The sequence below is a fragment of the Cibotium barometz genome, chromosome 30 (assembly GCF_041138505.1).
Source record: "Cibotium barometz isolate CiBa-2024 chromosome 30, ASM4113850v1, whole genome shotgun sequence".
NCBI lineage: Eukaryota > Viridiplantae > Streptophyta > Polypodiopsida > Cyatheales > Cibotiaceae > Cibotium > Cibotium barometz.
Window position 1 is genome coordinate 46,547,892 of NC_141075.1, and position 72,089 is coordinate 46,619,980.

The window sequence follows — 72,089 nt, forward strand, 5'->3', positions numbered from 1 at the left end:
AGTTGAGACCTTTGATTTTGATCTGAGGATTAAGAATTCAAAATTCGAGGAATTTTGCTTGGGAATCTAGACTACTGTGATCTAGAAGTCTTGGGATACGGAATTAAGATATACTCATTGTATTCAAAAGAAAATCAAAATTGAAAACTTGCATAGAAACCCTGTTTTCTTAAAAGACTGTCTTGCGCCAGAATGCTGGAGGGAGCATTTGGTATATGTGTTTTCTAAGGGAAGTTCAGTTGCAACAGCTGGCGGGGAGTGTTCAAAGGACAGCTCACGCGACAAAGCCTGCCCAGGTCTTGACTAGCCTCGGTATGGTTAAAATGGTGCGCTTCCAGTACGATGGACGAGGACCGACGAAGCGGTCCCTGAGTGAAGTGCCAGGACACCTAAGGAGGATCCTGGAGGGTTCTGACCAGGCGATGCACGGGCTCGCGGTGCTGAGGACACCCATGCGTATGTCGAAGAAGATATTGTATGATGGACCAATGTTTATTGTAATCTATTACTGGATCTCATTGTTGACCCGCTGGTCTCAACAACGGAGAGTCCAAAGTGATACTGTTTTGTGAGAAACAAAGACTCAATGGAAATTTGAGTTATGACATGTGTAACCAGTAATTGTTTGTCAATGGATTGTTTTATAAGATAAAGTTTAAAGAGGAGTGTGTGCGTATCTGTATTCTAAATCAAAAGTTAAGAAAGGCATTCAATTATGGGTGGGTGAGTACTTGTCTGGTTCTACTATTCCAGCGGTTGGGCGGAGGCTAAACCCATGGGCCGGATGGGGTTAGACTTGAATCAGTAGAGTTTTAAAACAAAATTGATTAATAGGAATACGCTTAGAACTCGAGTAGTTAATTAGAATCCTGAAGACTTCTCTAAAGAATAAATCAACGGCTGTGCTTGATTAGAATCCTGAAGACTTCTCTAAAAGAATAAATCAACGGTTGTGCTTGATTCAATCACGAAAAAAGCATTGATTCCTTCAAGTTAAGTCTATAATAGTTTCCCTTCTATCTGGTTTATTCAGATGAAGGTTAGTTCAGTATCTTGACCTCGTTAGAAAAATCCGTTAAGAAAATAAAAATGGTGGAATCGTCCCCGCTTTTCGAGCATGGGAAATTTTCCCAGTTTCGATTTTTGGAAGGACCACCAGCTTAGTCTCGTGCCCGAACATTCGAGGGCGAGGCCCCGAGTGAGAAACCCTACCCCGCGCAAGAGGAAGGTACTTCCGCTGGCTGCTACCATCCGAGAATCCGGTGCACAGAGGGGGCATTGGGATCTCACAGTTGGTATCAGAGCGCTGTTGTAAATTTACGTAACAGCAACAGCAGAAATTGCCTTTTAAAAAAAATTAGTAAGTCTGGGAATAATGTTTTCGCTTGTTAATATTATGTTGAATAAACTTCAAAAAAAAATTTGAAAACTTATAAATTGAATTGGAAATTATAGATGGAAGTTCCATACTTATCCGGTATTCCCGACCTCACCCAGTCACTCACAAGACATGACTGCATTCGCCTTTGAGCATCTCATCTCTTCCGCTTCGACTCGAACAAGCCGAGCAAGGCTCATAAGCCATTTCGAGGATTTATATTTTCCTGACCCAGCGGAGAGATGACAACATAAGTGGTTTGCAGGGTAGTATGTCCACGCCTCTTGTGACCGACGTGCAATGTTAAGGCAGAACCTCTCATTGGCAATGATTCTGTTAAAGCTGAAAATGGTACATGGTGTCATTCTATATCATTCAACGCCTCGGAATTTCAGACTTTCATGCCAAGTCTACAGACTCCTTAGTTGCTTTATTCCTAAAGGAGAAGATAATAGCTCCCTTGTCAGTAAGTGAACATTTGTATCAAGGCATGGCTATGGCCCAGTATCGTCGTCTTATGCGTCTCCCGAGTAGATTTTGAATTCTGGAGCTAAGCTGCTCTATGTACATATTGCAACTTTTATATAAATAAAGAAATGTTTTCTAAAGAGAAATTCCCTATTGTATAAGTGATTGTTTATGGACGATTTGATAAAGAAAAAAATTGTTATCGGACATATGTCATAGATCTCCAATAAGATCATTGTCTTGTTTAAGAAATTGTTTTCCTAACCTCTTAAGTCTTAGGATCTCGTGGATGATATCAAAATAAAAATTCAATAATATATAAACCGATTCATGGACTGATCAACAAATGAAAACGTATGCAAATGTAAAAACATAAGATATCAACCTTCCAAGAAAAATCGATTCATGGACTGATCAACAAATGAAAACGTATGCAAATGTAAAAACGTAAGATATCAACCTTCCAAGAAAAATCTGCATGAATACATAAGGTGTAAAAAACAAAAAATCTAGCCTCATTGTCACAGAAAATTGGTAAAGTCTGCAACTTCACCACAGACCTTCACGTCCCCGAACTTCACTCACGGGAGACCTTCACGTCCCCAATCTTCACACGGGAGACCTTCACGTCCCCGAACTTCACTCACGGGAGACCTTCACGTCCCCAATCTTCACACGGGAGACCTTCACGTCCCCAATCTTCACGCGAGACTTTCACGCCCCCAATCTTTACGGGAGACTTTCACGTCCCCAATCTTCATGTGAGACCTTCATGTCCCCGAACTTCATGGGAGACCTTCACGTCCCCAATCTTCACGTGAGACTTTCACGCCCCCAATCTTCTCACGAGAGACTTTCGTGTCCTCAATCTTCACGTGAGACTTTCACGTTCACGCATCACATTCACATTTGTTGCTTCACATAGAAACATCTCACCTCTTCAAATTCACACCTACTACTATATGGGAAGGCCCATTCTCAATGCTAAAGAGCGACAGAAGAGAGAACATTCTTCATCGACATCCCAACTCCAAGATTCTAGCCTCTCCACCAAAATAGCCCCTAGCCTCTCTATCATCATTACACACCACCTCACGAACCCATCTTCAACACTTTCCGTAACATTTTGCAACAACAACTTCATCATTGGTATCCCAAAGCCAAGCAACTAACCTCTCCAAAACCTTTGCTCATGACATCGACACCACCAATTGGCAACACCAATAGCCCCACCAAACTATAGATAAGGCTTCAAGCCCCACGATAAAAAGACTGATATGGCACACACCAAAATTGATGCTAGCAAGAAGCCCCGCCAGTGAGAAGAAGACCTCGTCCAGCCCACTACTGGCATCTTGGTAAGGGATGATCAACAAAATGCCAATGTCCACATTCTTCTTGACAACAACCAATTATTGCAGGTAAACACTTCACCCTCCTTTTCCTACTTATTTTGGCTCCCCATTGAGTGGGTAAAGCGCTCCTTGCAGAGGGTATAACTAGTATAGATGGGATTGTTTGTAGGTACTTGCCCAGATAGCCCAATTACCAAACCAACCACATGCACAATAGAACATACCGCTAAGGCCAACCCCAAATTTGCTTCCACTTACAACTGGATTGTGGCAAGTTTTTGGTGTGCATTCAACTCCCTTCACTCACACTCACATCCTTTCACCACATGCACTAAGCACTCGAACACCGGATCTCGTCCTTGCACGCAAAATCTATGTCCCATGTCAACACTTTGCATGCTTGCCAGTTGTCTTACATTGTCTTGTCTTCTTCATCGAGTCTCATTCTTGTTGAGCCCATCCCTCTTCCCATCCATGACTCATAATTTCGGCATGTACACACTCACAAAACAAGGGCTACTAGCCTTTCATCCATTCATTGGCATACACTTGGACTTCATGAAGATGCACATCAAAGAATCCTCCATCTCACCCAATCAAATGGGCATCTTACCCACCGAAGAATCCTCCATCTTACCCAATCAAATGGGCATCCCAATCATGGTCCATGGAGCCGATGGATCCATGCACCCAAATGAAGATCTTCACATAATGGTGATTCAATCCACCAAGGTAGTCGAAACAAATAGAAAGCATGGATCGAGGGGAACATATACACTCTCACACTTTATACAATATCTTTGGTTCTAGCCAATGTTGCCTCATGAAACAAATGGTGAATAGCCTTAACATCAATGTGGAGACCACACTCAACATGACCTGCATCTAACATCATAGACACCATCTCTCATCTTATATAATGCATACTTGATTACAACAATCAGAATCTCTCTCAAAAGAAGCAAGCACATTCAACAATCCATATTCCCATGCCAATCAAATTGTGATAACTTAGAATTAAAATGCAATTAAACAATCCACCACCAAAATAGTTCCCAATAATATGTATACATGTAAAAATAGTTCCCAATAATATGTATACATGTAAATGCACTTCAAAAAAATATAACTTGTAGAGTACATGAATCATCATCACACTCTAAACCTACAAATGGGAGTGGCACGAGATGTTAGTCCCATGCAGCAATACAATCATACCGAGGGTTAATGGACATCTTCCTAGTTATGAATTCCACATAACACGGAAGAACGCTACATACAAATCAATGAAAGCAGAATATAAAAAAACATAATAGATATGTATTTAAAAAATCCAAAAACTAGCATGACAAAAAGTTATGGAGTCCAAGTCCTAATAGAGGGCATGGAGAGAAATACTACTCAAAAGGGTTGCCTAGGGGTCTTATCGCATCATCCTCATCCACTTCAGACACCACTTCATGGAAGCATGCCCACTTATGCACCACACTCTGCACAAGGGGGGAGACTACAACCTCAATGATGTCGGCATCATTATCAAAAGAGTAGCATGGTCTGCCTAAAGCTTTGCACACTCTCAAAAAAGAGGAGATGTCCATCTCCACAGCAAAAATGTATTGGTGTGGTATCACCACTTGCATGATCTCCACTTGCTGTGGAGATGTCCATCTCCACAGCAAAAATGTATTGGTGTGGTATCACCACTTGCATGATCTCCACTAAATCATGAAGCAATTAACAATTGGCTTGCTTTTCAATCATCTCAAGTAATACTTCTTGAGAAAGCCAACTTAACAAAAAATAGCAATTAGATAAATGACACATACAACAAATAGAATTGCACTAAGGCATCCTTAAGCATACAATAAATACTCACATCCGAAATGGATTTATGGATCTGGGGATACCATACATTTGCTTAAGGGCTTTAGAGCCATCCAACAAAGTCAACCACATCATCTTCTTTTCAATAGGCACCACACTAATACTAATCAAGTTTAGGTTATGTGAATTGAACCCATGAATCTTCCCCCTCAAGAGATAAGAGTTTTGTTCTCCACTCATCTCCTAGAGTAGTGTTTATGATATTTAAATTTGCAAAAAGAATTCAATCTCAAATTCACATTAAAAAAGCAACCATTATGTTATGGTAGTAGAGGGTGCCCACCTATGTCATCCTTTTTCCATACTTTCTTTTAATATCTTTGATTGCCTCCTTCTCCTTAACCTACCTATCATTTACATTTGGCATTTTGGCAATTTGGGCCATCTTTGCATTGACCTCAGATAGATACTTCACCTTCAATTTGCAAAGGAAAAGCATGTGTCAAGCAGTAACAAAAAACTCAAACCTCAATTATAAAATGAATTCATGACTTTGGTTCACTCATAGATACAACATACTTTTTAGATTACCTAGTACACCAACTTTGCCAAGTCATCCCTTGTTCCCTTGTTAAAGGGTACCATGCATTGGTAGCCTTTGACTCAATCTTCCTTTTAAGCTCTAGAGTTTTAGCCTCATCATTGGTGGGGGCAATTCCTTTAAATAGCTCTTTGTGTCACACTTGCATATGTTGGATGCATTCACTAGCATATCTTTCAAATTTGATAGGATCACACCATGTTCGTTGAGGCTAATTACATCGGGCAACTCCTTCAAATAGCTCTCCATGTTGCACTTGCATATGTTAGATGCATTCACTAGCACGTATTTCAAATTTGATAGGATCACACCATCTTCGTTGAGGCTAATTACAAGCATTTTTAACATAGATTAAAAATCATAGCATTAACAATTATTGAATGTCAGGAAAAAGTAATGTTGGCATTTAAATTGAGCAAAAGACTACTCATTCATTCATTGCAGCCCAACCAATAAGGAGATCTCACTAGCTCTTCTGGGATTAATCAATGTGCACACGATCTACATATCCCGTGTCTCTTTATAGCATTCGTCTCAATGATCACATACATCCATGCCCAACCAATAAGGAGATCTCACTAGCTCTTCTGGGATTAATCAATGTGCACACGATCTACATATCCCGTGTCTCTTTATAGCATTCGTCTCAATGATCACATACATCCATGCCACTGTATGGTGGTTCCCCTCCCATATGTAAACCATTTTTTTTTCATAAAACCCAAGGCAAGGCTCATTCCCTCTTCCTCAAACTCCCTATCCACTTGCACCCAATTTGCATCCCATTTTGACCTTACTTCATCTCTCACCAAAATCTATTTCCCATCATAAGAACCGAAAGATATGATAAACACCCCCTTCTCAGGAACAAAAGACCTACTCATTCATTCATTGCAGCCCAACCAATAAGGAGATCTCACTAGCACGTATGGGATCAATCAACGTGCACACAACTTTGAGCTGCATATCCCTTGTCTCTTTATAGCATTCGTCTCACCGATGTATGGTGGTTGCCCTCCCATATGTAAAACATTTTGTTTTTCATAAAACCCAAGGAAAGGTTCATTCCAAACTCTTCGTAAAAATCCTTATCCACTTGCACCCACCAATGTGCATCCCATTCTGACCTTACTTCATCTATCACCAAAATCTATTTCCCATCATAAGAACTAAAAGATATGATAAACACCCCCTTCTCAAGAACACAACCCTCATACTTTTGCCTAAGTACTGTCACCTATGTAAATGGAAATAACCTAATCAAAAGAACCTGTGGGGCACATCCCCACCTTTCACAATACCAACATTTTTCACTAGATTATTTTTTGCCAAGTGACCTCCGTTTACATCTCTCCCTTTGGCTTGGCTACCTCGATCAATGACAAAGGAGTAATCTTTTCTACCACATCTGAAGTCGCAGGAATAGCCAATGAAGACCATTTTCTAAGATTAGTCTTCTTTATCTTTGGTGGCATTCTTGCTTACAAATAAAAACAAAACAAAACAAATAAAACTATCCAATTGGCATGTTATTTCTTCATTTAGCCATGCACATATTTAGGTTTTTCAACGCTATAAGTTAACAAGTAAACCATGATGCACTTGTGCATGGGGAGGGGGTCATAACATCACGATCCCAACCTCCCATGTATTCTCATGTCCATGTATGGACATAATCATGAGCCTTGGAGATGGTCGTGATGTCACAACCCTCTCCAAGGCTCATGTGGACATGAGAATATATGAGAGAAAGGGGTCGTGATGTCACAAACCCACACTAAACACAAATTCTTATGCATAATCCAATTACTCTGACAAAAAACTTCTGTAATCCTAACTCAAATAAAGAATGACATGCTATAAGTTAATAAGCAAACCGTGGTACAATTATGCATGGGAAGGGGATCGTAACGTCATGACCCCATACCCTAATCTTTTATGTATTCTCATGCCCATGGGAGGGTCGTGATGTACGATGCCCAAAATACTTTTTTAAGATACCCAAAAACTTCACTAATTTCATTTAACCTTCTTCAATTTAAACACACACACACACACTCCATTTGTGCTCATATGACACGTGTTATGGCACAAATTGCATGATAGCCTACTTTACTAGAGTTCTTTACTTTTGTAACTCTTTCACATTGTACCTATGGGTTGCGACTCTACCGCGCCTCTGTACACGAATATTCATCATAACCCTACAAGGGATGGTGGTGGGCACCTACATTTTTGTGGCACCTGTTGCCTATGGGTTGTTTGGGTTCATTCTGGCCATGATCATCACTCTGTTTAGACTACATCTGCATATACTAAAGATACGCCACAGATGGTTATGAGTTGCCCAGCCCAAGGCACACAATAGATTTAGAACTATCCTCTAAATCTCAGCTAATACAGTCTGACACCACCTTACCCTCCTTAACTTCAATCAATTGATCCTCTAAAATGTATTCTTAGGTCAGATATGACTCTGAACAATCATGATCTTCAACCCTATCTCCTCAGCGGCTGACAACATGCTGACCTAAACTAATCCCAGCTGACCACTACCTGATTGTAATGTGATTTAGCTAACTACTGCTGATCTCTGTCAGATTCTTATCCTCTAGACCCTCAAATTTTCCTCCATAACTAGCAATCTTCAATCCTCAAAACTTTAGCTCTAGGACCCTATTAAATATGTCAGTAGTCCTCTATTGACTCTTATTTGACTTAGGTCTCACTAAACTAATTCAGTTGACTCAGCTGATTTGGATCTCCTTACCTTTGTGTCCTTTGACACTCACAAAACACTTCAGATCCTACAAAGATTGAATACTACAGCCTCTTACCTCACTTTAGCTGACCTTCAGCTATGATGACTTCCTGAGTCCTATTTGGCTCAGTTGATTGGTCTGACTTAGATCTTTCCACTTATGCATTCTATAAGGCTTAAAAACATTCCAAAACCTTAAATCTCACAAAGATTTAGCCTTATAACCCCTAAATTGATATCTGCTGTCTTCTAGCTAACTCTATTAGATATCCTTCAGTCCACAAACTATTTGATTGACTTAGACTGACTTCTGACTGTCAAACTACACCCAAAATAGATTCCTCTCAACCCCAAAAGACTGACTCTATTCTTCCACACCCTTAACAACCGATGGGTTCTGACACTCACTTGACCCTATCGGACATTGATGACCCTCAACTGATGCTATCTGACCTAAACCTAACCAGACAATTTTTCTCCAAACAGATTTTAATTCGATATTGGTGGTGTGATTATACATGATGGTGTGGGGTTAAAGGAAACACTGGCTATATGTATGTACACACACACACACACACACACACACACACATTACTAGCTCATAACTCCCTATTCTTGTAAGGGAAGTATGAGGGACTTGAAGGCAACAAAAGTTATCTTGTTTGGAATAGAAAAATCTGCAAGACTTATAAGATTTCAATTCTCCTTTGATCAAAGCTTGCTTGTTGACTTCTGCACCCTTATATTTCGTTGACTATAAGGAAGCCAAGGAAGGGGGGTCATGATGTCAGGACCCCCATGAAGGGCCTAATGTGCACGTGTTTGCTTGCCCAAAACCATGGCCACGTGGGGGGGGGTCGTGATGTCAAAACCCTCATGAAGGGCCTAATGTGTGTGTTTGGCACACCCACTCGAAACCATAGCCATGGGGAGTAATGACATCATGACCCCCCCCAGCAGTTTTAAAGGGCCACAGTAGCATCTCAACTTGCTAGGCAAAAAAAGAAAAGAAACCATAAGACCTAGCACCTCGTAATCTTTGAATGAATTGAGTGCAAGCCAAATCATGTTTGCAGACCATCTTTGTGGTCAATTGACTGTGTGTCTAGCCAAGCATGAATCCATCAATATGCACCCATCTCTCTCTCTCTCTCTCTCTCTCTCTCTCTCTCTCTCTCTCTCTCTCTATATATATATATATATATATATATATATATATATATATATATATATCTCCCCCTAGGGAAAACTACAAGCATACTCTCTACCACAAACGAAAAAGTATATTAAGGCTGCCTCCAACTTTAGAGATGACGGTACCGCCCATCCCTCTCTCTCTCCCCTAGGGAAAACTACAAGCATACTCTCAACTACAAACCAAAAAGCTTATTTAGGCTATCAAATTGAGAGATGATGATTGTCTCTCTCAATCTATGACAAAGCACAAAGCATTCTAGGCTGCTTTGAACTCGAAAGATGACGATGCTCTCTCTCTCTCTCTCTCTCTCTCTCTCTCTCTCTCTCTCTCTCTAGAAAACTAGGCCACCCTAACCTTATGCTGTTGTTGCAAGCTTCCCCTTTTTTGGTGGAAGAGACTACTTAGGGGTCGACAATCCTGAATGCAAAGGTGAAATTGTGATGATGAGGGGGGGGGGAGAATACTATATTGAAGCTTAAAACTTGAGAGATGATGATGCAATGATGCTCCCCCCCCCTCTCTCTCTCTCTCCAGCAAAAACCCTGTTGGAATTAGGGTTGCAGGAATGCACACACAACTTCAAGAAGATGAGGAAGCTTGAGCACAACACAGTAGTGTATTATGAGTGCCAAAAATGAAAGATAACAAGCCCTAGAAGATAATGGGCGTATATACAATGCACGGGGGAAAAAACCTCCTAGTGAGGGAAAAAGTGCCCCGGCGGTCCTAAGTGTGTTCACACACATCACTACTATAATATGGTAACAAATCCCCCCTGGAGTGATGCGGTGAACAAGAGCTAGCACTCATGTATAGGGAAGTGTCTAGCTATGTGGACGAATCCACAAAAGGGAGTAAGCCCAAAGCTTTGCGAAAAGCTTCGAACTTCTCACGAGGCAGAGCCTTTGTGAAAAGGTCTGCAAGGTTATCCTGTGTTGGCACATAAGCCAAACTGATCTCTCCTGCAGAGAGTCTCTCCCTGACATAATGGTAGTGCACCTCAATGTGCTTCGTACGAGCATGGAACACTGGGTTCCGCGCAACTGCCAATGCGCTCTGACTGTCAGTGAAGATGGTGGTGGCAGATGGCTGCCCAACACCCAAATCAGCCATAAGGCGTCTGAGCCACACACACTCAACCGTAGCTGTGAAAGCTGCCCTGTACTCAGCTTCACAACTAGAAGTGGCCACAGTAGGCTGCTTCTTGCTCAACCATGATATGCATGAGCTTCCAAGCATGAAGCAAAAACCACTCGTGGACACGCGTGTGTCATAACAACCAGCCCAGTCAGAATCTGAAAAAGCATGTAAATCTGGCGGCAATGATCCCCCCTTGGGATAAAACAACCCAAGATGCCGAGTACCACTCAAATAGCGAAAGATACGCTTCACTGCCTGCCAATGCTTAATGCCTGGGCTATGCATAAATCTGCTCACCTGTGAGACTGCAAACTGAATGTCTGGCCTCGTAATGCATACATAAATGAGGCAACCAACAGCTGTCTGATAGAGTGTGACATCAAAGTGATCTCCAGCATCATGAAGACTCAACTTCAAACCTGTCTCCATTGGAGTAGCAATAGGCTTGCAGTCTTCAAGGCCAAATCTCCGCAACAATGTTTCAATATACTTTGTCTGACACAAAGCAATACCTCCATCACACTGCTTAAATTGTATCCCCAAATAATGATGCAAATGCCCCAAATCTGACATCTCAAAAGAGGCATTCAAATCAGCCTTAAAATCAGCAATATGACTCTCATTTGGTCCTGTGAGCAGCATGTCATCGACATAGAGAGCAATGATTAGATGTACACCATCCACACGTTTAACATACAAAGTGCTTTCTGTTGGACTATTCTGAAACCCATGTGCAGTCAAATATGCATGTATTTTTTCATACCAAGCTCGTGGAGCTTGCTTTAAACCATATAAAGCCTTTTTTAACCTGCACACTTTGTTTTCCTGCCCTCTTTGAACAAAACCACGAGGCTGCGATACATACACCTCCTCATGCAAATCTCCATTTAAGAACGCAGTCTTTATGTCCAGCTGATGTACATTCCAACCATTATGAGCTGCTAATGCACAGATGCTACGAACAGTGGTCATACGACATGTGGGAGCAAAAGTCTCATCAAAATCAATGCCCTTCTCTTGAGCATAACCTTTTGCAACAAGCCTAGCCTTATGGCGATCCACTGTGCCATCAGGCTTACGCTTCAATTTGTATACCCACTTAGTGCCAATGGCCTTCTTGCCAGGGGGGCAAGTCACATAAAGACCATGTACCATTCTTCATAATAGCATCGTATTCTGCTTGCATAGCAGCCATCCAATTTTCTGAACTTTGTGCCTCATCAAATGAAACAGGCTCACTTTCATCGCACATACTAGAAACAGCCAATGCATAACAATCTGACGCATAAGAGGCACCATGAGAGCCAGAACGAGTGCGACTAGACAAAGGGGCATCCAACTTGCTGTCACGCAAAGTCTGCACCAGCCATCTAGGCATATTCCTAGAGCCCTCAATCTCTTGTCTCTCATCCTCAAGTGCATCATGCACATCTGCATCAGATATAGGCTGATCTGTGCCATCATTTAAAACCTGCATAGGCTGAAAAACTGCCTCATGAGGTATTGCACTTGACTGTGCACCACTGAAAAGAGGCAACAATGTATCATAGACATCACGTGAGCTGATATCTGTCTCCTTAGTACATGAAACCAAGGGCTGAACTGCATCTTCCACAAACACAACATCACGGCTAACCAAAATGCGCTTTGTCTGTGGATGATACAAACGATAGCCTTTGCTCTCAGCACTATATCCAACAAAAATACATTTGACAGCTTTGTCATCCAATTTTCTGCGATGTTGCACAGGCACTAATGCATATGCCAGGCAACCAAAAACACGTAAATGGCCAACAGATGGCTTGCGGCTATGCCAAGCCTCATATGGAGTGACAACCTGTAATGCTTTGGTGGGACACCTGTTTAGTACATAAGTGGCACACATGACAGCCTCAAGCCAAAAACCATGTGGTAGACTTTGACTCTTAACCATACATCTTGCCATTTCCATGAGAGACCTGTTTTTTCTCTCAGCCACACCATTTTGCTGTGGTGTATACGGCACTGTACATTGGTGTTTTATCCCACGCTCAGCCAGAAATGCATTAAATTCTGAAGACATATACTCCCCCCCTCGATCTGAACGGAGGGTGCCCATCTTACTTTCTGACACATTTTCAGCCATAACCAAAAACTGTTTGAAGCACAAAAACACTTCGGACTTTGCCTTCAAAGGATATACCCATGCATGCCTGGTAAAATCATCAATGAAAGTCACGAAGTAAAGGTAGTTTCCAAATGATGGAGTTTGCATGGGACCACAAACATCACTGTGAACAAGCTGCAATCTGCGTTCAGCTCTCACTGATCCATCTTTGGGAAAGGAAGCACGCTGCATTTTACCCAATATGCAGCCCTCACAAACATGCTTGACAGGTGCCTCAAGCTTAGGCAAAGAAGACACCATTTCAGATTTCTGCAGGCGCAGCAAACTTGCAAAATTCAGATGACCAAAACGTGCATGCCACAGTTTTGCATTTGAAATAGCCTGCGTATCCATAATAGCACATGCTGAATCCTCTACACATTTGCCATCCATATTGAGCTTATACAGCCCTCGACATAGTGAACCAGATGCTACAATGATGTCACCACAAGAGAGATCATGAACAGTACATCTGTCATCCACAAATTTTACAACCAAACCTGTTTTGGCAAATGCGGAGACTGACAGCAGATTCTTTTTGATCCCTGGCACATACAATGCATCAAAAAGTGTAAAGGTGTTGCCATTTGCAACATTCAGCACAATCTGTCCAACTCCTTTAACGGGATAAGAGGAGTTATTGGCACAAGTGACAGTATTCCCTGTGGGAGCAGACTCAAGGAAAGTGAATAAACTGCGCTGCGAGGTGATATGCTTAGTGGCACCACTGTCAAAGTACCATACATCTGAATCTACTGCAGACATACATGTGTCATGCAAAGATGGGTCATAACTGCACTGCGCATTGAATGCCCATTCTATATCTAGCACAACATTAGCAGATTCATTGTTAGAAGGAGAGGCATCTGCAACAGCCATACCAGCCTCTTTCTTCTTAGCCTCTTTCGCAGCCAGCTTAGGACACGCTTTGATGACATGATCATTTCCCTTACAGTACTTGCAAAATGTCTTCTGTTTGTCACCCTTCTTCTCATCTTTGTCTTCCTTCTTTGGTTGCGCAGCATTTGCAGATTTCTGCTTACTAGAAGAAAAGCCAGCTTTACCTTTCCCGCTTCTCTGACTAGCAACGAAAGCTTGATCTGCGACACGCATAATATTCCTGTTTTGCCTTGACTGGTCTTCTTGCAGCAAAACAGAAACTAACTCCTCAAATGATAAGGCATTGGGATTGCCTTTCATCATCAAGCGAAGAGTGGAAGCAAAACCCTGATAAGAATCTGGTAGACCATTCAAAACAGTCTGCACAAGTGAACTGTCTGACAGGATTTCATCTGCAGAAATGAGCTGCTCTTTGAAATCCTTGATCTTTGTCAAAAAGCTATCCATAGAATCACCTTCGTTCATATGCTCATTCTCCAACTGTTTTCGGAGATAAGCAACACGAGCCTCATTTCTTGCCTGATACAATGTGGCAAGTACATCCCAAGCATCCTTAGAAGTCCTGCAGGAGCGAATATGTGGGATAATGGTACGTTTGACAGACAGCGCAATCAAGGCATGAGCCTGCGCATCTCTACCATCCCAACGAATCTGCTCTGCTGAAAGTGGTGGTTCTCGAACAGCTGCTACAGCACTTGTGCCTGCACCATCATCAACAGTACCTGTTTCTGATGTGTTTGCAGCATTCCCAGCCACAATAGGACGTGCATCAATACCCTGCACAATGTTCCATAACCCCTTTGCTACCAATACATGTCGCATCATATATGCCCACAATGGATAGTTGGTGCCATCCAACTTATCCTCAGCAGCCAACATGCGGAATACATCATTGTTGTCAGCCATGGCCAATGACTGTACTACTAGATGTAAATGCTGTCTGTAAGAGGTAAACCTGTATAAAATCGACCTGTGCTATGTAGCACAGCCCAAAACAGACGAATGGGCACCTGTCCTGCAGATTTTAAACTTGACAGAAAATCTGCACAGTAGGACGATTTTGCCTGCGCAGTACTTGGAATGCAAAAACGGAGGGCGAAATGACTTCAGATCAAAATTCTGAAACAAACGAGCCCTACGGGCTCACCCACGGCATATACTAACCTGCAGACGCTCGTGAAACCTCGTTGCAATCGGAGGAGATGAGGCGGCAGGTGCCGGTGATGCTGCCCGGGAGGAGGAAGCCTGCTCTGATACCAATTGTTGGAATTAGGGTTGCAGGAATGCACACACAACTTCAAGAAGATGAGGAAGCTTGAGCACAACACAGTAGTGTATTATGAGTGCCAAAAATGAAAGATAACAAGCCCTAGAAGATAATGGGCGTATATACAATGCACGGGGGAAAAAACCTCCTAGTGAGGGAAAAAGTGCCCCGGCGGTCCTAAGTGTGTTCACACACATCACTACTATAATATGGTAACAAACCCATCTCTCTTTCTTTGGCTTCCAACTTAAGAGAGATGGCCCCAGTATAGGTTGGCTGGATGTACCCCATGTCGCCTTCTCTCTACCATGAAGTAGATGATGAGGTCATATCAATATGACCCCCCTCTCTTTGTTGCCAGTTGTCCATTCCATGCACATGTGTAAAAGCCTAATACACATAACACTACGAAACATGCTAAATGGCATCGCTCAATAACATGCAGCTCTGGGTCCCAACCGTGGCCATAAAGTACATGAAGGCGGGGCCTAAGGGGGCCGTGTCAATGCAACCCCCCTTCCTCACGAGTTGTAGCATGCTCGTCCACGCAGACTATCCAAGACACTATGTGCAAGTGCTGCTCAATTTTTGGTGTAGCATATCACGCACGATCCTTGTGGCATCCTACACATGTGGAACGAGAGTATAGAAATGTTGCTCAGTTTTTGGTAGCACATCACGCACGACCCCTATGCTGTCTTGCACACTTGGAACGAGAGTATAGAAACACTACTAAGTTTTAAGTAGCACATCATGCACGAACCCCATGGCATCTTCTACACCTGGAAGAACGAGAGTATCGAGGTGTTCATTGCTTCATCATCTCAATGGCCTAGCTCTATTGTAGTAGGCAGCACATGATGATCTCTTTGAACCTCTCTGGTCCTCAACCTCACTTGCTCGATCGATGCCTCCTCCCTCTCCTCTTTGCACGCTTCCTTGGCCTCTCTAGACCTATCCAATAACAACTTCTCAAGCAACATACCACTAGTTGTCCTTATGTAAAGCCTAAGAGGAGCACCACAACTGCTATCCTCATCATAACTACTAGCTTAAGTAATTAACGCCTTCCAATACCTTCAGTTGCAACTACACAATCGGCTATAGCACACCATCTCTCTTCATAAGCTCACAACATTCGACCTTCCTCCTCCTTTGCTTCTTCATACCAATCCATACCGGCCATCACTTTCACTAAGGGGGTTATATTGATACGACCCCCCTCTCTCTATCGATCGTGATTGGTTTAATCCCTTTGCCACATAATTAAAACGATACTTTGCAAACTTAAGCGGTAGTTTGCAAACACAAGCGACACCCTTCAAGAGAGAATTAATTGACCTTTACTTTGCAAACACAAGTGACACCCAATAGAGAATTAATTGACCTATTACAAGAATTAAACGACCCTTTGACGAGCTTACCTGTGCAGAGGCTGAGTGTTGCAATTCGATGGGTCTTGGAAGAAAAGAAAACGTAATTTGTGGGAGAGAGAAGGGAAAGTTTTCATAATCAATAATGCCTACTTAACTTTGTCCATGCACACTACCATTTGCCCGTCCAATGTAACATCTGCCCATTGAACAATTCCCCTCCACACAATAGTTTGCCCATCCAACGTGATGTTTTTGAAATTTTTTTTAAGTTAAAAGAGTTAGAATTTATTTTAGTATTAAATTGATGCCTGATTGCTTTTGATACAACATTGATATTAAATTGTTTTATATAAAAGTTTGATGTGAATTAATAATCCAATGATATTAGTTATATAGTGATTAGAAAGTTTTTTTCTTACACATAAATCATATATTGAAAGTAACCAGCAACGTTAACCAGGGTTGGGTTAGGGTTGGAACGTGTGCTTTTTCTATCCTCTTCCCCTAACGCTTGTGCTCTTTCTCCTTCCGCCGTAGTCAGCGGAGCTTCTTCGAGCCGTGCAACACCATCTTCGCCGGCCTCTCTTGTGCAGATCGGTCATCAATTCGAGTTCCGTTTGAGGTATCTGCCACACCATTTGCCTTGCTGCTGTGTTCAGTGCGACGATTGGCTTTTCGTTGCTTTTAGAAATGTCGGATCTTGTTTGTACAGTCCTCTCTTCTGCTTGTTTAGAGAAGCAATGCTTTGCTCGGAGATCGGCGTTCATTTAGTACCTTTACGGAACGTGTTTTTTGCACGCTAGCCTGCGCCTTAGGGTTTTAAATGATTTCTAGGGTTTGTCTGGTCTTCTGTGACTGGTCTGTATTAGTGTTTTTAGCGAAGTATACTTGGGTTTTCCTGGCTCTGATCTCTAGGGGCTTTTGATGGCTAGGGTTTTTTTATGATGCATAGGGTCCTTACGCTTTCGTGATAGCGAGGAATGCTGTGGTTTTTACGATTTGCTTACTGTGCTACAATCTTTATGCAGGGTCAGGTCCATCTGAGAGGTAGAAGCATGGTAGCCGCAGCCGTGAATGCTGGTCCCCGTTACGCTCCAGTCGATCCCACTCTTCCACCTCCGTGGAGGGCCTTGGTTGATGGCAACACAGGCTACATCTATTACTGGAATACGGAAACAAATGTCACGCAGTACGAGAAGCCTCTTCCTCCTCAAGCCCCCCCTCCACAGGTACCTCCTTTTCCTGTAGGCCCCCCTCCTGGCACTGCAGGCCCCGTCCAAGTACAGGCAGGGGCATCTGAACCTCAAAATGGGAGACCAGCAGAGGCAAGTGGTGCCGTCAGCAGCAGTGTCCTGGCTAGCACAGTGGTGGGCCCTCTTAGCACTGGGCAAAGTATGCATGGAATGAACAGTGGAGTGGCACATCCAGGCAGTATGGTGAACTCCCAACCCAGCCATCCCAATCTTCATGTCAATCCAGGAGTTAATTTTCCAGGGAGTATGTATAGCAACATTGGTAATAACCAGCCTGGGCATCCTGGTGGTGGCCACATGACAGGGAGTGGCTCTGGGGGTGGTGGGCATATGACAGGAAGCAATTCTGGGGGCGGGCATATGACGGGAAGCAGTCCTGGGGGTGGACATATGACGGGGAGTGCTGTGAGGTCTGGTCCTGGCATGTCTGGTGTACCTATGCACATGAATGTGGGTGACAGTTCATTTGGAGGGAGTGGTAGACCTGCACATAGTGGTGGCTCTGGAGGAGCTCCTCGAGGGGTTCCTGGAGGGAACATGCACACTGGTCCTCCCAGAAGCATGCACAGTGGTGTAGGTCCAATGCAGCCTAAGCTAGCTGTGCTTCCGGTGCCTCAAAGACAGCAGGTGAGTTTGTTTGCAGCCTTATTTTCAAAGACATCATGGAATTGTAGTATAACCCCTCAAATTTTTACGGGCTGTGTACTATCTGGTTGAGGTTTGTTGGGTTTTTTGCGAAGCTTTACCTGCAGGGATTTATGCACTGGCTGCTGTCAGGTGTTAAGACCATGTGGTGTCTAATTGGTTCTATGAACTTTCCCTCCCATTAATGAGGTTTCTTTCCTTATTAAATATGGCTTATGTGCTTTTCTGGCCCTTGAAAATGACTTCCTTTTTCTAGCTCATGTTCTCAATTTATTTCCAGCTCCACTCTTCAATGAGGCCTGCCTAAAAGGGTAAACAATCCTGTAAGGTAGTTGGAATGTCACACGATTCTTTCCATACCCTGTGTGAATATGCATAGAAATAATAGAAGATAAGAGTTCACTAGTATTATTGAAAGATTTGTTACTGGTGCACAGTGGTACAGTATTTGGAGTACCCTTATCATTTACGTTGGGTCTATCTAATTTATGTGATATGTACAATCAAAGCAGAGCTTTAGAAAGAAAATAGAAAGGACCCCTATCCTTGATCCTCTCAGGGTGACCACCTTTTGAATGTGCAAATTTTTCAAGACACCTTATAGGGCTGGAACGGTTGGCCGTCTGTTTGGTAATGATATATTACACAGGAGAATCTAGTACAAGCATTGGGGTCTACCAGATTTCCACATGAACATGAAAAAGCAAAACATAAAACAGTGCCCATAAAGATTACTTGTCCCGCGTGACAATCCTCATCTCCCCATGGAGTAGGTGACACAACACTCTTGCCAAGGCTCTAGATGATTGACATGGTGGAGCTACCACCATGTGTATCACACCCAACCTTTGAGGCCGTACAGGGTATATGTACTTACCAACCTATCCAAGAGGGGAAAGTGCACGGGACACGTGAAATACTTGGAGCCAACGGGATGGTGCCGGTCTCCAGTCTTCGAGTGTTCCCATTGCCCTCCACAAGGCCCCTGACGAAGGACGAAATGTGCTTGTTTGCTAAACGTGTCCACAATCATCCAAATATCATCAATTCCCTGTTGGGTCCTTGGCAAATACATTATGAAGTCCATAGCTATGCTTTCCCATGGCTGCAAGGGAACAGGCAATGGCTGAAGCAATCCTAGAGCCTTTTGCTCATCAAATTTCACCTTGTTGATAAGTGATACTTGCACATATGTATGCTTCTATGTCCTTGCGTATGGTTGGCTCAATGATGCGCATAGTAGGAAAAATACCTTGATGACGAGCTTGGATGATGGCACTCATCCATAACTTCTTGCCTCCTGTTACACCACACACATGCAGTTATCCTTCATGAGATGGCCATCTTTGATCATATATGAAGCATGTGCATGACCAGCCATCAAATGAGTCCATAAATTTGCAAAATTTGCATCGAAGTGATACCTGGCATCGGAAACTACAGCCACATATGGTCTCTCGGACAATCCTTCTGCCAGAACATTCTTCTTCCTTGAAGTTTGTAGAATCTGAAAACGAAACATAGAGAGAAAGTTTGCCATTCTTCAAACAAGAACTCTTGGTCACAAAATCTCTGTTGATGGTGTAAGGATTGATCTAAATAAGGTTCTAAAGGTCCTAGAATGGCCAATTCCATCGACGATTAGGCAAGTGAAATTATTTGTGGGTTTCACCTAGCTTTTTCAGGTTCATCAAGGCTTATGCTAAGATTGCTACCCCTTTGACGTAGCTTTTAAAGGGGGTGAGAAACAAGAAGAGCAAGTTAAGTCCTCTGGTGGTTCGGAGTGACAAGTTGTCATGTGCAAACAGTGTATCTACCGTGTGCAGTAGGCTCACAAGACTGGCTTTGAGGCTTGAGGTAGCTTGGACTAGGCATGCAGATTGGCAGGCGAGCTGGGCTGGGGATGGATTGACCGGGAGGCACCGATGTGTGGACGTCAGGCCACTTGTCTCACTTTGGTCCACTTTCTTGCCACATGTCCCAATCTAAGAGATGGTCCTTCCATAAACTTTATCTCTAAAAATATCCCAACTGGTAGACATTCTGTCATAGGCACTTTGCCAACTCCTGGTATCTCCTCAATTCCAGATGTAATGACGCGAACAGAATTTCCATCGGAGTCGGGCCAAAAATAGCAACTCTCCTAAATTTTAGGAGTGTGGTCCTTTGTATTCTAGGATAATCCTCCATTCCCAAAGCTTGTACTTTCCAAATATTTAAACATCCTGGAGTCCACCAGACCCCTGGGAAATGTCCAGGCTGGTGACACCCACTATTGGGCATTGATGACATTAGTGGGGATGTCGTAGTATCTAGTCCATACTATGCATAATGGAGTTGGTAGTTATATAGTGTTGTGGTTTGACTACCATGAGTATATAACATGCACTTTCCTAAAAGGTGAATTTGGGCATGTTCTTGGATTCATCTAGGTATATATTAAATTAACCCCTCTATATAGGGCAAAATGCCCTTGGTCTCCTCTCATTCCCCACCTTTATTGGTGGTCTCATGGTTGTTTGGGAGGGGGGGCGGTGGTTGATGGCCATCTTCCGCTTGCTGCACCCGTGCTCGCTGGGTGCTTAGTGCTCCGCGTTCTTTCATGGTATCAAAGCCTCTTCGGCTCCTACCGGTGAGCTTCGGGCTTCGCATCCAGGGGGTGTTGAAATGGATTCTTGCTCCTCTGCTTCTCACGTTGCCATGGCCGTCTGTTATTCCACATAGTGGGTTGGGGTTAAATTAACCCCTCTATATAGGGCAAAATGCCCTTGGTCTCCCCTCATCCCCCACCTTTATTGGTGGTCTTATAAGAGCGGGAGACCGGGCCAGTTGATGGCCGTCTTCCGCTTGCCGTCTTCTGCTTGCCGTGCTTCCGTTCGCTTGGTGCTCCGTGCTCCATGTTCTTTCAAAAAGCACTTTCTAGAATTTCAAAATGTAAGAAGTGATTGATTCACCTTCTTTTTGGGAAAGGTTATCCCACTCATGTCCGATACCCCGCTCAAAGTCCAGAGAAAAAAACTGAGAAGTGAACTTTGCCTTGAAGTCTTTCCAAGTAGTTGGAGCGTTGTCGGAATTTTCGCCAACCACCATTTACTTATTGTCCCCTTCATGTGCGAAGCCACAAATCGTAGCTTGGATTTATGAGAATGCTCCTCAACACAAAAGGCTACCTCAAACTGAGAAAAGAATGCCAAAGCTTTGTTGGTGTTAATCTCACCCATGAAGTTATCAAATTTAATCATCTTCGCATTGGATTTGAAGTCCTTGGTCTTTTTCTTAGAGGAAGAGTCGTCTTTTTTTGCTTTCCTCTTTTTCGTGGTGGGAATGATGAGAATGCATTCTGATGTGCCGCGATCACGGTCTTCATCGTGTGGAGGAGCGTCTTCATTTGGCCGTTATCAAGATTTAGGAATAGAAGACTCATGGTGAGAATCTGCTGAAGACTCTTTCCAATGAACTTTAGGTTTCACTATCCCTTGGAGCTTCCGAAGGGTTTGGTCGCACGGGCTTCTTAAACAGATACTCTCCATCTTGGCCCTTGAAGAGCTCATCCATCTTAGCCAAGTAGGATAATACCGAAGAATGAGACTCATATCCCAATCCCTTCGCTTGCTTCTTGAAACTTTCTTCATCTGCCTGATGGGTCTTCTCTTTCACTAGTTAATAGATACTTGGATCTGCTTGAAGACTCTACAAGAGGCGATACTTTTCTTGTAGTTGTCTCTGCGAAGCCTCTTATTAGTGGCTGCATTTCCACGATAATCTACTTGTATTTGTGGTGTCCTTGCTGCATACTTACCATAAAGCTTATACCTTACAAAATAATGAATAAATTTCCTTTTGGGTCATCTTCCAATCACAAAGTGAATGGAAGAAAGGCTATGATAGCAACACTGCCATGTGGCAATGATGATGGAGCAATGGTGATGTGGCAATCGGGTAAAGTTGGTTGACAACAATACTACTAGTTGACTAGGAGCATTGGGACACATATTGTCACATGCACCCTGCACTAGGGCACGCAGTGACATTGGCATGATCATTAGTGCAACATTTGTACAGAAGTAATATCTTTTTCTAGGATATCCGTCGTACGCTGTGACTCCATTGTGAGCCCTCAGTCTAGGGACTCAGGCATGAGCTACATAGGTCAGTCTCTGAGTCATAGAGGTCAGTCAGGAGTCAGTCCTCTGGTGCTTAAGGAATTTACTCAATTATTAAACAAGGGATTAATACATTATGACAAATTTATGAACCATTCACACATTCGTACATCAACAAAGAAACTACAGAATGAGAAATAGACCACACTGGACTTGAACACCCTTTGGTATGATAGATTTATCTAGGTATATCTTTATGGTGTATTAGCAGACCTGCAAATTTCACATTGTGAAGTTTTCGTCCAAGTTGTAGCTAGTTGATATTGTGTTAATTCTTTCTATCTTTAGTGGTGCATATGCCCTATCAACTACCTTTTTGTTGTAGTAATTCTTTCTATTTGTTATGATCCTTAGTGCTAGGCTACATTGTGGATGAGTTTGCCCTGTATCTCCGGAGCTCTGACAGAAACTTAGTACACAGACCTTTGTATGAATTTATGCTCTTAGGTGTGTGTGTGTATGGGAGCATATATTGATACCAAGTTCTACATCCACTATTGGGCACTGATGACGTTAGTGGGGATGTCGTAGTATCCAGTCCATACTATGCATGATGGAGTTGATGGTTTATTGTCTTGTGAACGACTACCACGAGGTTATAAATTGCACATTTTTATAAGGTGAATTTGGGCATGTTTCTAGATTCATCTAGGTATATATATATATATATATATATATATATATATATATATTACACAAGAGGATCTGGTACAAGCTGTAGGGTGTCCCAAAGGACGACTAGATTTCCACATGAACATGAAAAAGTAAACATAAAACAGAGGCCCAGGAAGATTACTCTTCCCTTGTTACAACCATCGACTCCCCATGGAGTAGGCGACACAACACTCTTGCCAAGGCTCTAGATGACCAGCACGGTGGAGCTACCACCTTGTGTACCACACCCAACCTCTTAGGCCTTACAATGTACATCATGTATCTACCAACTTATCCAAGATGGGAAAGTACTCACCTGCATTGGGGGCCTTGTGGAGCGTGACGGGAGCGTGGAGTGCATTGGAGACACCCAAAGGCTAGAGGTGTGGGTTTGTGACCGGGAAGGAGGGAGTTCCTGAGTTCAAATCCTCGCAGGCTTCCCAGTGGCACCGGCCCGTGGGTTCCAAGTATTTCACATGTCCCAAAGGATGATGACAACCTTCAACTTCTTTCCCCATGAACCTAAAGGTCCTCTGAGTCCACACCTGCAAGTACGGTGATGGGTATGGACTCGTAGGCGATGTAAAAAAACCTCCAGCAGCAGATATGCTCACATGAGAACCTCCAGCAGCGGGTACAAGTGGAGAGGTAGCCCCTGTATGGTCTGTGAGTGACGAGGGATTATTTTTGGACAGAAGTATGAACATGCGCAGCTGTATGGACGGGGTACAGAGCTGTACGGCGAGGTTCAACTGATGACAAGGGTGTACAGCAGCAGCAGCAGCAGCAGCAGAGAGGCGCACTTGTGACATTGTACAAAAACCTCCCAAACAGGTGTGCAGCTCCCTACCGATGTATGGACAGATGTATGACCTGCTGTGCAATTTCCGTACAGTGAAATCGTACAGTGTACGGACATTTACAGGGCAGTGCTTTAGTGAGACACAATGGCTAGTCACACTCGCATATTCATTATGCCCCAAATTCCAATAATGCAGCCATAGAGGCTAAGAATGAGTTGGGGGCCATGTAGTGACACATACTCTGTAACTTCGATGACAAACTATAAAATTAGGTTTTGTGTACACTGTATACTATGCCAACTTACTACTATGACATGGGCATCAGTAGTAATGCCCTTTCCATTTATTGTCTTCTAGGTCGTGTGATGGGGAGAAAATAGAATTAGGGTTAGGTCATGTGGGAGACATACTCAGAGAAACAAGGGAGAGAGAGAGAGAGAGAGTTGTGGGGATAAGTCAACTCATGAGGCATGAGTGTGTGACCCCCCTATCACACATGTATATTGCACTAGTACACATAGTGCACTTAGTACATTAAAAGTACTAAGTGTACTATGTACTATAACTTATGGGCTTGTACACACTATAAGGGTGGGCATAACGCCTTTACCCCAACAACCTCCCACTTAAAGGCAAAGTGCCCTTAAGTAAAGGAAAAGAAAAATCAGCATGTACATGATAATATACAAGGCCATATCAAGGCTGAAACTGGCCTCATCCAATGCCCATCAAGTGTCTGCAATGAGCAAACCGCTCCGGAGGCAAACTCTTTGTCAACAGATCAGCCGGGTTGTCATCCGTATGAATCTTCACAAGCTGAATTTGCTTGTTCTCTATCACTTCTCTGATGAAGTGATACTTCACATCCACATGCTTCGTCTTTGCATGAAAGACATGGTTCTTTGCCAACTGGATGGCACTCTGACTATCACTATGCAACAATGGTATATCCCCTGTATAGCCCAAATCAACCACTAACCGAGATAGCCATAATGCCTCATTGCAAGCCTCTGTGGCTGCAATATACTCGGCCTCTGTAGCAGATAAGGCTGTGCACTTGTGCATCCTGGATATCCATGACACAGCACCTCCTGTGAATGTAAACACATAACCGGTAGTAGACTTCCGGTTATCTGGATGACCGGCATAATCCGAATCCGTGTAACCATGCACTAATGCATCCTGTTTGCCAAAGCAAATGCACATATCCTGTGTGCCCTTCAGGTATCTCATGACATCTTTCACTGCTTCCCAATGCTTCTTGCCAGGGTTGGCCATGTATCTAGAAACCACTCCCACTGCAAATGCAATGTCCGGCCTAGTAGCAACCATGGCATACATGAGACTGCCGCAAGCTGAAGCATACGGAATCTTGGCCATATCAGTCCTGTCTCTATCTGACTGTGGGCTGTCCATAGCACTGAGTTTCACATATGGAGGCAAAGGAGTACTAGTCTTCTTCCCCCCGTCCATATTGAACCTCTGCAAGACTTTGCCAACGTATTCCTTCTGAGACAAATACAACACATGCTGATTTCTGTCCCGAAGTATCCGCATACCCAAAATGTGATTTGCATCACCCAAATCCTTCATATCAAAGGTTTGATGCAGCCTCTGCTTCAAGGCATCCATCTCCTTACGAGATTTCCCGGCAATCAACATATCATCAACATACAAGATGAGGATCAATAGACTACCATCCAAAGCTTTCTTGGTGTACAAGCAGTGATCTATGTCACTTCTCCTGAATTTCTGTGATTTCATGAATGTATCAAATTTATGATACCATTCTCTTGGTGCCTGTTTGAGCCCATAAAGACTCTTTTTCAGCTTGCATACAAGCTTCTCCTTTCCACTTACTGCATAACCCTCTGGCTGCTGCATATATATCTCCTCATGGAGATCACCGTGAAGAAAAGCAGTCTTCACATCCATCTGAATCAAGTCCAGATCATCATGTGCAACCAAAGCTAACACAGCTCTAAGTGTGGTCATTTTGACCACTGGAGAGAAGATCTCCTCAAAGTCCACACCATATTCCTGCTTGAAGCCCTTAGCCACTAACCTGGCTTTGTATCTTGGCTTAGCATCTGATGCAACTTTGAGCCTGTATACCCACTTGCATGGCAAAACCTTCTTGCCTGCAGGTAAATGCACCAACTTCCAAGTTCCATTTTTATGCAGAGAATCCATCTCTGACTTCATGGCATGCTCCCAAAGAGCTTTGTCTGCCCTCTGTAAAGCCTCTTTATAACATGAGGGCTCCCCACAGTCAGTGAGCATCAAGTAGTCAACCCCTGGAACAAACCTGTCAGGGGCTCTGGAGGGTCTAGTGGACCTCCGTACCCAATGACCATCATTTGCAGGTTGCTGTCCAGCCTGCATATCACCCATTGGTGGCTTCTGTTCCATGCCATAAGGCTGAAATATCATGCCCGGTATCTCCTCTAACTGTGGTATATCCATAGGGATATTTTCTGCCATCTCTGGCTGTCCATTTGGACCATTTTCAGCACCATTTAAGGGCTGGTTTTCCTGCTGTAATGGCTGATTTACAGCCCTTTGTTGTTGTCCATGATGTCCATCATCATCAAAGATGACTCTGCCAGGCTCCTGTTGCCTTGCAGGCTCCTTATACATGCATGTTTCATCAAAAATGACATCATTGCTGCGTATAATCTTTCTATTTATGGGATCCCAAAGTCTATACCCCATTTCACCTCTGTCACCATATCCTAGGAATATGCATTTGTGAGACTTAGGATCAAGTTTGGTGCGCATTTCCCTGCGTATGTGCACGTACGCAACGCAACCAAACACTCTCAAGTGCTTGTATGACGGAGGCTTCCCTGTCCATACTTCCTCTGGCACTTTTCCACCAAGCCTCGTGTTAGGTGACCTGTTTATAAGGTGAACGGCTGTCATAACAGCTTCAGCCCAAAAACCATGAGGTAATGCAGCATGTGACAACATAGAACGGACCTTCTCCTGTATGGTCCTGTTCATCCTCTCTGCTGTCCCGTTTTGTGGAGGATCATAAGGAGTAGAGAGCTCCCTCTTGATGCCTTTAGCATCACAAAAGTCCTGAAACTGTTTGGACATATATTCTCCACCATTGTCGGAACGCAAAGCCTTCAGTGTTTTGCCAGTTTGATTCTCAACAAGAGCAACAAACTTCTCAAACATTGAGAATGTATCACTCTTCAAACGAAGAGGATAAACCCACACCTTGCGTGTGGCATCATCAATAAAAGACACAAAATATTTTGCCCCTCCCAAAGAAAGCTGAGGCATCTCACATACATCTGTATGCACAAGCTCTAACTGAGCATCTTTCTGTCCAAGAGCTTTCTTGTGCGGGCACTGTAGTTGCCTACCATATATACAATGCTCACAAAACTGAAAACTTGAAAACTTTAGAGAAGGCAAGTAACCCAAACGAGACAATTGCTCCATTCCTTTGACACTCATGTGTCCCAACCGGCTATGCCACATAGAAATTTCCGGCAGCTCGGTTGCATTTACATTAGCATGGTGACAAACACCTGCATGCATAAAGTAAAGAGTGTCCACTTTAGAGCCTCTGGCAACAACCAGTGAGCCCTTACTAATTTTCCACTTTCCACTACCAAATGTGGTAACATAATCAGCATCATCAAGCTGTCCAGTAGAAAGCAGGTTTTTCTTGATCTCAGGCACATGCCTGACATCATGGAGCATAAGCTGTGAGCCATCTGAAAACACAAGCCTCACATCGCCTCTGCCAAGAATCTTGCATGCATGGTTATCACCCAAATAAACCACTCCTTCATTGCCAGCAGTATACCTGACAAACAAGTCTCTGCAACCTGTGACATGAAAGGAGGCACCTGAATCAATGATCCATGAGTGCATACCATGACCACCTGTAAGAAGTGAATGGGCATCAAGTGAAGACGTAAAGAGGACCTCATCCTCACTGCCACCTGCATGTGACACATTGATTTCTTCAATCTTGACTCCACTTTTGCCCTTAGGCTTTACATCTTTGGCTTCATCTTTCTCTTTGTCTTTGCCTTTTCCCTTTTCCTTTTGATCATTTTTCCATTTGTAGCATTGCTTTTTAATGTGTCCCTTCTTGCCACAATAATGGCATTCCAAATCCTTTTTGGAGCGAGACTTGCTCCTTCCCCTTTCTTGGCTTTTCCTCCTTTGCTGGGATCTCCCACGTGCATTCATTGCATTGGACTTTCCAACAGAGTTGTTTTTCCTGTTCATCTCTTCTTGAAGAAGAGCACCCTCAACATCTGCATATGACAGCATAGCATGCGAATTGCTAGTGGCTGTCCTGAATGTATCCCAACTCTCTGGCAAAGTGCATAACAGAAAAGTGGCTTTGAACTCATCGTCCATTGCCAATTTTTGATTAATGACCTGGCTGACAATACCATTAAACTCATTTAGATGGGTTGTCATAGACGCCCCTTCCTTCATCTGAAGACCTATGAGTTTTTTCAACCAATACACTTTGCTTGAGGCACTTTGTTGGGCATACAAGTCCTGCAATCTCTGCCACATTCCCCAAGCTGTCTTCTCTTCACGAATGCTGAAAAGTAATGAGTCTGACACAGACAACATGATAGTGGATCTTGCCAGCTCATCCATATCTTCCCACTCTTCAGCAGTAAGAGAAGCGGGCATTACACCCCTTTCTTTGATAGGCTTGTGCTGCTTTTTCTGGAGCAACACATTGTAGCACTGGGTTTGCCAAATATCATAATTATGCGAGCCTTCAAGCTTCTTGATGTGAAGCAATGAAGAGCTCTCACCTGTGGTTGCCATAGCAAAATGCAACCTGTCAATGCCTGACTCCCTGCAAAATGTGCAAACACTGCACCAAAAGCACACACAGTGCTCACAGTTTTTCTCCCAAGCTTTATCTCCCACTGCGGAAGCACAAATGCAACTTTTCTCCCACTTTTTGTGAAGAAATCACCAAAATCTGGTTGCTGCAGATTTTGGACAGCACCTTAAATGTGCTCTGTTGCCCTTCCAAAGTACTGTACAACAGTACCAAGTGCTCACCAATGATGTACCAAACTTGTACCGGCAAGTTCAGCAGCTGAAATTGAACCTTTTGGTCACTCAAAACAGTGTACAGCCATGCCAAAACATGCACAAAGCTGTGCCAAATCTGTACCAGCAGGTACAGTAGCAAAAAATGCTCTCCTGGCTGTCCAAATGAGTAAAAATCAGACTTTTACAGTCCCGAACACTGCATAAAACAGTCCCGAACAGAAATTGGGCAAAAGCCCCTTGACTGCAAGCTGATTTTTGAGGATTCAAGGCATAAATGTCTTGCCTGCTGCTTTGCCAAGCTCAACAAGCATACAAACTTGAAAAGCCCCTTGATTTGAGATCAATTTTTGATCATACATGGTACATTGACGCACATGAAGGCATCCAGACTCCAGAGTGTTCACGATGCTTCCCCCTGGCCACATATACATCAAATACATGAAAGCCCCTTGATTTACAGGCACATTGAGTGCTTGTAAGGCATCAACACATTATCCACAGCATCAAATGCGATTGCCTGCATGCAAATCAACCAAATCGGCACAAAAGCCCCTTGATTTGCACTGCAATTTGCTGCAATTTTGCCCAAATGTGCGATTTTTCACATCATACAGCATGTATGAGTGCTTAATTGCACAATTACATCAAAAGCCCCAAATTTCGACATCCAATTTCTTGCAAATTAATCCTGATTGTGACCAATTTCTTGCAAATTGATCCTGATTGTGACCAATGTCACCCAATTTTGCCAATTTTGCTCAAAAATTGAGCAATTGGGCACCTGTACCTGCTCAATTGATTACTGTACTTGCTCAATTGCAAATCCCAAAAAAAATTGAAGCAGAATACCTCGTAATTTTTTGATTTTTCTTCAATTTGCAGGAAAGGGGGGTGGTGATGCTGCTGCAGAAAATTTGATGCTTTGGAATTGAGTAATGAATGTATCAGCCTCTTCACCTCTTCAAGGCCTGCGTTTGCCCTTCTCGGGGACTACCATCGTTTTGTGGAGCCAGGAGCGCCTGCAGACGTGACTGAAGGAACTCGGAGAGGAGAACTGCTGCAAACCCTGCTTGTTAACAGGCGTGGAAAGTAGAACTTGCACCTTCCACGAAGCGACAGCAGCAGTTTTTTGAAGATGCCCTCTGCGTGTGGACCTCCAGCGCTAAAGGCCTGTTCCGCCTGGCTGCTGCAGGCGTAAAGCCACAAGGTGTGTAAAAGTTGTGTGAACTTCACGTCGGATTCACCAACACATTCGCCTGTTCCGCCTGGTAGCAACTTGTCGCCAGTCCACGCTCACACGCCGTGTGTGCCTTCGCCTAGCGCTGGCTCCTTCGCTTACTCGTCCAGTGCTAATGCGCTTTGCAGCCGATTCGCCTGAGTTCGCACAGCCGGCGCCATCGCTTGGTAGTGCTACGTCGGACTTGTATGCCCAACACTTTCCGCTTTTTCTCTGCAATACGGCGATCACCAATTTGCTGCGAAGCTTCTCACCTACTCCCCGTCGACTGGTTCATGGGGATCTTTGGCTGCCTTCTTCCCTCATAAGGACTGCACAGCCACACAATCGCCAAGTACACAGTTGCCGACCAGCCCTCTAGTGCTTCGATTTCCCACGCTGATTCAACAGTCGCTAGGAAACTCTTCGCCTCTCTGCTGAAGGAGAAAAAGGCTGCCCTCGACTCCTTCTCAGCAAATGAATTCCAGTTGAATTCCAGCGATGCAGCACTTGAGAACAAAACCCTAAAACCAGGGCTCTGATACCAGTTGATGGGGAGAAAATAGGATTAGGGTTAGGTCATGTGGGAGACATACTCAGAGAAACAAGGGAGAGAGAGAGAGAGAGAGAGTTGTGGGGATAAGTCAACTCATGAGGCATGAGTGTGTGACTCCCCTATCACCATAGTCACATGGGAACGCCGTTCCATTGGTGTGGAACGGGGGAACGTGGAGTTGGCCAGCTTGGGAACGGTGGAACGTGGAGGAACGTTTTTTTAATTTATTTTTCCCTGATTGGCGAAACGGCAACCTTGACGTTTTTTTTTCCCACTTTTTGGCAGCCGGCAGCGCAATAGCGTAGCCTTTTTGTTTTTTTTTGAATGAAATGGGTTACGGGTGCCCAACGTTTTGGGCACCCTTTAAAAAAGGCCCAAATTTTGGGCCTTTTTTAAAGGGTGCCCAAAACATTGGGCACCCGTTGTATTTAAAAAAAAAAACGGTTACCTGCTTTGTGCGCTGCCGCCGACCCCTTTATATATAAAAAAAAACGTATAGATTATGCAACGTTTAAAAAAAACGTTGAAAGACGACCTCAATGCTGCCCTGCGACGTTCGAAAAAAAAACATCAATATCAACGTTAAAAAAAAAACGTACCTCTCTGAGTCTTGAGAACTTATAAAATCTTGCAGAGTGCAGCTGCAAGTACAGTGTGCATAGCCAAGTACAATCTCTCTCTCTCATAGCCAAGTACAATCTCTCTCTCTCTCTCTCTCTCTCTCTCTCTCTCTCTCTCTCTCTCATATAATGCCTCCTAAGGGAACCAAGAGAGCCAAGAAGAACTAAGCATGGTCATGGTGGGATGAGGTGGATATTCTAAATATGAACAAGGTCATTGAGTTTGCTATCAAATTCTTGTCTCTTTTTGTCTACTTTCAATTGAATATTTGTCTCTTTTTGCCTGCTTTTAATTGTATACTTGTCTACTCATGTGTATTGAAATATGATAACGTGTCGTTCCGGATCTCGTTCCGGATTGCAAGGGGTCCCGTTCCCGTTCCGGATTGGCCCCTCGTTCCCATATCCGTTCCCGTTCCCTGGTGACTATGCCTATCACACATGTATACTGCACTAGTACACATAGTGCACTTAGTACATTAAAAGTACTAAGTGTACTATGTACTATAACTTATGGGCCTGTACACACTATAAGGGTGGGCATAACGCCTTTACCCCAACATCGTGGATGCTTCTTTCAACTATTGGGATTTGGAAACTTAAATTCATCAGGGTGTTTATTAGAACCACATTTTTTTCCTCTTATCATCTGAAAGGTGTTTTTGTAATCTTCGCAACCAAGAATGGCTTTAGATTACTTAAGCCATGGGTTTTCTATTATAGCTCTAGAAGTGTAACCTGTACAGTTCTAAACTGGATTGCTGAAAGACCAGATGATTTACATGAAGACGGTAATGGTCATGGAGACGGCTTTCTATTCTAGAAGTGGCTGCTTCTTTCAACTATTGGGATTTGGAAACTTAAATTCATCAGGATGTCTATTAGAACCACAATTTTCTCCTCTTATCATCTGAAAGGTGATTTTGTAATCTTCGCAACCAAGAATGGCTTTAGATTACTTAAGCCATGGGCTTTCTATTATAGCTCTAGAAGTGTAACCCTGTACAGTTCTAAACTGGATTGCTAAAAGACTAGATGATTTACATGAAGAGGGTAATGGTCATGGCAATGGGCATTGTAATGGTCATGGAGAGGGATTTCTATTCTAGAAGTGGCAGATATTGTCAGTCGAAATGGACAGAATGACTGACTGACCATTCTCGGTAATGGGTGCGATACAAGGGGTATGTTATTATCTTTTCCAGCTGTATTGATCGTGTTGTAGTTGTGTTCAATGGCATTGCGTAAATATGTTTTAGATGTGCCGTGCTACTTGGTGGATTAGTGTTATGAATTATTGAGACAAAGTGATGAAGTTGCAGCCGACAAGGGCTCTTTAGGTCTTGTTCCCATGCTTTTATTAGAAAGGTCAGCAGCCTAAGGAATTGCTGTTTTGAGTAATGTCGACTCTTAAGAGTGGAACTGCATGTGCACATTGATTGAGTTGTTTTGGGACTACATGAGATCAAGCTTGGAGCCTAAGGTATTGTTATTTTGAGCAATGTTGACTTTTGAGGAGTGTGGAACTGCATGCGTGTAGAAAAAGAGAGGCGCTAGAGAAGCTATGGAGGCTTGACTAGGAACACAGCTATGGCATGTTTAGCTGAGAGAGAGAGAGAGAGAGAGAGAGAGAGAGAGAGCACGACTGAAAGCAGTAGACATAATGATAGAAATGCTTGCTTGATATTTCATTGAAGAAGTGAGTGCCTTTTAATAGGCCCATACAAGATGCTAATACAACTTGATTAAAGCTTATAATGTCAAATTAGGTGCCTTGGATTCTCTTCACCTTCTCCTTGATTGTAGGCATCCATAAATCAGCTCCCTGATTCTAGTAGAGGTAGATGTCCTGTTGACTTTTGCCTTGTGGTTACTTGATGGATTTTATCTTTACAGGAGTGTGTTCACATGCCTTACTCTCCAACAATGTGCACATTGATTGAGTAGTCTTGGGACTACATTAGATCAAGCTGTGTTGCCATTGAGCTCTTGCTTTGGGAATCCTGGTCCTTGCAAAGCTTTCCTTATTTTATTGATTCCTTCTGGTTGAAACTTTATTGGCTGACCATAGTGTAAGACATTGGAGGAGAGTAATAGACTATGTCTGTATGATTCTAAAACAATGCAAAGGTGTGGAGTGGAAGCCACCATGTGACAATATTGGAGTAGTTTTTTTCTATGTAGTGGAAGTTATTTTTGGCTAATCTGGTGGATATTGCGGAAAGATCATTTCTCTTGGCCGCCTCTTGTTTATTAGCCTCATCAATGAGGGTATTTTTTGTAGCCATGGAGTACTAGGCTCTTGTTTTTGCAGTAGGTGGCTACTCCCTCCCACTCAAAACCATCAAGAAATGCAATACCTCAGCCTTTAGTTGTTACACAGCCGTATACTGGCCACTAGCTTGATCGCCTTTGGAGTAAGGCTATGCTGACCTCTTTGGCAAGGACATCCCAGGCCTTCATGCACTGCGGAATGCTGTCATGCCAACACTGAAGCATGTGGAGCGGAAGACTAGGCTTGCAGAAAGGCTTGCGAGCGTAGAAAGCCATAATGATTGGAGCTAGGAGAGGGAGCGATTGGATAACTGGGGGGAAGACGTTGAATGGTCCAGAGAGGAGGAACTGTATAAGGTGGATCATCTTCAACAGAACTTGAGGACGAAGCAGAAGTGGAGGAGGGCCAGTCCCAGAGGAAACGGGAGTGGCCAGTGGGAGTGTCCTACGAGGGACCACCAAAAGACGTGCGTCTATGGCAGTGCCATCACAGTCATGTGCTTGTTCGTGCCATGGCTAATCTTCGGCATGAATTGGCTTAATCCCTGATTAGGGCAGCAGTTAAGGACAAGCATACAGTGTCAGCATCAGTACCAGAAGCATTAAAGTTATCCTCAGGCATCATCATCAGCATGGTCATCAACATGATCATCATCATCAGTAGCAGCATCATCTTCAGCATCAGGGCCATCACCATGGTCTAGAACATCTTCAGCATAGGCAGCACATCATTAGCATAAGCGTCATCTTCATCATCTCCAGTAGCATCAGCTACAGTATAAGCATCATCAGCTGGGAACGGCAGCCATCAGGGGTCCCACAGCAGTTGGCAGCAACTACACGAAGGGCTTCAAGTGTGGGCAGAAACCAGCAGTACAAGCGCAGCATTAAGACAGAATTTTCAGTATGGTTGTCCACCAAAACAGGCCAACAGGCTGGTCTGCTGGCTGACTGCAATCTCTACATATTATATAAGCATCAGGTCATTTTCAGCATAGAACAAGTCATATTTCTGAAGTTCATCTATCATAAATCATCTAGCATTCAGTAGAACTCATGTAGAAGGGCTATGGGTCAACACTTATGGGCTGACCACAAGCCTCAGCCATGTACAAGCATAAGCCACCTTTTTGTACCATATGAATAAAGAAAACATGACACCTAATCTCTCTTCTTCTCTCTCCTCTTTGTCTTAATCATAAGTTAATTAGCATCAATGTTCTTAAGTATGCTTAGGGTTGTGGATCGGTACAACAAGGCTTCCGCGCATGCAACAATCACAGAGGGAGGCCCAACTTTGCGGGTTTACTTGCTTACAGCTTAGTAAGGACGATTCTGTTCTCCCCTGCTATGCAGTTACTTTGAGGCAGAAGAGTATAGAAATGTTCATATGGACAATTCTTTGGGTCCTAGTTGAATGACTGCAGTTTTCACCCTGTGTCGCTACATTGGCTGAACTATCTTAGGAGTATGAGTCATGCCAGTGCGCCTCCTTATGTGGTCGTGTAAGGAAGTTGTCTTTTTCCAGTGAGTTAGCCTCCTTTGGTTCTGTTTTTTAAAAACCATAGGCATTGCCAGGAAGAAGAGGTTCTCTTGTACTTCCTCAGGCTGCTGCAGTGCCAGATTGAAATGCATCTACAGCATTTACTCCTAAGGTAACCTAGATACAACTGAAGCTACCTGCAAAGTGTCTGATTTCATATTTAGACTCTTATAAGGTGATTTTTGCTTGTCTATCGTCTTTGTTTAATTTTGAAATTTGGTAACCATTTTAATAGAAGTTACCCTTTTTGCAGGGCATGGGAGGGATGCATATGCCTAGCCAGTCTAGGCAATTGGGTCTTGTGAACGCTGCAGGTCCTGCGTCGTCTGCACCAGGCCATTCAGCTCTCTTTAAGAGAACTGCCAGTGATTTTGCCAATAGTGAAAGTGATTCTCAAAAAAGGCCACGAATGCAAGGCTTCTCTGAGCCAACTCTGGTTTTGGACGTGGATGCATACAAAAGACAACATGAGATCACTGTTGTGGTATTGTTTGCTTCTGCTTTGGGGATTTGCATTTGTATTTTAACGGAAATCCATCTTTACTTTGTGAGTTGCTGTACTAAATGTGGAATTGTGAACCATTAGGGTGATAATGTGCCAGCTCCATACATGACATTTGAGGCTGCCAATTTCCCACCTGAAATTGCGAGAGAGGTACGCATATGCCTTGTATATGAAAAAAATAGGTAGGTACGTGTCAGCAGAAATGGTCACATTCCTTGCTTTGTATCACTTTTGCTGGAGATCCAAGCTTAACACACCGATTATATTTTGGAACTTGTCGCAGGTGCGATATTTGCTCCAGCCAGGAGCATATGTCGTACGCTGTGCTGCTGCCACAACAGAATCGCAGCACACTGCTGTCATTTTGTGGGGGCTGCATCCATGTGGTTTCTGCTCGGGACATCGTTCCGTTCATGGCAAATCCAGTTGCATGATCTCTAGGCTGGGGGCTGCCACTGAAATTCGGTCCACGCGTGGCGTCCGTCGGGCCTATAAGAAGCCCAGTCTCCGGTTTCATGCTACTGCCAGCAGGCAACCATGCACCACCCTACCTCTTTGGGGATGATGATTCATGGATTTTGCTTTGTTTGGCTTTGCAAGGCTTAACTTATCTCTTTCAGATTTAGTCTAAGCCTGCAAGATATTGCTATTTGTTAGAACTGCATCATTCTCAGTAAAAGGCATTGGTTGAATATCTTATTCATCAATTCTTAATGATTTTGCAGCTTCGTTCTGCTGGTTTTTCGACTCCAACACCTATTCAAGCTCAATCTTGGCCTCTTGCTCTTCAAAGTCGTGACATTGTGGCCATTGCTAAAACAGGGTCTGGAAAGACCTTGGGATACCTTCTTCCTGCGTTTTTACATCTATCTCGGAGCCGAGCAAACACACAGCTTGGACCTGTGGTTCTCGTTTTAGCTCCAACTCGGGAGCTGGCTACTCAAATACAAGACGAAGCTCTTAAGTTTGGCAAGTCGTCAAGGATATCATGCACTGTAAGGGATCTCTTTTAAAGATTTGTTACTTGTAATTTTATAAAGTGAATGCCCGGCGGACTGCTTGGGAAGGTCATCATCCACATGTATGGTTTAATATCCTTTTTCGTGTTGTGTACAAACTAGTGTGTTTATGGAGGTGCCCCCAAAGGACCACAGCTGCGTGAGCTAGATAGAGGTGCTGACATTGTTATTGCGACGCCCGGGCGTTTGAATGATTTTTTGGAGGTGAAGAAAATTAGCTTGCGACAGGTTTCATACCTTGTTCTTGACGAAGCTGACCGAATGCTGGACATGGGTTTCGAACCACAGATTCGGAAAATTGTGAATGAAATCCCATCTCAAAGGCAAACCTTGATGTACACTGCCACCTGGCCTAAAGAAGTTCGAAAAATATCTGCTGAGCTTCTAGTTAATGCAGTCCAAGTGAATATTGGGAATACAGACCAGTTGGCTGCCAACAAAGCTATCACACAGGTTTGCTGGGTTTACTATGCTATTAAAGGCTTTCTTACTTGTTTGTTCATCAGGGCTCTCAAAACTTTGTCTGTGGTATGTTAATGTTCTCCTGTCTGCAGCATGTCGAGATTGTTCCTCCTTATGAAAAGCAAAGAAGGCTGGAGCAAATCCTTCGAAGTCAAGAACCAGGCTCAAAGATTATTGTATTCTGCTCCACCAAGAAGATGTGTGATCAACTTGCTCGGAGTCTAGGACGTGGTTTTGGAGCTGCAGCTATCCATGGTGACAAGTCACAGACTGAAAGAGATCATGTTCTTGCTCAATTCAAAGCCGGGAGATCTCCAATTTTAGTTGCTACAGATGTTGCTGCACGAGGGCTTGACATAAAGGATATAAGGTGTGTCTTAGCCACTTACTGCCTTGACAGATAATGGTACAAAGAACGGCTGTTTGTTATCCTCGTTTGTAGAATGTGCAGAGTTGCAATCTCATGTATTTTGCTGTATTGATTGTGTTTCTGATATCCAGGGTTGTGGTTAACTTTGATTTTCCAACTGGAGTTGAGGACTACGTGCATCGAATTGGTCGCACTGGAAGGGCTGGAGCAACAGGTATTGCTTTCACTTTCTTTGCAGATCAGGACTCTAAACATGCCAAGGAGCTTATAGAGGTTCTGGAGGGTACAAACCAGAAGGTACCTCTGGAGCTTCGTGATTTAGCAGCGAAGTCATTTCACCCAAAAGGACGTGGGGGCCGCTGGGAAGTTAGGGCTATGGGTGGTAGAGATGGTGGCTACAACAGCTTTGGCGGTGTCAGTGGTGGACGAACTGGTGGACGCGGTGGAGATGGGCGCGGTGATGGTGGTTATGGTGGCAGGGCGTCGTGGGGTTCTCATGGTGGTGGACAGTTTGACCGGCGTGAGAGGACTATTGATCGACATGGTGATAAAGACAGGTTTGCTGACAGGAGCATAGGGCGGGACAAGTTTACTGATGATAGAAACCGTGTTCGAGATGCCACAAAAAAATACGTGACAAAGGAGAAGGGGCGCAGCTACAGCCGGAGCTACAGCCGCAGCCCTAACAGAAGTCGAGGAAGAAGCCCCAGCCTCAGCCTTAGCCGTAGCCGCAGCCGTAGCCGCAGCTATGATAGGTACAGTGATGATCGTAACAGGTGGTCCCCCTACAGAGGAAGAGGCTCGTACAGGAGCAGATCTCCAAGATCACGGTCACCGTACAACAGCCGCTCTCCCCCGAGACATGGGAAAGTGGCCTTGGCATCCAATGACTCCCATCAAGGAGGTCAGTCTACGGTACCAGACGGCAAGCTCTCTGTTTCTTTGAAGGAGCACCATTCTCCAGACAGGACTACTGCCCCTAGTACAGACATGAAGCCTGGTAATGCCAACCAATCAGATGAACCTGAACTGGCAGCAGCTTCATCTATGGACATGGTTGAGGAGTTACATCAGCAGGAAGAGGGTGTCCTAGAGCAAGACAATGATCCAATTGCTCTGAATAATCTGGATGGTAACATGTAGAAAAAAGAACATCTCTAGGATATTTATGACCCGTCTCAAGTGACCTATACTCTTCAGTATGATGAAGGACAGAGAACCCTTCTACTGAATTTAGATAGATGAATTGATTGTAAGTTTGCTCCACAACTGAGTCAAAGCAAAATTTGTTGGTTGAATTGGAAGGAGTCCTTGTTTTGTATTGGTGCTTTAGAAGTGGTTGATTATCTACAAACTATGATTTAAAGGCACAAACTTTGGTCAAGTGGATATCCTGTCAAATGGCTGTGAAGGTTTTGTATCAACAGGCATAATTGACTGCATGTTACTATGTAGGAGAATGCCTTTCATCCGTTGTCCTGCAGGCTGCTTTTTTGGGGGTGGTGTCCGCATGTACTAATAGCATTCATAACCATTCTAAAGCTCCTTTGAGTGTTAGGCTCTGTGAGTAGATGACTCTCATGGAGTTAGAATCTCGCTTTGATTTAGTCTTCTGGAATTAAGCTGAATTTTCCTTGGGTACATTTTGCAAGGCAACCATGTAGTTGGTCTTCAGAATGTGTGTGTGTCTCTGTCTCTCTTAAAAAAAAAAGAAAAAAACCAGTGTTCTATTACTAGGGAGCAATATACATGAGGAGAATGTACTTCAGAGCAGTCCTATCCAAGGAAGAAAGCTGGTAACAAAAGAAAAAGACTTTAAACTGTTGGGGTATCAATAACCTCCAGCTTTTGACAATCATGTAGGGACTGGTGAAGATTGGCACGAAAGAAAGCATAAGCATTAGAGAAGCTCGTCGAAACATGATATGGTTCCCAACCTTCCGAATACTCAAGAGTGTCCATTATCTCATCTAGATCATGATGCAAGATGGCAAAACACCAAAAATCCAGAAGAGTTTTCTTCTTCAAGGATGGAAAAATGTCCTCGGAGATTGTGAGTCGGTGCTTGCAAGAAATTCTTGGGCTTCTTGCAATGCCAAAGATGTGAAATAGACTTTGCATGAAGTTAACATCTATACATCTATCACTCTAAAAAATGAAATCTGGAAGTATTCCCACAAGCCATTTGCATAAGAATAGACGTTGGAGAGGTGGCTTACAACGTCAAATTAGTTGAAGCCTTTGTTTCCACCATTTAGTATTCTTATGCAATCCCCATAAAGTATTGCCATGAGGTTGGATCCATAGGGAAGGAACCAACAACTTTTCCACATTACTTGTCTCCAATCGAAGAGAACTGGTATGACCACCAAGCTGCCAATCATGAAGTTTATCTTGATCATCCAAGGGTGGGATGGCCGCAATAGCGTAGTAATAGTTTTTCACACTTGCTTGTAATGTAGACCCAAATTGTGTTTCAGACAGGCTTGTGGGAAAGTCAACACAAATCCCTCATTTGATACGACATTTGCCACAGTGCTAACTCCAGTGGAGGCCAAAAAGCAAGCCTTTCATTGTTCCTGTATTGCAAGCGGTTGAGGAAACACCGAAGACCAATGAATGCTTTCCAATCGAAAAGAATTTCCAGTCAAGTGCATCTCTACCATGCTAGTAAATAGAAGACAAAGCTAATTTCCAATCATGAAGAAGGCAAAATGCATAAGGGCATCCTAGAAATTTTCCTTCAAATTTAATAAGCACTGCTTCCCAGTGAGAGAGGTGCCAATTGCCATAAGCTCTAGTCTTGATGAAAACACACGTCTGTAAGTATTATGGTCCATGGCTCCCGAAGTTGAAAAAAGTGGGAATCATGGTGGCCTGTCATGCAAAAAGATGTTAATGCAGATGAAGTATATTTAGTCCACAACGCATTTTAGGTGTGTAGACCAAAGATCATCTTAGAAGACGCAGTGCTTTCGTTTTTCCACAACAATTCCAAGGCATTAAACATAAAAGTATCAATATCAGTTTTAGGCCAAATCAACAACGGCAAGTAAAATTGCACATAGGCCATAATGATCGATTGAACAATTCTTAGACGCACGTGTAAAGGCCATGTAGAAAGTATGCTAGCTTGGCCTTCAAATTGTTCAATACCCAACGAATGGCATTGTGTATAAGCATATACCATGCCAGTGGATATCCCAAATGTCTAACTAGGTGGTCTGATAGAATAATTTTTCCTGGCCATAAAAGTGCATACTAGTCATAAGAAGTCAACGGAAGCAGTTTAAACTTAGAAAAGTTGATATAAGACCAGTTGCTTTACAAAATAATTCCAAAGTTCTCATGATGCACTTATCATTCGGATCATTTTTGGGCATGAACAAAGAATCATTTGCATAGGCCTGGGCCACAAAATGCGAACCATTGGGTAATTGCCCCTTGTGGAGTATACATCAAAAGCGAATGTGTGACAATCACATAGAGTAATGCACTAAGAGGGTATCCTTTATGCACAAATTTTTGTAATGTCCACTTTGATGAGAGATCACGACCCAAAACACTCTGGGTAGTACTATCCTGATATAACAGAAAAATAGCTTGTTGCATTTTACGACCAATGCCCATTGCAGCCATGACCTTAGCTATGTAGTCCCATTGAATTGTATCGAAAGCTTTTGCTACATCCGATTGCATAACAAGGATGTCCGGATAAGTATATTTTCCGTATTCTATTGTCACATATACATTAGCAATATTATCCATAATTTATCTTATGGGAACAAAACCATATGGTTGTGGATGGAAACCATGAAAAAGTAGTCCGCCACCAATACGATTTGCAAGCATTTTAGCTACCAACTTGTAAGATAACTGGCATTAATGTGATTGGTTGCTAATCATTAATGTGATTGGTTGCTTAATCATTTAATGGATTCTCCCAATGCTTTTTTAGGTGCCAAAGTCACAAGGCCTTCTTTCCAGGAAGTAGGCATACATCTTGTCTTCCATGCAACATTAATCATGATCAAGATCTGAAGTTTAAGCTCATCCAGAAGGCAACAAAGAATTCAACCATCAGACCATCCCAACTAGGTGGCTTCCAATGTCCCATGCCATATGACGCATGTGTTTAACTCTTCCTCAATGAAAGACATATCATATCTCAAAGCAGATTCATGTCAACAATGGGATGCGTACAATTTAAGAAAAAGCGGTGTATGATCAGAGAGTGTTGAGGTATAATCAATCCAAAGATTACATGAGAAAGATTCATACTATCGAGTGTGTAACAAATACCATTTGTTGAGTAAGAGCATTATGGTTATAAGTGAATCCTGGAATTCCACGCATAGTAGAAAGCCAAAGATCAGAGGCATGTGCTTGCAAAATGAACTTGTCCCAAGCTTGATGCTCAACATGTAACATATGAGAAGAGCCATATGTATTATCCTTCCTTTGTGGAGAGTTGTTAAAATCTCCACAAACAAAAGCATTTGTCAACTAGAGATAGGAATTGAAGAAATTCCAAATCCTTTGTTGCTCATGGGAAGATTGAGATCCATGCACTCGTAAACTGAAAAATTTCACTTGCCAAATACATTGCACAATCATACATTCACCCAATGAATCAGTATATTCCAATGTTGGCTCTAGTTCATGTCACAAAAGAAAAGCAATACTTGAGAATTGTTTGTTTCTTGCATAGAAAATGTCATATCCAGTAAAATGGCCAATCTGGCCACCATATTCATGCTAATTGTGTTCTTGCAAACAAACTATATTTGGTCTCGTCATATGTACATAATCCCGTACACATCTCGATTTATGAGGATTGCAAATACCTTAAACATTATATACAACACACTTTATTGGAAGCATCTTCTGTACATGATAGAGAAATAAGGGGATTTAACTCTCATCCGTATGTGCACATCCCCCTGGATCCAGTAATACATTCCAAATAACATCATGCTTATCAAAGAGCTGAGTACCTCTAGTACAAACTTGAACCCAATTACGTGAGACCACATTGGCAATGGGATTCGCTTTTGCATTGTGAACATTAGCCACCAACTAAAGAATTTACAGTATGAGCTACATTCTCTTGGGTTTTGGTCCAATTACAAGTTTTGTACAAAGGTGTCTTGAAAGTCTTTTTCGGGGCAACAAAACTATGGCATCCCAATACACACCATCAACTACATTTCCTTGCAATTCTGATTTTATCCATTGTGCCATTGCAATTCTGATTTTGGGCCATTGTGCCACCTCATTCACAAGAGGCATTTTGCTTGGAAGAAAAACCACTGCAGCATACTATCCACAAAGTCATCAATCAGCATATCGTGAACAAAACATTCCTTAGGAGATCACTCCTGGAGAGATTTGCCAAGTTTCAGAATAGAGAACCTTGTTCCTGTGCTCATCATTCTTGTGAGTATGATGATAAACCTTAATATTCACATTCTGGTCTGAAACCAATTGATTCGGAGACAAGTACCACGCACTGAAGAGAGATTCAGTTGTTCACTGTTGTACACAAACCGCCTCCCCCGCCCCCCCACACACACAGTTGTACACATAGAAGAAAAGCGAGGAGCAGGTGCTGAGTAGAGAGGAAAAATAGAGCAAAGAGAGACAGCACAAAGATGCGAGATGTCATGTCAGAGGGGAAGGTGGTCACATCAAATACCAACAGCACAGCGTACGCTTGTACACACACCACACACACACCCACCCACGCAGAGATGCACGTGTATGAAAGCATGAACATCAAGTGCATAGGAACAGAGTAGAAGTGGCGAAGACGGGCGCTACAGAGTGGGCACCCGGCAGAAGGTGGTTCTGTAGAGGCGTTCGCGAGCGCACCCTCACACCTCTCGCCCCCTCCCGCCCCCAACACACACACACACACACACACACCATATCTCTCTCTCTCTCTCTCTCACACCAATTTTTCCTTTACTAGAGCAGCCGATTTGGCATAGTATCTTATTGGTACCCTGATACCCAAAATTTACCTATTTTGACTTACGCCACTTCTATACTTTTTAAAAGTTCTCATGTGGTTTGATTATTTTATCTATCTGTGTTCCTCCATTCATCTTTTTCTTTCCTTATTTATGAATTTAATCTTCTATATCTTTATTGTTTTTGAAATTCCATCTCTCTCTCTCTCTAAAAAATTTAGTATCGTCTGCTTGTATACAATCACTATTAACCCTTTGTTAAGTTGATCTAATTTCAAGTACTCATGTGCCTAACTTGCACATTTCCTCGATACAAAACCTTTGGTAACCGAGTTTTTTTTAATTTTTTTTTTTGTGTGGCAGGAAGTTCCTTTTCTAACCTCCATTATTGATTTTGTATATAATTGTCAACTCTAATTTCCTACCACTGTCCCAAACACACTCGTGACTCCTCAACCTCACGTAGCACAAATCTCTCTTCTTGGTTAAGTGACCACATCATCCCACAAGCAAGAAACCCTAGGTTACTTCCACCCCAGTTTCGATACTTTACATAAACAGACCTTAGGAAATATACAAATAGTTGAAAAGCCAAAAAAAACTTGGCACCAATGAATTGGAACTTGAATCCTCCGTTGGTGACTTCGTGACAGTAGTTAAAAATACATGTGTAGCAGTCGTTTCTCTAGGATCTGTCATTGTTGTTTCAACAAATATTGTGATAATTAATAAAAACTGGCTATGATAAACATGTGAGGTGGCTGTAGTTTAGTGGTTAGAATTCCACGTTGTGGCCGTGGAGACCTGGGCTCGAATCCCAGCAGCCACAGTTTTGACGATCAGTCATCGTTTGCTCTGACCGCGAACGTATACGTATAGGTTTGGGTGTGGAGTCATCACCGCGAACGTATAGGTTTGGGTGTGGAGTATGGTCGCTCTCAAAAGATATTTTCGTCAACAAATTTTACAGGGTTATCTTGAAAATTTTCAAAATTTGAGCTAAATTGCAACTAAAATACCTTAAATTTTATAGATTCTATTAAATCAATTTTTACAGTGATAAAGTATCTTGCTAACCAGCAAATGCTTTTTACAACTTACATCTCCTTACAAGAAGAAGAATGTTAATGAGAAATCAATGCTTTAGCAAGTGTGCAAGTCAAATTTGGTAGATGCTTCTTTTAGGACCATTTAGTAATTAGATGTGCATGGACCTAACTTAGGTGCATCTATGGTGTTAGTACAAAGGGCTTGTTGGACTCATTGGGTGCTTAGGAAGGATATTGGGCCAGGTTAGGAGAGTATAGACAAGCTCCATGGCTGGAAAGAGAGTGAGATTATGGTACCTCGTTGGGGGAGGTTGGTCTTGTAAATGAGTACCTCTATCAAGCATACTAGGAGGGGTTCCCTTTCCAAACATGTGGCCATTTCGCTCTTTTATCATTGTTATATGTAGAGAATCAGACTTTCAAGCTTCTTATAAGTGTTGGAATTAACTCCTTCCCTCTCCTTTTGGACTCCTTAGTGTTACCCCATATGTGGATGGTTAAAGATGTCTGCTCCTTGGGTGGCTAGGTGGGAGGGGTGTGGGAGTCGCTGCTATTGAGATATTGATGCCAAGATAACAGCTCTGCACTTACGCCACTAGCATGGTTGGTGAGATTATATGTGATATATCGCCAATAGTTTACAGGCTGTGTGATAGCCACTTTGGTTCACTAGAGTTATAGCATTGCTATAGCACCATCTCATGTAGTCAAATTCACACTATGGACCGACCATTTGTATGTTATAATAGGAGAGTACTTTCTCTTATAGTATGCACTCTTATCTTTATGTTATGTTTATAGAGAAGAGAAGAGCATATAGAAAATTTAGCCATCCATCTCTCTTGTGTGCTTGTCTACTCTTGTGTGTGCATGTTTGCCTACAAGAAGCTCAAGCTCACCCTCTTCCCTGCATTCTTCTCATGGTATTAGAGCATCGGTTCGTGTGTACGCGGTAAGGGTAACTCCGTCTCTTTTCCTTTGATTTGGAAGCAAATCTCTGTAGGTAGCTGTTAGTGAAGAGCAGTAGGCAGACACAACAGTAAGGTGCATTGTCACATCTTGATCCACTCTTCACGGAAGCAGAGGTGTGGTATATCATGTGGGAAGCCTATAGGACCTTAGTGATTTCAAAATTTAGATTCGAGGCTATTTTGGGTCTTGTTTTGGCTTTGCAAGTTTTGTTATGGAAATCAGAATTATGGAATTAATTATGGAATTATTTGATATTTTATATGATATTTGTGGTATGCTCATTTGTCACATGGTCGTGACTAGTTACGCGTGAGAGCGTGGAGTAGTGGTCGCATCATGTTGGGCGGATAAGCGAGATTTAATGTCTTGTGTTTTTGGTGAGCAGATCAGTGCACGGAGTAGCGTGGGTGCAATGGATTTTGGCCGGTGCACGACTGTCGTATTTTGATATGCGATGATGGTCGCCCACCCATAGTTCTATTTAATTAAATTGCTGCAATTTTAATATAAATAAACTAGCTTGAGGACCAAGTTACTTTTTGATATTAATGGCCCAAAGTAGAATGTATCAAGCTATATTTGTGAGCACTTGCTTTTTGCTAATACATAACTACATGCATGACTAAGAGTACTCACTCACTCATAGGGGGAGATTGAACCCACTCTTTTGGTCTTGCATAGTTGCTTTATTTATTTGAAAAGCATAGAGGCTATGGTTATGGTGGTTTATTGACAGCATTGGTATACGTACAAAGATATTAACTAATGGTTTCCATCTCTTTTCCTTGAAATTTGTGGAAGGAGTCTATCTTCAGATCTACACGAGGCCAGCCTATAACATAATAGCAATAACTGTAGCCGTGTGACAAGTATCACGCAAACCAAGCCAAGGTAACAAGTCGTGCCACGTCACAGGCGGCGGTGACACGAGGACAACCATATCGGCGACCAGCAACAGCCGCATCACAATTACCCAGCCACAACAGAGACGGGGGTGTACAACCACGTGCTTTGGAGGGATAACAAGCAACACGCAACGTCTGCCAGTGTCGTTTTCTGCAAGATAGCGGCGTCCGGAACAACGGCCAATACAGAATCCAGATCCCACGTGAGAGATCAGAACCTAAGTTTCCATCATTAAAGGGGGAGAGCACGCCAACAGGAAGTCGTCAAGAACAACAACCCACAGTAATCGGGCGCCATCCACAACACGAAACAACGCACACGGGCAGCCGGCGAAGAGAGAACACCACTGCAGTATATTTTTAAGAAAGAAGAAGAAGAATATATATATATATATATATATATATATATATATATACACACACACACATAAAAAAGCACATGATCTCTCTCTCTCTCTATTTGAAGGGAAATTAGCAAACGAGTTATCTTTCAATCTTTCCCTCTCTCTTCTCTATTTGAAGGAAAATTGACAAACAAGGAGCATCCCATCCAACGTCTCCACTCACATGCCATCATCAAGTGACGATTTGTTGCAACATGATCCCGACATGGATACTCCTTTACCCGAGGCTACTCCGGAACAACAAATTTATTTGTTGCAACAACAACTTCAAGATGCTGAACGCCAATTACAAGACCATGACAAACGATTGTAGGATTTGGACGCTGAGGATGACCGAATTGCTAAAATTTTACGAGCCATATTCGACGCCCAACAAACCCGCAAAGAACAAAAGATAAGTTGTCATTCCTTTACTTTTTTTTCTTTCTCATCCTCCTCCTGTTTTCTGACGGTCTCTTCGGCTTCTTTTCTTGCTCTCTCAGCTGCCTCCATGTCCTCTGCTTCTTTCTGTAATCTCTCCTCTTCTTGGCGTTCTTGGGCTTCTTGGGCCTCTCGCTCAAGCCTCACACGCTCAGCTTCCAGATCCATTTGGGCTTGTGGGTAAATGTTTGGGATTTTAGTTCTATGTGCGGTGGGTAAGGGCCCAAGGTCTTTGAAAATGTCATCCTGCGTATTGGAGGGAGGATCATTTGGGGGCTCCATGTGCGTGAGATATTAGTGCACGAGCGAGAGAAAGAGAGAGAGAGAGCGCGCGCGAGAGGGAGAGTCAAGGGGAGAGGAAGAGAGAGAGAGAGCTCACAAGTCAAGACTTTTAAAAATGACAATAAAACTCACTTTGATATTTATAGGGGGCCAAAATTACAAAAAAGTCAATTTACAATGAACGTGCCAAAAAGTGGCGAACAAGAATTATTGGGTGGGTAACCACACGCGACCATTTCTTTGTCGACCACTGTGCCATTGCCTCGCTCTTTCACGTGCCATTGACGCATTGCACCCTTCTCTTTCGCCTTGCACCTACCACCTTCATGATTTTGCGCCTCAAAGACAAATTTCCGGCTCGCTTTTGGACCTTTCTCCCAGTAAGTGCACAGTAAAACCAATTGAACATTTCGTGAAACGCAATGCTGCGAACCTTGCCACTGCCATGATCCGTGTTCTTAAAATAGGCCGCCTTGGCTTGGTAATGTGATCGTTCCATGCCTTGGTTGCTCCAGAGTGCAAGAGACCCATATTCATCTAGAAAGAAGGAACTGTGCGCATAGAGAATATGCATGTAGTGTGTTATATGAGTTTCCCCCCAAGCATCGATCATTTCTTCTGTGGATCTGTCAATCGAAGTCTTGAATGTAGCTATCTCTGCTTCATCAAGATACGGGCGCTCAAGAAGCCTCATCATCTTCTCACAAGCTTCCCACACATGTGCACGCTTCAATCCTAGTGTCGCCTCATTGCCTCGATAGGTTGTTACATCACAAATCTGCTTCCATAATTCAAAATGTGTATGGCTTTGAGCCTCACCATAGTTTGAGAGCAGGTGTCTTGCTTTTGCACCACCCATACATATCTTATTAGGGTTATCTTGGGTACTTGATGGGTTTTTGCGATCCTTAGAGAGGGTGACAGCACCTGCGTGAAGCCCCACGGATGATAAAACAACTCCAAGCTCTTGGATGCACTGTTCTCGCCGTGACTCTGGCTCCATGTTCCAAGCATAATTGATGTGGAGCATCAACAATTTGTCCAGAATTCTAAGTCTTGCGTGCAAGGTACACACATGTACTCGCGACAGTGGAATTGAAAGAATAGGGTTCCAAGTAGCATCCTCCTCTGCGCGAGATGGTGCCTTGCTTTGATTGCAGCTCATAATTCCATTGAGCCAGATGTGCATACCCTTCCCTTTTTGTAATTGATTTGAGCCCTTTGCACTTGCCTGCTTGTTACGACCTTTCACCTTGGTTGCTTGTTTGGCCTTCCCCACTGCGACACTTGGCATCCTTGGATGACAACAAAAGATGCATGGAAACAAAGTGTTAGCACCGCTTTTAGTTCCCAACATGCATTTGAGGGTCTTGAGATCACCACCAAGGTGCCACTCTATTTCAAAGTCACCAGTGCCAGGCACATGCAAGACTTCACCATTTGATTGCATGTGTATCACTCCTTGAATACCTGTACGGGTGACGTACCACCTCAGACTGTCATGGTCCTCGTGCAGAAGGGTCCATGCCGCCTGCCACCATATGTTCTTCTCAGACTGCACTCCAAAGTAATCTTGCTTGCGTCGCTTTGTGTGCAAGTTATTCTCTGCATCACCTGTTTCATCTTCGCCGTCTAAGCTCTTTCGCTTCAATGCCCTGCTCATGAGCATCAGACTTGTACGTTCCACCCTTTGGCCCTTTACAACCCAATTTGAGGACAAATATAGCCTTTCCATCCGTCTCCTCTAATGTCATATCATAAAACTGAATCATAGCTCGTTGAAGTGCCTCCACCTCGACGTAAACATTGTTAAACTTGTTGTAAGCAAAATCTTTTGAATTTGACATTGGCAAGCTACCATCCACCCATCTGTAGCCGCCTAGCAAGTCGGCAATATTGTTGTTTGCTGACTTCCTTGCCATAACTATACTGTATGGTGTTGGAAGTATAGATGTCATTCCTTTGCCTCGTAGACATGTTGTGATGCAAGTATACAAAGCCCTGTATCCCTTATCACTGATACTTGCTGTGTCGCACACAGTGAGCATGTCAACGGGACTGACAATCTGCTCGAATTCCTTGAGAAAATACTTTTGAATCCTGTCACACGCAACGCACCATTTGCTGGATTGGTTATCATATTGATTACTTTCTGCTCTGGAATAATGTGCTCAAGGATAGACTCCTCAGTATTGGAACAACCTAATATTGCTTTAGCACATTCCCTAGACATCACATAGTACAGAGTCAATGACATAACTATATGAAAAAAGAATGTAATGCTAGTTTTGAAGCTGTGATTACCTTGTTCGACGCACACGTCGCTTGCGAGCCCCCCATCTTTGGAAAGAAGACTGAGAGGCTTGCGCTTGCGCTGCCTTGCATTATATCCCATGGGGAGGTGAGTGAAATGATCGACACGTCGACGAAGGTTCCGAGTTGAGTTTCGAAGACGGAGATAGTTCTCTATAACTCGATCCCTGCTTTCCACACCTTCATCAAGCTTCATCTTCTGCTCTGCATCCTCCTTCTCTAGATCCTTGACTCGAGCCAGCATATGTTCCTTTGTGGCCATGAAAGTTGACGCACATTCTTCCTTTTCTGCCTTGCATAATTCTAGAAGCTTCCCGAGGTGATTTTGATTTGAGAGTTCTTGCAAGTACAAAGAATAGAGCCTCTGACAGTACCCTAAGAAACCATTATAGCCGTCACCCAAGAAGCGTACGACCTGCGTGATATTACGAAAAGGGGGAGGTGCACCAGTCTGTGGATCAAGGGGATAAATGCTTCCATCGGTCCAAAGATCAATGGCTTTTGCACCTTGAAGTCGTAGCACCTCAGCAGGAATACATCCCTTCGTTCGATTACTTCGCATTGTGGCATACTCCTCGTCTAAGTCCACGTGCAAGCGAAACTTTGATTGCTTGTTGGTGATGTCCCGTAGAGCCATTGTACCTAGCAAATGGAGATGGAGGAGATGTAGATGGATACAGAGATGGAAATGTGGATGGTGATGGAGATGATGGAGATGGAGGAGATGAAAATGTAGATGGTGATGGAGATGGAGGTGGAGGAGATGCAGATGGATATAGAGATGGAAATGGAGGCCTTGAGGAGATAGATATGGAGAGCTTGCTAGTGATGGAGATGGAGAGCTTCAGCTTGCAAGGATGTGTAGATATGTACCTTCACACAGGAGGGGATGGTGAGCTCTTCCATGAGAGCTGGTGGAGAGGATGATGGAGTAGGAGGTCCAGATCTGCACGCCATGGCTCCTAGAGAGAGAAAAAGAAGCTCTTACCCAAGTAAAACACCCTAAACTCGTTTTAGAGAGAGAGTGTAGAGAGAGTGGGATCTGCAGCACCTCAAAAAGGGAGGGAACAAAGTGACAAAAATTTTCAAACATTCTTTGTGAAAGGTACTTCACTACAAGACAAAAAGGCAGTTAGGTCCATATTCCTTCCCAAGGACAGAAGATCTAATGATTAGATCACCTTTTGGCCTATTTTCTTTTTTGTAGAAAAGGAAAAATGCATTTTCAGGCCTAGGCCACTAGCTTGGTCAAAGCTTGATTAGCATTTTAAGCATTTCACTAAGTGTCCAAATAAAAGGGCCTAAGAAGATCCCAAACAAGTCCTAATGATTTCGTGTCGATTCGTCGACTGAGGCAGCACATTCATTTAGTGTCGATTCGCCGACTGAGGTAGCATGTTACTTTAGTGCCGATTCACCAATTAAGGTAGCACGTTGATTTAGTGCCGATTCGCCCGCTGAGGCAGCACGTTGATATAGTGCCGATTCGCTAACTGAGGCAGCACACTAGCATGAGGTTGGCCACCCTTGATTTTTATTTCACACAACTGAGGACAATTTCTTTTTAACCCCGTGGTATGTTATGGAAATGAGAATTATGAAATTAATTCTGGAATTATTTGATATTTTATGTGATATTTATGGTACGCTCATTTGCCACATGGTCGTGTCTGGCTACACGTGGAAGTTCAAGATGAGAGACTTCCTTATGGAAAAAGGATACTAGGAGTTTATTTTAGGAGGTGATGAGAAGGAACCAAAGCTTCTGAAAGAAAATGTTACCCCTCAAACAGGCACAATGTGCGCTTTTGCAGCACAGGTCGTATAGCTGGGGACTTGCCGGACACCGTATGCGAGCCACGAATGGCTGCAAGCATACAACCAGGGAAGGAAGCTCAAACAGAATGCCAAAGGGTGTGTCACTCACCGCTCAACCGCTGCCTTGAAGGATTCCCGCGTCGCAGCCGTGAAGAAGGAGCCGCCGCCGCCGCCACTCTACCGCCTCTCCGCCGCCGTGCCGCTACACAGTGCTCGATCGCTCTCTCACTCTCTCTCTCTCTCTCACACACGCAGGAGAAGGAAACCAAAGAGATAAGGCAAGAGCACTCTTGTATTCACAACACATGAGAATGAGGATTTTAGGGTTACATTTGACTCTTATAGGTGACTTGGCCGTTCACACTTGGGCGCCCATACATGGCCGGCCAACCCTAACCCTTATCCTACTGATATCCAAGGTGCGCCTCTCATCGGCGATCACCCAATCCCTTTATCCTTAATATATGGTGCCGACAAGCCCGGCCCATGACTCAGAATATTTAAATTAATGACGTAAAATATAGTACGTCCGCCATGGGTTAACATGCCCCCCTTCCTGATGTAGATTCCGTCCTCGGAAGCTATGGTATGGTAAGCTCGAGAGGGTTGTTATGGTAGACCGTCTGCAAAATAGGGAAGTAGAGTGAAAGTATGCTAGAATTCAAAAGATATAAAGTGTAGAAATTCAAGCATGTTAGACCACAATGGATGTTGCGATGAGAACTTAGTTTAAGGGTCACATGAATGAGCTAGTGTAGTAAATTAACAGGAGTTTAAAATTATTGAAAGTAAATCAAGAGTTAGCAAGGTGTCAAAGGTTAAGCAAGGTTTATAACTGGCCTAAGTCAAGGAAAAGAACCAAGCTTAATAAATAAACAGATGACCATACGGTGTCTACTCTAAGAACAAGTTTATACCCCAAGCCTAGGGACACAAGAAACATTAGAGTTACAGGAGCCTTTTGCCTTTTTTTTAAAAAAAAATGCACGTGACAATTTTTACACAATGGCGACCTTCCTAAGGCAAAACTAACATCGATCCTGGTACCATGTTTAACACAAGGCATTATCCAGGAATCTATTAGCTCACTTTAGGCAAGGCTACCCCCTACCAACCAAGGCATCGGTCTGGAGTAGAATACTCCTCGCCTACCAAGTATCAATAAGGCGATAGGCCAACATTAAAGCACATCATAGACTTGTATTGCCATTTATTGTAGGCTTGTTTTTTTTTTTTTTTTTATAAAGTTTCTTTTGATCTTCGCTCCTGAACTAAAATGTGTTCTTACATCCTTTCGACAAGGGGTAAAAGCTATGTCCTAGAGGTCAACACACACACAGCCAGGTGTTCAAACATTAAGATGGTTTGACCTTAGACCTAAGACAATCGTATTCCAAGGTTAACTAAAGACGTCATGCTGCCTAGGAATATTTCCAATAAAGTTAAGCTCATTAATGATTTACACTAGCATGCAAGCAACTTCAAAAACTAAGTAGTACATTGACAATTTCCATGTGGTCATGCCTTATAGTTTATGAAATTAATTGAACAGTAAAAACGAAAGAGAGTGGGTATGGAAGAATTACACCTGTTATTGGAGATCTCCTTGATTTGACGAGACAGCTTGCAATTTGATGTAGATATATTTTGATGAACGTTGCGGCAGTCTCAGGACTTGTGAAAGCGAACCCACCTCAAACCTTTTAACCTGTACAATCAACTAACAAGCACTATACCTCGAGAGGCACATCAGTGTGGAAAATTTCAAGACTCGTTTAAGGAATCTAAACTAGAAAAAACTTGAAAACACTAACCTACCTACCAGTCACCACACTACTACTGAGGATACGGTAAGAGGATGTTGTAGAGTCCTGGCTCTAGCCCTAAGGCTAAGCCTCTATCCGCATCATCCAAATACATAAAATCAACCTCAGTAGTGCCATGAGTTTCATCCGTCCATTCATCATTGTCAGATATTTCCTTTTCATTTTCCCATCCACATAGACTCATCAAGAATGTAACCATGCGAGGATAGTCGTCTTGTGGAAAAGGAAAGCATTGGGCTATCGGGGATATGTCCTCTACGGAGTAGGGGTCAGTCATGGTCAATAGGCGAATTAGCCATTCTAATTCCTCAACATTTTCCTCATTGGCTAGTACATCTATATGATCCCATTCAGTTTCAATTACACGATAGCACATGTGGAATATCTGAGAAAGGTACAGATGATACCTCTCACCAAAGGTAGGAGTGGATGAAGTGTATGATGATCGTGCATCTGCCATATCTGCAAACACAGATATAGCATCAGTAGGTTTATGACAGGTCAATCTAGTTCTTGATTGTATATACGGATATTTCTGTTTTTAACGTGCTCTTGCTCTTTTTACTATTTTTTGCTTTTCTTTTCTTTTCTCTTCTGTGTATGAAGCTATATATATACATCCCCTTGAATTTGGCAATTACATGGTCAGGGGAGAAGGCTAAGGAGGAAGCATTAGAATGTCGAGCGTGAGTACATGCTCCCCCTTTCCTTGGGTAGATCATATTATTTGCAATGATGTTGCAGCCTCTTGGAACCAATTTGTCCAGCGGGTCATAGGTTGTGATGTGGGCAGATAGCTTTTTATGACCCTTGTGGCCACATCCAATTGCAGAGATGGTAGTGTACGCTCCCATTGACGAATGGAGGAAATGGTTTCCGATGATACTATTACAAGGGGAGACGTAGACTCATCGGTTTTTTGTTGGGTGTTGGCAAGAGTAGGTGTAGAGCATGTAGAAACTTCTATATCAGCGTGTGCCTGGCATGAGGAGCTAGAAGCTTCATGTGGCTCCCCCCTTCCTAAGCTAGGTGGTAATGATCGATATCGTTTGGGAATCCAAACTAACTCTGGAAGAAGTGGTGTGGAGCACTCTGTTACCTTTCCCTTACCACGATCTTGAATTATCGTTGGGGTGGCAACAATTGGTTTGCAAGGTTTTACAAGTGATGTAGAGGGATTTAGCTTATGTTTAGGGACCCAAATCTGGTCATTTCCCTCGTAGTACCCTTGGGCTACTAATAATTTTTTTGGGATCCATCGTGATGTTACATTGCCCTTTTTCGGGTGGGTAGCTGCTTTCCTTTTACGAGGCTTCTTGGTGGCTGAAGGAGATTGAGCAGGGGAAGTAGCTGTTAGCGAAGCTTTGGGGACCCATTTGTATGTACTCTTTGGCATAGTAAGCAAAGCTTTAGGGACCACCTTGCCTGTTTCCACTCTTGGCGTTGAAGCGTTAGAGGGGTGGCCAACAATCGAAGATGGTTTTGCCACTGGACTTTGTGATTTTTCATTATCTAATATTTGAGTGGATGACTTAGGTGCGGGATTTTGAGCGGTCAGACCTAGTGTTGGTTCTTGCGTTGTGACTTGTCTGGTTGCCCAATCGATATTGCACTTGGTGGCCATCATCCATTTGCGCCCTAAGATTACAGTCCCTTCCATGGTACCAGCAGGCATAACCAAAAATCTTTGAATTATGGTTCCCTTGTCATAAGCAACCGGAGTGTGCAGAATTCCTGAGACAGGGGTTTTCTTCTTGTTGATTCCTTGAACTTGGATAGCGCTCTTGGATAAAGGTGGTTTCCCAAGTTGACACCACACGCCATATGATAGCAAATTGTGTTGAGCTCCTGTATCCAATAATGCATTATACAGCACCTCCCCGTAAGGACTCTGTAACTCAATTGGGTATCTTAGAGGTGGGTCAGATTCCAGTGCATTCTCCTCTGCTTCCTCGAAAAATACTTGCGTAATTCCCAAGTTGGCTTCTCGTTGTCTCCTAGCACGCTGTTGACGTTCTTTGGCTTCGACTCTTGCTTGTATCTTTTTAAGCTCAGCCTGTTCTTTAGCTGCCTTCTTTTGATGGATTGCGTGTAACTCCTCCTGGCTCAGGGGGTCATAGTATCTTTTGAATTTACTCCCATTAAGGAATCCAATGGTTTCAACTCCGTCGAGAGTCTCCACTCTGATGGTACCTTGCGGTGTAATTTCACATACTCTATACGGTCCCTTACCAGCATATTTGAGCTTCTTCTTTTCGTTTCGCACTCCATACATCAAGACTTTATCCCCAACCTTGATGTCCTTGTCCTTTAGATGGCGATCAAACCATTTTTTCCTTCTATCCTTCTCCACAAGGGCATTGTATACAGCCAATTGTCTTTCTTCGTTTAGCCGCTCAAGGATATATAGACGCTCTACTAAGGGATTACCATCCCAACCCTCTTGAGTAGCAACACGAAGACTAGGAATGACAAATTCCCATGGCATGACTGCTTCTTGGCCATATACCATTTTGAATGGTGTGCAATTAATAGCCACTTTGTACGCAGTACGATAGGCCCATAAAGCTGTCGTGAGCTTTAGATCCCAATCCGTGCGATGAGCTTCAACTGTCTTTGTCAAAACAGAGATTAATGTCTTGTTTGTACTCTCGGCTTGGCCATTCGCTTGCGGATAATAAGGAGTAGATTTATGATGGGATATCATGAAATTTGTTGTGAGCTCCTTAATCACTTCATTTATAAAATGCGTACCATTGTCGCTCACAAGTTCAAAAGGACAACCGAATCGTGTGATTATATTTTCAAAAAGGAACTTGGCTGTTGTCCTTGCATCTGCCTTACGTGTCGCTTTCGCTTCAGCCCATTTGGTCATATAGTCAGTGGCCACAATAATATAGCGAGATTGTGTGTTTCGGGCCGCTGGACTAATTGGACCTACAAAGTCTAAACCCCACTTTTCAAATGGTTGGTTTACTTTGATTGGATGTAGGGGCATCTGATCTTTCCTCTGGGGTTTCTTATATCGTTGGCATTCATCGCAACCCTTCACAAAGAGTGATGCGTCTTGGAACATAGTGGGCCACCAATACCCTGATTGTAAGATCTTTCGCGCAGTTAAGTCTCCTGAGAAGTGACCACCGGCTACGCCCATATGTGCCTCTTGTAAAATGTATAGATACTCATCCTCTCGAGCACAACGCCTAAGAACGTCATCCTTTCCTCTTTTATAAAGAGTCCCGGCTATCAGGCAATAAGGTTCGCATTCTTTGATCAGCTTCCGAGCTAGATCTTTACGAAGCTCCTTGGGTGGAAAGCCATTAACCAAAAAGTTAACAATCTTCTCACTCCATTCGGGCATTGTCTCCACCATGAACAGGGAAGTGTCAGGTAAGTCATCATCAACCCCCGTAGGAGCCTCACCATTAGGTATGCGAGACAAATGATCAGCCATAACATGTTTTTTGCCAGGTCTCACAACAACAGTGAAATCAAACTCAAGAAGAATCAATAGCCATCGTGTGATTCTTCCTGTGGAGCATGGTTTGTTAACCAGATACAATAATGCTTGATGATCCACATAGAAAACAAACTTGGTGGCAAGGAGGTAATAACGAAATTTCCTTACTGCATATATCATTGCCAACCCTTCTCGCTCCGTAGTGGTGTAGTTCATCTCAGCATCGTTCAACTGGCGACTGGCAAAGCTAATGGGGTAGTCTAGCTTGTGTTCTCCAGGTTGAGTTAACACACACCCAATAGCAAAGTTTGATGCATCAATATGCACATGGAAGAGTAAATCCCAGTTAGGCATTCTCAAGATTGGAGCACTCGCCAAGGCCTTCTTTAATAGCTCATAGGCACGATCACATTCTTCGGTCCAAATAAACTCGATGAGAAGCTTATACAATGGTCGAGCTATCTCGGCGAAGAATAGAATAAATCTTCGATAATAACCAACGTGGCCCATAAAGCGTTGGACTCCCTTGTAGTTGGTGGGTGGGGGTAATTCCAGAATGACCTTGATTTTACTCTCGTCAGTGGAAATCCCATTTTTGGACACTATATGTCCTAAGATAACTCCGTGTTTAACCCAGAATTGGCATTTGAAAGGATTCAAGGAGATGCGATATAATCTACACCTTTCAAATATTTTTCGTAAACACATCAAGTGCTCGTCCCAAGAGGAATGAACACAAAGATCATCTAAGAAAGCTTCACAGAAGTCCCTTAGATATTCCTTAAAGGCCGTGTTTATCAATCGTTGGAATGTTGCAGGTGCATTGGTCAAACCAAAAGCCATGACGCGGAAGGCAAACACTCCAAACTCCGTGATAAATGCTGTTTTAGCTTGGTCGTCGACTGCAATTGTGATCTGATTGTAACCCGAGTATCCATCTAAAAAGCTATATGCCTCCTTGCCTGCCACTCTTTCAAGCACATGTTCAGAATACGGCAAGGGGTAATGATCCCTTCTGGTGGCTGCATTAACCTTTTTGAGATCAACGCACACTCTGAGTTTCCCATTCTTCTTTGGTACGATGACTATCGGAGAAACCCATTCTGAGTGCTCAATAGGGTATATGAATCCACATTTTACAAGCTTTTCAATTTCCTCTTGTACAATCTTTGCGTACTTAGGATTCATTGGGTAGGGACGTTGCTGGACTGGTTTAGCAGTGCTAATCATTGGAATCGTGTGTTGCACCACCGAGGGTGGAACACCCTTCATATCATGATATGTCCAAGCAAATATGTCCTTGAATTCTTTAAGAAGCTTCGTAAGTGCAGCTTCTTCCGCCTTGGTGAGGTCTTGAGCAATATAAACTGGTTTAGACTCCTCACCCGGATCTGCTAAGTCTATCTCCTTAACTACCGCAGGCCCATCGTAGACACCGCTACTCCCATTGGTAGGCGTTCGTTGGGCTTTTGTGTAGACTACTTTACGTTCCCCTGTGGTGAATGATTTGAAATGCTCGGGTGCGGGGTGTAAGTCTACTGGTTCCTGTTGTGCCAGACTTTTTTCTTTCAATTCCGCTTCCTTTTGTTGTTGAGCCAACTCTTGGTTTTGCCGCCTTCTTGCAGTACGACTTAGTTTCGGCTTCTCTTCGATTTCTAATTGGGCGACGTCATGAGGTTGCGGAATACACCACATGACACTTTGGAGGTATTGTCCCCAATTATCCGCTATCTTCCGATGAGCATCAATGGCTCCTACATAACTAAGCCATTCTGCAGTGGATCTTTCCTTGTTTATTGCAGTTCGTACATTAGCTCGATAGCGTTGGCGCTTATGTCTCGTTTTCTTCTTACCAAGTTTTTGATTTTTGTTTCTATCCGATTCGAACTCACTTGGTCGATCTTCACTTTCGGATGAACTGCAGGAGGTCACTGTCCTAGGCTTTGAGCACCTTGCTTCCACATTTGGGTGAATATTTGATTCATTTTCCCCATCAGGCTCAGGGTCAGTTTCTTCTTGAGATTCATACTCAGAGTTGCATTGGTCAGAGTCTTCGCTACTTTCAGTGTCGGTGGAGTTTGCCACGTTCTCGCCATCAGGAGTCAAGTGCATAACACCTATCATGTTTATTGGCACTAACGGTGGCATATCTTGCCCCTCAGGCGTTACCCAACTTGTGCCTCTATTTCCCCATGTGTCTATGGTTGCCGCTAGGTGTACCCAATCCACGTTATCCAACTCAGTCATACCCGGTAGAACATCCATATAAGGAGAATCTTTTCCATCATCAGTCTCTTTTTTGCATGTATAGCAATACCTTAATGGGGCAGAGTGAACAGTGGTATCCGATCGATTATCAATGATAACCTTGCTTCCTAAGGGATGCGCACGACCATTCTCAAGATCAACTCGAATGACAGAGTCCTGGAATTGTAGATAGACATGGTTTTTCGACCAGTCATGCACCATTTGTGCTTCCCTTATGAAAGGACGTCCTAAGATCATTTGATATGACATAGGATGCTTGGAGAAATCCATTACAATGAAGGTATGTCGTACCTTGTATCCCAGAACCTTGATCTTAAGGTCCCTTAACATTCCAATAGGTTTAGCAATAGTTCCATTTGCCATCTTAACCACTATGTTTGTGACTTCGAGGTGAGGTCTCCCCATGGATTCCCAACAGTTTTTAGTCACAATGCTCACTCCAGCACCACCATCAAGGATTCCCTTTAGAGTTAATCCCTTGGTAGTAATGGGGAGGGTGGCATTAGATTCGTCACCTTCAAAGTACTGTCCCAACTTATTCACAGGTATTTCAACGACCGAGTCTTCATCTAGGTTGGGTTGTAGATCCCAATGTCCCCCTTCATCTTGAAGCGTGTCGGGTCTATCCATATTTGCAAATTGTGGTAGCCCCGCCTTTAGTTCTCCTTTGAGAAATGCCCGAAGAGCTAAGAATAGCTCAGGATCTCCGTATAATTTGGATATGATCGTGGTTCTGATTTCAGAGGACATGAAATCCATTAGCTTGGACACATTCAATGGTACTTTTCGAGATATCGCTCCTTGACTAGGAACTGGTGAAGATGGAATCACTTCCTCTTCAATGGGGTCAGGCATTCCCTCACTAAACATTCTTTCCAGCAAGAAGGGTGTTTGCCCACTTCCAGAGGTCCTATCCTCACTTTCTTCCCGAATGATACTAGGTATAGCTAACGGTTTATGGTTCCGGTGAGGCTGAACTTGCGTAGGAAACACTGTGTCTGGAATTTTGATTTTTCTCGGGTTTGGCTCCAGTTCTCTTTGTGTTTCTTCCACCAAACCCCTTAAGTGTTGCACTTGTTCAATCTCCTCAACTGGGTTTGGGTAAGTTCCAATCTTTTTCTTAAGGGTTTTTGGTCCACGTGGCTTGTCTTGGGGAGTCTCAGTCAGTTTGGGTGATCGAGAGGGCATTAACTGACTTGGTTGTGGGGCCGAGGAAGTTTCCTTCTGTTTTCCCTTATTTATGTACCCACTTGATTCTCCTTCGTTGAGCTCTCGAGTGGGTTCCTCCCTTAAGGTAGTGGCTTTTGTCCCCATGGTTTCTATTGAATCGGAATCATCTTCAGGATCATTCATATACACGGGGTCGTCTCCTGTCCCTATGTTAGTCTTTGAACTAGGCTTGGAGCTCGTGGCATTAAGCGATCTCTTCCGTCGTGTTTTCTTTTTCTTTGCCTGAGCGATTGATGCAGTATCCCTCTCTTCAAGAATGTAATTTTGATTTTGAAGCATTGACCGTGTAACTACATTCGCAGGTACAACTGGTGTGGTTCCTCGTGCTTGGTTGGTGACCTCAACCAAATTCAATGGCGTAATCTTGGGTGCATTAGGATTATGTGGACATTGAGCGATCAAATGATCTATGCCACAACGATTACATGTAAGTACCGGCATTCCTGATGTGCTCCCTTGATTTGGTTGCATCTGAGTAGCGATCTTCTGTAGCCTATTAGGGCACTCCGCTATACGATGCGGTCCACCACACTCGTAACATTGAAGAGGTGGTCTCCTTGCCAAGGTATTAAGGTTTTGCCCTCTTGTGGCGAGAGCAACCGCTTGATATACAGGCTTGACTTGCCCGAAATGATCCTCCATGTAGTACTGGGGAATCATTTCAAACGTATCAATCCCGTATGGAGCAGTAGGGTCTATCTCCTCTTCATAATCCCCACATGCACTATGTGACTCACAACCCATCTGGTTTATTGGGGTAATCCTTGGATGTGGAGGTTGTGGTCCTAGCACTGGCGGTGGTAACGGCACAGACTGTACTACATTCGGATTCCTTGGAACTATGTGTTGTGACGGTTGCTCGATAGGTTGTGCAGGCATTAGCGCGGGTACTTGAGGTGTGTTTGACCAAGCTAGTGGTGCCTGGTTTGCCAACATTCGCTTAAGTGTTAGGCAATCTTTAGATTGATGGCCATACTTACCACATGCATTGCAATTCCCATTGAATTTGACTCTAAATGTGGGACATTCACTCGTGCTATGTGGTCCTAAGCACACCGAACACCATTGTTGCTCTCTTCTTGGGTACATATGGCTATTCTGAGGAGCTCGATTACCCCTGAAGTATTCTTGGAGAGCCTTAGTAAGGTCGGTCACAGACATTTCAGATATCTTGGGCTCCTTGGCAATAGGTTTTACTGTCATTGGCTCGTGCCCAGATACTTGTGAACTAACGGATTTTGTTTCTGAAGACACCTTTTTACCTGCAATCATCAAGTTGTCTTCTAACTGGATTGCATTGGCAGTGACTGCTTCCCACGTTGTAAGACCTCTAATGACTAGGCCATTGTAAATGTCCTCGTGGCGCAATCCTCGGATGAATCTATCGAGCAGTTGGTTATTATTGAAGCGCTCGTCGGGAGTGCAGCGAGAATTTAGATGCTTCAATCGACTTATAAAGTCTCTCACTGACTCCCCTTCCTCGCGTTCAGCTTTTTGGAGTTGAGATGCTACTCCCCAAAGCACACCCTCGCGTATGTATTCTTTCAAGAACAATCTCTTGAGAGTGGGGTAGTGAGTGCGCTCTTCAACCCTTAAGGTTCGATACCAATCTCCGGCCTTCCCACTCAAGGTTAAGCCTAAGGCTTTACACTTATGCAGCTCATTGTGCTCTTCCAAGGAATCACACACGTGTTCAATGACTTCAATGTGCTTCCTAACATCCTCGTTGCCACTGAAGTTTTGAGTGAGCTTAGCCACTTGTACTGCCTTGCTTCTAGGTTCTCTCTCAGGCATACCCCGCATGTTTTCCGCAATAGATCGTCCAATCGTCTGAGCAAACGCTGCGAGATCACCTAGGTGAGCAGGCATAGCTGGTGGAGGCACTTCTGGGATAGCCTGGCTGATAGGAGTTGGCGTTGGTCTGAGTAGGTTGGCAAATGACGTAGGATATGATATGTGGCTAGGCCTAGCTCCCCTTGGATAATGGTTATGATAAGGTGGTCATGGAGCATATGCCATTGGCATACTAAGAGGCGTAGGAGCTACATGAGCATGAGTAGCAATAGGTACATAAGGCCGATAGGCACTGCCACGCACTGTTGTAGGTACTGTTCCACTAGGTAGTGGTGTCGTACTAACTACAGTGGTAACAGGTGCGCTTTCTGTCATGCTCATCATTGGGGTAGGCATTGTGGAGTCCTTAATGGAAAGTTGAGCCAAGGCTGGAAAGCTAAAGTTACTACTCGTGGGCTCAACCTGCATTGAGACTCCAGGCGAAACAACATACGAAGGGTCTATGGGACTCACCGAGGGAGTCTCCAATTGTGATAGGGTTGGTTGTTTGGCCTTGCCCGTATCCAAAAACCTCATAGGGCCAGTGGAAACTAGGTTCACTCCCCTATTTTGCCTCTCAATTTGGATAATTCTATGAATCACCTCACATATCATGTGTTGTTGCTCCTCTAGATTAGTGGCGCTAGATGTAGATCGTAGGACTTCTAACCAACCTACATGGTATGTGTAACCTGTGTATAGGTCAGTTAGAGTCTCTGTGTGTAGATCATATTCCCAATTTTCATTGAGAAATATCCCATCTAGACTTGGTGTGCCAAATGGTTCTCTTGAAGTGGACGCAATGTCACTTCTTATGGATTGGCTTCTAGGGACCTCTACTTTAGGAAGAGCATCGGAATGTGGTAGCTCAGTAGGGCCCTCATTAAACGAAGTGGGTAGAATATCCACATGGACACTCTTTGGGAGGGTAGGGTCTACATAAGATGTGAATGGCGAATCTACTACCCCTCCTTCCTCATTTGCTTCGCTTGTCGCATGTTCAGAGCGTGTAGCTCTACTAAAGGTCTCTATTAGACGACTAAACATGCTAGATCCGGGTTGTGGGGCCCACACTGGCATGTTTTGGCTTGTCTCCTCAGGGTTCTTGGTAGGGTGCCCTTCCATGGCTTCCGAGTCAGAGGATGAGTCACTATCCACTATTCGTGGATCTTGGGTTGCACTCCCTTGGGTTCCAGCCGAAAGCCAAGATGCCAACGTGGAGGGATGGTGTGAGCCTGCGTAAACTGAAACACTTTCTAGTGGTTCAGGCTCTAGCACCCGACCAGAACGTAGATGCATGTGACGTGGGTACCCTACGTGCGTTGGTAACTACCCTTGAAACTCACACAAGTGGTTTCTTAGGTGTTTCGCACCCTCTTTTTACTTGTTTTTAGATTATTTTTAACCCGTTTTTGACTCGTTTTTGACCCCCTTACTCACGGTCGAACTTGGACTAGGGCGTGTGATAGCTCGAAACGAGCGTATCGTTCAAAGGGTCCTAGTGTGCTTTACAAAACCGTGTTCGCCTATCTAGAGCTCTTGTAGTCCTCAAAATAGTCCGTTTCCCTTGGGGGGAAGGGGCAAAAGCCTATTTGCTTGTGGAGGAAAGGGTGAGGGCTTTATCCCACATACTCACTTTACTCCTTGGGGAGTGGGCTACATATAGGGCACGACTTCCCATAAGCTCTCACTTGAAAGAAAGCTATGGAGGCTCACTCTCCTATATATATATATCAAAAGACCGAGACCGAGACCGAGGTCGGGGCCGTGGGTCGTGGGTCAATTGGGGTTCTTTCTTTTCAAAAATTTTTTCTCCAATTAGAAAATCTTTCCTCTCTTCCTCTCCACACGTTTGGTTCTTTCTTTAAAAATAAATTTTAATTTTTTTGTTTTTAATTTTTTATATTTTTTTAAAATTTTATTTTTTATTTTTTTCTGAGATAAGTTCTCTAGGGTTTCTAGTCTTGGCCGCGGCGCAGTTCGCGCACACAGCACAGATCTGTGGATTCAGAAACCCCCTCACACGCAGAAAACCAGATAACCGATCGTGCGCCCACACGCGAAGCGGAAAAATAACAAAAGAAACAGAAATGCAGAAGACAAATTGCAGAAACAGAGATTGCAACCACAGAAACACCTCAACAGCAAACACACAGTCGCTTTCCTACAGTGTAGATTAAACTTCACGCAGCAGCCGAACTGCAAACTGGAGCTTGGTGCAGGGCAACTCCCCGGCAGCGGCGCCAAAAATGTGCGCTTTTGCAGCACAGGTCGTAGCTGGGGACTTGCCGGACACCGTATGCGAGCCACGAATGGCTGCAAGCATACAACCAGGGAAGGAAGCTCAAACAGAATGCCAAAGGGTGTGTCACTCACCGCTCAACCGCTGCCTTGAAGGATTCCCGCGTCGCAGCCGTGAAGAAGGAGCCGCCGCCGCCGCCGCCACTCTACCGCCTCTCCGCCGCCGTGCCGCTACACAGTGCTCGATCGCTCTCTCACTCTCTCTCTCTCTCTCACACACGCAGGAGAAGGAAACCAAAGAGATAAGGCAAGAGCACTCTTGTATTCACAACACATGAGAATGAGGATTTTAGGGTTACATTTGACTCTTATAGGTGACTTGGCCGTTCACACTTGGGCGCCCATACATGGCCGGCCAACCCTAACCCTTATCCTACTGATATCCAAGGTGCGCCTCTCATCGGCGATCACCCAATCCCTTTATCCTTAATATACGGTGTCCGGCAAGTCCCCAGCTACGACCTGTGCTGCAAGCATACAACCAGGGAAGGAAGCTCAAACAGAATGCCAAAGGGTGTGTCACTCACCGCTCAACCGCTGCCTTGAAGGATTCCCGCGTCGCAGCCGTGAAGAAGGAGCCGCCGCCGCCGCCACTCTACCGCCTCTCCGCCGCCGTGCCGCTACACAGTGCTCGATCGCTCTCTCACTCTCTCTCTCTCTCTCACACACGCAGGAGAAGGAAACCAAAGAGATAAGGCAAGAGCACTCTTGTATTCACAACACATGAGAATGAGGATTTTAGGGTTACATTTGACTCTTATAGGTGACTTGGCCGTTCACACTTGGGCGCCCATACATGGCCGGCCAACCCTAACCCTTATCCTACTGATATCCAAGGTGCGCCTCTCATCGGCGATCACCCAATCCCTTTATCCTTAATATATGGTGCCGACAAGCCCGGCCCATGACTCAGAATATTTAAATTAATGACGTAAAATATAGTACGTCCGCCATGGGTTAACACACAAAAATTTAAGACTTAAGACTTGGAATAAGAAAGCCAACAAAGTGATGTATTGGTCATGTTTGGCTACATGTGGAAGTTCAAGGTGAGAGACTTCCTTATGGAAAAAGGATACTAGGAGTTTATTTTAGGAGGTGATGAGAAGGAACCAAAGCTTCTGAAAGAAAATGTTACCCCTCAACAGGCACAAAAATTTAAGACTTAAGACTTGGAATAAGAGAGCCAACAAAGTGATGTATTGGTTGTCTATTAGGATATTGGATGATATGATCGGTCATATACATGATGCAGTGACACCACCTAAGGATACATGGGAGATGATTGCCAAAAACCGAGCAAGCGTGGAGATGATGCATGGGAGATGATTGCCAAAAACCGAGCAAGCATGGACCGAGTAAGCCCATAAAGTGAGCAAAACTAAACCGATCTAAGCTCCTCCTTCCCCACTAATTTGACACTTAAATGGCATCCAAAACATAATTTTAAACCAAAGTGAAACCCTTATCCATGCACACAAATCCTTTGTATCACAAGTCGACAACAAGCAAAGAAAATAAATTTGTTGCAATTCCAAAAAGATTCCACAAAAAAGCTAACATCCCCTCACATTCCTTTTGCTAGGCTGAAGTCAACATATATTCTAGTATTAAACCATATAATTAATTTGCACTACGTTTGCACTATATGCATCAGTCCAAAAATCACCTCAAAAACTTAAAGACCATGCCATCATATGGAAATCCCTCAACTACATGGTAGCTCCACAGAGGGAATGTTACAACGACCTGACACTGCCTGAGCTAAATCTAGCTTGGTGAGTGCTGCCTGGTGCATAAACTTGTGTATACTAGATTGCAGCCCCAACACCCTAATGAAGACAAAGTATATATGCTCACAAGGTTTATATGATTCCTTCTTCACATCCCTAAGAGCGAAAGCTGGAAAAGAGCACCTAGGAAACTCACATATATTAACTGCATAAGAGACTCTTGATCCCTCGACTTAGAGATGGTAACCCAAAAATATGAGACTCTCCTTGGCACACAATTGACTCATGCACCACCTTCCCTTCCAAAAGATTAGCCTTGTTTAGGCCTCATTGCTTATCTTCTCCTTCCATCTCACAACACATCCATCCCCTCTCTTGGCTGCTCACACATTGCATGGTGTTGCTTGTATAGTTTTCACATGATGTGTCACACCATACAAAATAAACCAAGGCCAACAGTCTACTAGTTTCCTCTTCATCCAAGCATGTTCCTGTAGAAACTTTCCATATTGGAGGTGCATTCCCACAATTTCTAATAAGCTGCTCATCCACTCGTGTAGAGTGCATCATGCTGGAAGGACAAAACCAAAACATCTGCCAACTCTCTCTATCCTTATAATGACGTCCACCCTTAAAGCAAGGTGCAAGAATACCCTTTTGTCTTCCATGCCTACCGTTGAATGAATGCGCTATAATGCCCGCTTCTGCCTTCCAACACACCCCACAAGTAGATTGACAACCTAGCTTGGTCCTTTGAATAGCCCACTCAGTGACATATACCTTGTGCTCCTTTGGAATGCCGATAGGATGAGCACACTTGGACTTTTTTATTTTTGACTTGAATGGTCACAGTTTTATACTTAGGTCGATGGCTATCCGTATCTAGCACTATGTTAGCATCTACTTTTCTTCTCTTCCTCAGCACACTTCTTTGCTCTGCATGTTGCATACGAGGAGTACAGTGTTAACCTATGACGGACAATCAGACGTACTACGTTTTACGTCATGTAATTAGTTTAACTATGCTGAGTCATGGGCCGGGCTTGTCGGCACCATATGTTAAGGATGAAGGGATTGGGTGATCGTCGATGAGAGGCGCACCTTGAATATTAGTAGGATAAGGGTTAGGATCCGCCGGCCATGTATGGGCGCCCAAGTGTGAACGGCCAAGTCACCTATAAGAGTCAAATGTAACCCTAAAATCCTCATTCTCATGTGTTGTGAATACAAGAGTGCTCTTGCCTTATCTCTTTGGTTTCCTTCTCCTGCGTGTGTGTGAGAGAGAGAGAGAGTGAGAGAGCGATCGAGCACTGTGTAGCGGCACGACGGCGGAGAGGCGGTAGAGCGGCGACGGCGGCTCCTTCTTCATGACTGCGACGCGGGAATCCTTCAAGGCAGCGGTTGAGCGGTGAGTGACACACCCTTTGGCATTCTGTTTGAGCTTCCTTCCCTGGTTGTATGCTTGCAGCCATTCGTGGCTCGCATACGGTGTTTGGCAAGTCCCCAGCTACGACCTGTGCGACAAAAGCGCACATTTTTGGCGCCGCTGTCGGGGAGTTGCCCTGCACCAAGCTCCAGTTTGCAGCTCGGCTGCTGCGTGAAGTTTAATCTACACTGTAGGAAAGCGACTGTGTGTTTGCTGTTGAGGTATTTCTGTGGTTTACAATCTCTGTTTCTGCAATTTGTCTTCTGCATTTTTGTTTCTTTTGTTATTTTTCCGCTCCGCGTGTGGGCGCACGATCGGTTATCTGGTTTTCTGCGTGTGAGGGGGATTTCTGAATCCCCAGATCTGTGCTGTGTGCGCAAACTGCGCCGCGGCCAAGACTAGAAACCCTAGAAAACTTATCTCAGAAAATAAAAAACAGAAAATAAAAATTTAAAAAAATACAAAAAATTAAAAACAAAAAAATTAAATTTTATTTTCAAAGAAAGAACCAAACGTGTGGAGAGGAAGAGAGGAAAGATTTTCTAATTGGAGAAAAAAATTTTGAAAAGAAAGAACCCCAATTGACCCACGACCACACGGCCCCGGCCCCGGTCTCGGTCTCGGTCTTTTGATATATATATATAGGAGAGTGAGCCTCCATAGCTTTCTTTCAAGTGAGAGCTTATGGGAAGTCGTGCCCTATATGTAGCCCACTCCCCAAGGAGTAAAGTGAGCATGTGGGATAAAGCCCTCACCCTTTCCTCCACAAGCAAATAGGCTTTTGCCCCTTCCCCCCAAGGGAAACGGACTATTTTGAGGACTACAAGAGCTCTAGATAGGCGAACACGGTGCTGTAAAGCACACTAGGACCCTTTGAACGATACGCTCGTTTCGAGCTATCACACGCCTAGTCCAAGTTCGACCGTGAGTAAGGGGGTCAAAAACGAGTTAAAAACAATCTAAAAACAAGTAAAAACGGGGTGCGAAACACCTAAGAAACCACGTGTGTGAGTTTCAAGGGTAGTTACCAACACACGTAGGGTACCCACGTCACATGCATCTACGTTCTGGTCGGGTGCTAGAGCCTGAACCACTAGAAAGCGTTTCAGTCTACGCAGGCTCACACCATCCCTCCACGTTGGCATCTTGGCCGTCGGCTGGAACCCAAGGGAGTGCAACCCAAGATCCACGAATAGTGGATAGTGACTCGTCCTTTGACTCAGAAGCCATGGAAGGGCACCCTACCAAGAACCCTGAGGAGACAAGCCAAAACATGCCAGTGTGGGCCCCACAACCCGGATCTAGCATGTTTAGTCGTCTATTAGAGACCTTTAGTAGAGCTACACGCTCTGAGCATGTGACAAGCGAAGTAAATGAAGAAGGAGGGGTAGTAGATTCACCATTCACATCTTATGTGGACCCTACCCTCCCAAAGAGTGTCCATGTGGATATTCTACCCACTTCGTTTAATGAGGGCCCTACTGAGCTACCAACTTCCGATGCTCTTCCTAAAGTAGAGGTCCCTAGAAGCCAATCCATAAGAAGTGACATTGCGTCCACTTCAAGAGAACCGTTTGGCACACCAAGTCTAGATGGGATATTTCTCAATGAAAATTGGGAATATGATCTACACACAGGGGCTCTGACTGACCTATACACAGGTTACACATACCATGTAGGTTGGTTAGAAGTCCTACGATCTACATCTAGCGCCACTAATCTAGAGGAGCAACAACACATGATATGTGAGGTGATTCATAGAATTATCCAATTTGAGAGGCAAAATAGGGGAGTGAACCTAGTTTCCACTGGCCCTATGAGGTTTTTGGATACGGGCAAGGCCAAACAACCAACCCTATCACAATTGGAGACTCCCTCGGTGAGTCCCATAGACCCTTCATATGTTGTTTCGCCTGGAGTCTCAATGCAGGTTGAGCCCACGAGCAGTAACTTTAGCTTTCCAACCTTGGCTCAACTTTCCATTAAGGAATCCACAATGCCTACCCCAATGATGAGCATGACAGAAAGCGCACCTGTTACCACTGTAGTTAGTACGACGCCGCTACCTAGTGGAACAGTACCTACAACAGTGCGTGCCAGTGCCTATCGACCCTATGTACCTATCTCTACTCATGCTCATGTAGCTCCTACGCCTCTTAGTATGCCAATGGCATATGCTCCACGACCGCCTTATCACCACCCTTATCCAAGAGGAGCTAGGCCTAGCCACATATCATATCCTACGTCATTTGCCAACCTACTCAGACCAACGCCAACTCCTATCAGCCAGGCTATCCCAGAAGTGCCTCCACCAGCTATGCCTGCTCACCTAGGTGATCTCGCCGCGTTTGCTCAGATGATCGGACGATCTATTGCAGAAAACATGCGGGGTATGCCTGAGAGAGAACCTAGAAGCAAGGCAGTACAAGTGGCTAAGCTCACTCAAAACTTCAGTGGTAACGAGGATGTTAGGAAGCACATTGAAGTCTTTGAACACGTGTGTGATTCTTTGGAAGAGCACAATGAGCTGCATAAGTGTAAAGCCTTAGGCTTAACCTTGAGTGGGAAGGCCGGAGATTGGTATCGAACCTTAAGTGTTGAAGAGCGCAGTCACTACCCCACTCTCAAGAGATTGTTCTTGAAAGAATACATACGTGAGGGTGTGCTTTGGGGAGTAGCATCTCAACTCCAAAAAGCTGAACGTGACGAAGGGGAGTCAGTAAGAGACTTCATAAGTCGATTGAAGCATCTAAATTCTCGCTGCACTCCCGACGAACGCTTCAATAACAACCAACTCCTCGATAGATTCATCCGAGGATTGCGCCACGAGGACATTTACAATGGCCTAGTCATTAGAGGTCTTACAACGTGGGAAGCAGTCACTGCCAATGCAATCCAGTTAGAAGACAACTTGATGATTGCAGGTAAAAAGGTGTCTTCGGAAACAAAATCCGTTAGCAAGTATCTGGGCACGAGCCAATGACCGTGAAACCTATTGCCAAGGAGCCTAAGATATCCGAAATGTCTGTGACCGACCTTACTAAGGCTCTCCAAGAATACTTTAGGGGTAATCGAGCTCCTCAGAATAGCCATATGTACCCAAGAAGAGAGCAACAATGGTGTTCGGTGTGCTTAGGACCACATAGCACGAGTGAATGTCCCACATTCAGAGTCAAATTCAATGGGAATTGCAATGCATGTGGTAAGTATGGCCATCAATCTAAGGATTGCCTAGTACTTAAGCGAATGTTGGCAAATCAGGCACCACTAGCCTGGTCAAACACACCTCAAGTACCCGCGCTAATGCCTGCACAACCTGTCGAGCAACCGTCACAGCACATAGTTCCAAGGAATCCGAATGTAGTCCAGTCTGTGCCGTTACCACCGCCAGTGCTAGGACCACAACCTCCACATCCAAGGATTACCCCAATAAACCAGATGGGTTGTGAGTCACATAGTGCGTGTGGGGATTATGAAGAGGAGATAGACCCCATTGCTCCATACGGGATTGATACATTTGAAATGATTCCCCAGTACTACATGGAGGATCATTTCGGCCAAGTCAAGCCTGTATATCAAGCGGCTGCTCTTGCCACAAGAGGGCAAAACCTTAATACTTTGGCGAGGAGACCACCTCTTCAATGCTATGATTGTGGTGGACCGCATCGTGTAGCAGAGTGCCCTAATAGGCTACAAAAGATCGCTACTCAAATGCAACCAAATCAAGGGAGCACATCGGGAATGCCGGTACTTACATGTAATCGTTGTGGCATAGATCATTTGATCGCTCAATGTCCACATAATCCTAATGCACCCAAGATTACGCCATTGAATTTGGTTGAGGTCACCAACCAAGCATGAGGAACCACACCTGTTGTACCCGCGAATGTAGTTACACGGTCAATGCTTCAAAATCAAAACTACACGGTCAATGCTTCAAAATCAAAACTACATTCTTGAAGAAAGGGATACTGCATCAATCGCTCAGGCAAAGAAAAAGAAAACACGGCGGAAGAGATCGCTTAATGCCACGAGCTCCAAGCCTAGTTCAAAGACTAACATAGGGACAGGAGACGACCCCGTGTATATGAATGATCTTGAAGATGATTCCGATTCAATAGAAACCATGGGGACCAAAGCCACTACCTTAAGGGAGGAACCCACTCGGGAGCTCAATGAAGGAGAATCAAGCGAGTACATAAATAAGGGGAAACAAAAGGAAACTTCCTCAGCCCCACAACCAAGTCAGTTAATGCCCTCTCGACCACCCAAACTGACTGAGACTCCCCAAGACAAGCCACGTGGGCCAAAAACCCTTA

General features: G+C 43.8%; 1 protein-coding gene and 1 non-coding gene across 2 annotated transcripts; both read left to right on the forward strand.

Annotated features, from left to right (window-relative positions):
- Positions 1-16,831: 16,831 nt before the first annotated feature.
- Positions 16,832-38,939, forward strand: LOC147621557 (DEAD-box ATP-dependent RNA helicase 14-like). Its single transcript, XM_086824322.1, has 8 exons — positions 16,832-17,036; positions 17,443-18,294; positions 35,453-35,683; positions 35,786-35,854; positions 36,430-36,699; positions 36,826-37,176; positions 37,278-37,555; positions 37,687-38,939. The coding sequence occupies exons 2-8, from the start codon at positions 17,470-17,472 to the stop codon at positions 38,696-38,698; spliced, it is 3,036 nt and encodes a 1,011-aa protein (XP_086680448.1). The 5' UTR covers positions 16,832-17,036; positions 17,443-17,469; the 3' UTR covers positions 38,699-38,939.
- A 5,348-nt stretch (positions 38,940-44,287) lies between these two features.
- TRNAH-GUG (transfer RNA histidin (anticodon GUG)) lies at positions 44,288-44,359 on the forward strand. Its single transcript has one exon. It is a non-coding gene; the product is annotated as a tRNA-His (tRNA).
- The last annotated feature ends 27,730 nt before the right edge of the window (positions 44,360-72,089 follow it).

What these genes read in the sequence shown, in the direction of transcription:
- LOC147621557 (XM_086824322.1), top strand. Translation starts at nt 17,470, where the DNA reads ATGGTAGCCGCAGCCGTGAATGCTGGTCCCCGTTACGCTCCAGTCGAT. An exon ending in AACATGAGATCACTGTTGTG is followed by an intron (nt 35,684 to 35,785) that starts GTATTGTTTGCT and finishes GTGAACCATTAG; the next exon opens with GGTGATAATGTGCCAGCTCC. An exon ending in CACCTGAAATTGCGAGAGAG is followed by an intron (nt 35,855 to 36,429) that starts GTACGCATATGC and finishes ATGATTTTGCAG; the next exon opens with CTTCGTTCTGCTGGTTTTTC.